Source organism: Bos indicus, chromosome X (genome assembly GCF_029378745.1).
Source record: "Bos indicus isolate NIAB-ARS_2022 breed Sahiwal x Tharparkar chromosome X, NIAB-ARS_B.indTharparkar_mat_pri_1.0, whole genome shotgun sequence".
NCBI classification, from domain to species: domain Eukaryota; kingdom Metazoa; phylum Chordata; class Mammalia; order Artiodactyla; family Bovidae; genus Bos; species Bos indicus.
The window spans coordinates 84709605-84780157 of record NC_091789.1 but is presented as its reverse complement, the minus strand read 5'-3'; the positions used below and the strand labels follow the sequence as shown (position 1 = coordinate 84780157).

Here is a 70553-nt window from a genome sequence, read left to right as displayed (position 1 = left end):
GAACTGATTGAACCCAGCATGCCCACATTAAAGGCAGACTGATAGCGGCTGCTTTCAGGGTACCTGTAGGTAACATTGAGCCTAAAGGAAACCTACTGTACACCTTCCTAACCAACCCGGGGAGATCCAAGGCCAAAACTTTGTTCCATACACCTACTGGATCCAGTTAGGAGCTATCCAATATATTTCCCAGCCAGTGAAAAACACACTTCAGAACCTGAAACATACATACACCCAAAGGCTATCAAACATTAGACAGGATTCATCAGGGGTTTTAATAAATTTACAGATGTGGATCCAACAGCATCATCCTGCCACTTGCAGTATGAAGTCAGGAGGATGCTTTTGAAATCGATGATAATGGCCTGATCCATTCTTTTGGACTGCCACACTTGTATCTACTGGATGCTACACCATGTTGCATTGATCCCTTTGCTTACTGATGAGAATTGGGAGTGTTCTCAGTTTTTCCCATCACCAATGCCACTGTGCATGTGTTTTTATACACTACAAGTACCAGGCAGTGGACTTCCTGGAACAGAGAAAAAAAAAATGGCTTTGTTATTTTTTCAACATTTAAGACCTTTGGCTCAAAGCAAGGACTCTGGAGTCATATTGCTTGGTTTCAATTCTGCCAGTGATCTGCACGGGCCAAATGCCCTTGGACCAGTGGCTGAACCTCTCAGAACCTGTTTCCTCACCTGTAAGAGGCTGGTAATCATTGGTACTGTAGTCCTAGGAGTGTCACAAGGAAGCATTACTATTTATGTACAGCACTTAGAAGAGTGCCAGGCCCAGGGTCCCTGCTGTACAAGTTGCTTTTCATGGATTCTGCCAAATTACCTCCCAAATGGATCTCTTGCACCACTGTCACAGGGCTTTTAACCTAACCTCTCCCATTCCCAGAATGGTTAAGCTTTTGGAAGCTTGTCGTCCTAGAGTGTAAAACCCAATTTGTAGTTTTAGTTCACATCTCCAAGATCAGCAGTGGTGAGCATCTTTGTGGGTGTAACTGGACACTGAGACTCTCTCTTCTTTCAATTGCCTCAGAGTGGGGAAAGAAGCTGAGGAAGTGAGGTCAACCCCAGTCTGTCCCCCAAATCCTCCTGCCAAGAGCGTCTGATGGAGGAGTTGAGGCAGAGATCTTACAGAACAAAAATATTACCCCTTTGCCCTCTGGCCACATAGAGAGAAGTATGCCGGACCACTGATCACTGACTGCGGGATTCCTCTGCCCATTCTCCCATTGGGTCATAAGGCCTGTGGTGGAAGGGAGGCTGGCAAATGTTTTCAGCACATTCTAGGTGCCCAGCGCCTCCATCCTGATGTTTCATCCTCACCTTCCAGGAGACCAGTGCCCTCAGTACCTTCCTGCTTCCCGCTCTACCCACTTTGTACAGAGTCAGGGCTCAGAGCTGTGACTCTAATCGGAAAGGGAATGCAAGACAGCAGGAGGTGGGACAAGACGCTTGAAAGAGTTACTCGCACCATCACCTTCACTCGCCAACTAGCGGACTGGCTTGTTGGACCTTGGCTTGGCAGCAAACCAGAGAAAGCCCTCGAACCCATTGGTTACGCCTCGAGGGGCGGGGCCAACAAGTCGTACCCTGGTTGGAGGGAACCGGACCAATGACGAGGCTGCAGCACGGGTGTCCCAGGCACGCTGACAGCCTGGCACCACTTGCAGCAGTCTTGTGTGTGGGATACCTATGCTGCTTGACCGCTTGCTCAAGATGCTGCCACCCTCACCTGCCCTGACTGCCACCACCACCACCACCGTAACCTGGTTGATGAATCGTTGCCAGCCCAGGTCCAGGGGCCACCCAGATCATGACATGAGCTCCCCGGATGATGAGGTGTCTTTTTAGGGAGTGGGTTTCTGCCCAGACAGCAGGGAGCCGACCCCCGCCCCTCAGGCCAGCTCTACACCCTGGGGGAACCTGGACCAGGCCCCGAATTGAGGGCACCACAAAGTGATGAGTGTGAGGATGGGGATGGGTACCCAAACCCTGAGGGCTTCAAGTCAGAGCGGGAGGTGCTGGAAGCTAGAGAGCCGGTGCTGTGGGGCCACGAAGGCCAACCTGGCTCCCTGGCCACCGTCAAGGGTGATGGCCCTGCAACTGGCTGACGAGTCTGGTGGCAGCCATCCTGTAGCAGCTGAGTGACCTGGACGTAGTGGGCATCCGCACATACCTGTCCCCAGAAAGCTATGCGATCACTGAAGTGCCCATCTTGTGGGCTGACCTCAAGGGAGGTCCCAGCAATTTATGCGTGGCTGCTGAGAGCTGTGGGGAAGGGGCGCCGGTTGCGGCCTTCCCTCTCCAGGTGGCTGAGCCCAATGTGGGCCGGGCCTGGGGGACCCTAAGGGAGGCACTAAGAGTAGGTTGATCGTGGCTGATCACCAGCGCTCCCCACTCCACGTGGAAGGCCTGTATGGGCTGCTGTCTGACCTCGAGTCTTCTGATGAGTTCAGTGAGGTAGACCTGATGAGGGTGAACATTTATCCCAAAAAAGGAGGCCAGGTCAAGCTCAACAGCCTCGAGGATTCCAAGGACGCACCCAGACATTCGAATGTCCAAGGCGGGGAGAACCCCTTAACATGCCAGGCACTTTCCTGTCCTCGGCTCTGCAAGGATTCACTTCAGTGTGGAAAGGCAGGACAGGCAGGGCAATGGAGATTTGGACATCTCTCCCCCTAAGAAAATGCAGAGCGTGTTCTGGGGGAAGGGGGGCATCCAGCCCACCTACCCGGGAGTACCAGTAGCATCAGCTACTGCAGCTGCTGCTACAGGTAGCCGCCGTGGGCCACTCCTAGGAGGAAGGGGGCCAGGAGAAGAAATCCCTCGAGGGAGTCTCCAAACCTGCCCTGGGGAGAACCTTCCCTTCCTGGAGGCAGCGAATCTTGGCTACTCCACTGGAACCGCCACCTTGCCCCCAATCTCCGGGATTCCGCTGCTTGGGAGCTCCAACAGGTATACCTTGGTCCCTTGCGGAGCCAAAGAGTCCAAGCACACCAGCACTGGGAAGAAATCTGAGGCCAGGCAGGCGCGAGAGGCGGTGATGGCAATGGCTGTGATGGGAGAAGACAAAAACCCCAATAGAGAGCCAGTCCCAAAGGGCCAAATGAGTAGGCCAGGCCCCTCCTCACTGCATACTCTTCCCCCTCCCACCTTCCCCAGGACACACTTCTTTACCTGTACTCCCTCTGTCCATCCTTCAAGGGTCATCGTTGGGAGCCCCTCAGTCAGTGGGTCATTAGGATGCCAGATTGGGGTACTTTTACAAGGGACAATCATTAAGATAGCACTTTGGGTGTGCTGAGCTTGGTCCTCCACCCTTGACCTGTTCCCAGCCTACTCCGTGAGGCTGGGGCTGGAGTGGGAGGGAGGGCTGGTAGCCAAATTAGGTCAAGGGGACCCCTTAAAAGCTTCACAGAGTTTCGATATTTAGTCGCATCACTCCTGAATCCTGTTTCCTGGCTGTTCCGCAAACCTTTGCAGGGGGCCCGGGATTTCTCAGTGCCACACTGTTGTCCTCAGCTCAGCTCTGCCTGCTGGCCTGGGGCTGACTGACAGAGAAAGTGCTAAAGAGATTAACATTGCAATTTTCTTCCCAAATCCCTGCCTCAGCCTGGTCCCAAATCACAGGTTCTCACATGCACAGAGAGACATAGACATACAAATGCACTGGTATGCACACACACACACACACATACATACACACACACACCCTTAGTTCAGATTGGTGATAAAACTTTCTTTTAACTGCCCACTCACGGACATGGCCATCTCGTCCGTGGGTGCACCGTGGAGAACCCAGCAGTGCCGACCTCAACATCACAGGCCCCTAGGATCCAGGAAACTCAGAGCCCTTGGCTGTGAACCAGAAAGAAGTCATGCCCAGAGGGCCTGGCCCTCATGTGAGTGTCCTGGGTTTTGATATGGGGGAAGGGGACCAGGGGTGAGGGCAGAAACCTCTCTCTCTCTCTATCCCTGTATGTTGAGGGCTCAGCCTTGTTCTCAGGCCGCTTCTTCCATGGGAAATAGGGTGTCAACAGCCCTGGCCCCATCATCCTCTGTGTGGGATTTGTTCGGCAGGGTTGATTGGTGGCAGTGCCCCAACAGCTACTCCGGCTGTAGACCTGCAGCATAAAAGCCTTTTTCTGTGAAGTGCTGTTCACCCACCTTGCTCTCCCAGGTGCTGGCTGTGGCTGCCGCTCTGAGAAGCTCAAACCCAGAACCTCAGTCATTGGGGACCATCATGGTGAAAATGCTGCCCCTGGGGAACAGGGGAGGCAGGCCCAGAGAGGTTTGGGCTGCCAAGCTGTGCAAGGGAGGATTGTTGCCAGCAGATCAAGGTGCTGCCTCACCTCACGTTAGACCCTGCTTGGCCCTTTCCACCTCACTGGGAGCCTGGGAAGCTGGATTGTGTGTCCTTTCCCTTTCAGGTGAACAGAAACAAACTGACCATCCCCCAAGACCGAAAAGGCAGCAGCAGCCACCGGTACCCAGGCTGTCCTCGGGCAATACTTCCTCTTGCTCCTGAAATGCATGCTGAAACCCCATGGTGGAATCTGGATCCAAGATCAACTGACGTGTGGGGCCCCCCTCCCTTGTCCCCATCCCACATCCCCATGTGGGAGCCCACCTCCTTTCCACTGAGGAAGTCTTTCCCTTGCTAGTCTAGACAACTGGCTTTGGGATGGAGGGCCCGGGGGAGAGGAGAAGGTGGAGGAGAGGGGAGGTGGGTGTATACTAACCATTGCTCTTCCTCCTGTGTCTGCTGGCCTCGTGTCTGGTGCTACAGAGAGAAATAGACGACCTTAAGGAGCAACTTGGTATGAGGAACCAGGGACAGAGAGCAGCGGGTTCTTAGTGCAGAAGCAAGGTGGGCACTTTGGGTGGGGTGGGCTGCAGGTGCAGGGGGCCTCACACAAATCAGCATTCCTGTGGGGAGAACCAAGCAAGCCTGCCCCTGGAGCCTGCTGTTCAGCTGGGTGTGCGGATAAGTAGCAAAGTACTGTGTGCACTGTGTGCACACTGCCAGCCAGACAAGCCCTAGAGAACTCCTTTTGATAGTACTTGTAGAGATGCCTTGCTGAACCTTCTCTAACTGCTGCTTTGTGTGGCCTCTGAGGTTCTTGTTGGATTGGTTATTTGCTAGACAATTTTTTAGTTTGAGAGCTGCAGACACATTTTGGTTCCTTTTATGAAACGGCTCCACATTTAACTCAGGAGATGGAGAGCTCTTTGCATCGGGGTTGGGGGGGGTGGGTTTCAGGTTGCAGGGCTAGGTGGTTTCCACAGAGACAGGGGGACAGACTTCTATATCCCTCTGTCTGGTGCGCCTGCTTATGCCTCTCCCTGTTGCAGCCTCCATGCAGCTCCTGGCTGACAAGTTCCAAATGCTTTGAAGTGAGTGTTATACACTTCATACCCCTTCCCACAGTCCTGGCTGTTGAGCAGGGCTGTGGGCTGGCCCTGGCTTGAGGCTATTCCCTGACAGCTGTTTCACAGTTTGAGCCCAGCATCTTCCTGCAAGAGGAGCAGATATTACCTCCGGGGCTGGCGGGCTGTGGCTAAATGTTGCCTCCTGTTCTGTCTCCACCACAGCATCCTCTGCCCCTTGTTTTGCCCCCTCTCTGCCCCAGTCTAACAGCAGTTTTTGATTAAAGGACTTCTCGTGTTCTGTGTTCTCTCCTTTCTCTGGGGGATAAGGGTTGGGAGAGTGGAGTGAGGTCTGGTGGGAAGCTGCTCCATATCAGAGCGTTTTCCAGAACAGTACCTCTGGAATCTGTGGTGGGGACTCTGGGTCAGCCTCTGCTACCATCCAGGCCATCAGGCCAGTGGAGCGCCCCTGGTCTGTGTTCTGTGTGGGCTCTGTCTAGCCACATTGGCATGTTCTCCCTTTCCCCTGAAGGCCCTCTTCTAGTTCTCTAAACACCCTTCTCTGGGGTTTGGCGGTTCCCATCCATCACTGCCAGTCTGCCTCTGTGTCAGAAGGAACTCATGACCTCCTTACAGAGCTTCAATCATTCACCCTCCCCTCACTGAACTCATTGTCCATCTTACCCTGACTACTCTGCTTTCCTGTGAGCACCCTCGAACCCTCCCCTGGCTTGCCATTGGTGACCTTGCCTGCACGTGTAGTTCAGCAGGTGGTAACAGGCACAGGTGTGCTCATCTTCCCCCTTCCCAGGCCCCGTCCTTTCAGTGGAGTCCCTACTGCCCCTAAGCCCAGCTGGTGCCACCTTGCTCGCTGGAAGCTGCACACTGTCCTCCTGTCCTATTTAGCCCTCACCCCTGAGACTCAGGCACCAGTAATTCTGCTTCTTCTTCCTTGGATTCTTTAAAGGGCTTGAGGATGAAGCCTGGACCCAGTGAGATGGACAGCAGGAGGGAAGGTACAGGGAATACAGGCGAAATACTAGTCTCCAGGCAGGGGGTCAGGAGAGGCATCTGTTTGGTGCCAACCCAAGGCAGAGTGCACCCTGGCAGCTAGAGATGGATGGTGCAGTCTTTTGTGTTTTCACATCCTTCCTGCCCTAGCCAGCTGATCGCCCTTGCCTCCAGCCTGAGCCTCTGTATACCATTGAGTGCAAATGGGCCCATCATGCTCTATGGCAAGTGTGGTTAGTAGGTCTCTGTTCTTGCAAGGTCCCCGTCAAATACTGTTCCACCAGACCCATGACACAGATCTTCCAACAAATGATATTTCCCAGAGTATCCCGGCTCAGTATCCCAGACTACCCCTTTAGGGCACATGACAAAGAGCCTGAACTCCATATTCAACTTCACCCTCACTGGAGTTTGGGGAGCACTTCCTTTCCCTCAGCCAGCACTCCAGGACTGTGCCAGCCTGAGAATCAGAGGGACATATCTGTGTTCGAGTGATGTGACTTCTGCCTGACACCCTTCCTGAAAGACCAGGGTTTTATTACAGAAAAGGGGGTATGATGGTAAGTAGCACATTCAAAGTTGGTACCGGGGCATCTCTCTGTGTGAATAAAAGTTTTCAGGGATAATGCCCTTGAGGCAGAAAGATGTGATTCGGGGAGTAATGGAAGTAGAGACTGCTCCAGATTCTGTAAGGCACTGAGTGAGCCTAAGCAAAGGTTGGATCCCCATTATTCAAGGGGTGTTGTCACATTCCCAAAATGTAGGAGGGTGATGATGCAGGAGGCACCAAACCTCAGGACTCTCAAAGTGCTGGAGTCACTGGAGGAGGCTCTGGATCCTACCTTGCCATTCTATGATATCTGCCAACTGCTGAGGGTGTGGATGAATGAAAATGGGAAGGGTGGCTCTGGAGAGTACCAGGGATACTGCTGCTCATCTTAGAAACAGGAGACCGCCCAACATGAGTTACCTGAGGCAGGGGCAAGGTGGGTGCCATGAGGAAGTGAAGTTAGGAGTGACTGCACTTGGACAATGGGGTGCACTTCCCCCATATTCTCACATTGACTCCCTTCCGGGGTTCTTGGCATGAGGTCAGGTGGACAGACCACGTGTGGGTTGGGACAGTCACAGACTCAGGGTCAGAGTAGAACATTGGTGGAACTTCCTCCTGCCACTCAGACTCCTCCCTGGACAAGGTGGTCTTGATCATTTAATAATACAACTCTGACCCTGGCTGTGATCCAGTGGTTAATTCCTGGCAATGTAGAACATCTCGCAGTTGTCTGAGTGAGTAAATTTGGCAGAGGCCTTCCAGCTGAGGTTTCTGCCCACCGAGACATGTAGGTAAGCTGTGCCCGGGGAGAAGTCAAGCACCACCCTTAGGCAGAGAGGGACACAAGGCTGTGGTCACCAGCGTGAGGAAGTGGAGAAGCTCATGGAAGGGGAGGTGGGAGGGTGTGAACACAACCCTTTGTTCACTTTTTACCAGGCTCTCTTCCCTCCTCTGAGCACACAGTTCAGACCAGCTACCTCACTATAAACATATACATCACAGGCCTTGCCTCAGCCCTAAGCCTTCCACTTCCAGTGGGAAATCTGTGGCAGGGCCCAAGGCATAGGTTAAAGAAATACATCCGGGTCCCAGGGGTAGGAGGAAGGCCGAAGCCTGGCCTCATTCATCGCACCTCTGTTGCCTTTCTGCCTCATGCCTTTCCCTTCTCCAGCCTGGGAGACAGTGGCAGCTGCCTTGGAGAGCCCTAGGCCCCATCCTGCCTGGTTCCGCTGCCTGTCCAACTCCTGGGAAGTTGTTCCCTCCCCATCACATCCCCACCTCACCAGCACCAGCCCCAGGTCTACCGCTCTCTCTGGACTCTTGAGCGAGACTGGCACAAGCAGAGAAGGTAGAGTAGATGAGCCCTGAAGAGGGCGCTGGCTGTGATGGGCACAGTAATCATGCCCAAAGATGTCCAAGTCCTAATCCCAGCAGTTGGCTTATATGTTCCTTTGCATGATAGCAGTGGGTTAGCTTGCAGATGCAATAAAGGCTGCTACTCAGCTGACTTTAAGTGAGGAGACTCTCACCTGCAATTGGCAGGTCCGGCCGGGCACTTTGGGGCTGCCGGGGTTGCCATTGGACTGTCCCTGTGTGACCCAGGGAGCAGCGTCTGAATGACTAGTGTGCTTGTTGTACCCGTGCTTGTGCAATGCTGACGTCCTGGTAAGTACCTCTCAGACGCAGATACTTTTACAAAGAAGATTCACTTTGTTTTAAAAGACTTACCATTTCTATTTCATAAAATAACCCATGCAAACATAGAAGAGAAATTCCATTGAATTAAATATGAGTTAAACAGACAATACATATACACATTATAGAGAAGGTAAGCCCTCAATCTGACAAATACGTAGGTAACAATCAACCCATGTCACTATACCCAGGTTACATAAGGTACATTGCACATTCAAGAGCCACCTATATATCCTTTTCCCTGAAGGAATCCTCATGGATAAGTCTGCCTACTGCCTAATTTCATTTTCTTTACATCCTTGAGGAGGCTGAACTATAGGGAGATAAGACAGATTGGGGTTGCCAGCATCTGGATATTGAGATAAGGGGTTAAACAACAGAAAAGCATGGAGCAATTTTGCAGGTGATGAAAACGTTGTGTTTCAAGTGAAGGTGTTTCCATGAGAGGATGTGTTTATACAGGCTCAGAGACCTTGTGAGTAAACTGTATTATTGACATACAAATACCCTTTTTCAACAACACAAGAGACGACTTTACACATGGTCTCACCAAATGGTCGATACCGAAATCAAATTGATTACATTCTTTGCAGCTGAAGATTAAGAATTTATTTATAGTCAGAAAAAACAAGACCTGGAGTTGACTGTGGCTCAGATCATCAGATTCTCATGGCAAAATTCAGGCTTAACCTAAAGAAAGTGGTGAAAACCTCTAGACCAGCCTGGTATGACTTAGATCAAATCCACTATGATAATGGGGCAGAGGTAACAAATAGATTCAAGGGATTAGAATTTGTAAACGATCTGTTTGAAGAACTATGGACCAAAGTCTGGAATACTGTAAAGAATCTGAGAAGAAATGGATATGTGTAGATGTATAACTGAATCGCTGTGCTGTACACCTGAACCTAACACAACATTGTAAATCAACTATACTCTAATTAAAAATAAAAATTAAATTAAAGAAATATTTTTAAAAGTATATTATGAATACATATTGACACTACTTATTTTTTTTTCTAAACATGATTTTCTCCCACAAACCTTATTCCTGATAAGGAATGTTTTGTCACCTTCAATTTAACCAAGTTTGTATTCCCAACACTCTATCCCCTGTAACCAAAACGGAGTATGCAGGGCGATTGACTGTACGAAGCTGTTGTTTCAACTTCTAGTGTTAATCAGTGCTGCACTGTCCACCGTATTCTTTAAGGTCTTGGGAGTGACTCTCGATCTTACAACCCAGCACCCAGCACTTAATCCGAATAAGCCCAGAAATCACTGTTACTGGCAACCCAGATCTCTGACTTGATAATTCAGAGGAACGTATTTCAACACATACTGATGTCTCTAGGATGTGACTGGATCACACACAACACAGCCCTATGGGAAGAAGCAGGGCCCTTCACCAAGGTTCCAAGAAACAGTTCACGTACAAGGATGTGGCCATAGAATTCACTCAGGAGGAGTGCGAATGCCTGGACCCTGCTCAGAGGGCCTTGTACAAGGATGTGATGTGGGAGACTTATAGGAACCTGGTCTCTGTGGAGATTTCTCATATACATGTGATCAAGAAATTACAACTGAAAGCAGACACTGATAGAAGTCAGGTATTCCAAAAAGTGAAATTGCCTAGATATGGAAAAAATGAAAAGAGACATTGTTACCTCAGAATCATTAAGGAAAATATATATAACTTTGCGTCTCACCAGAAAAATGAGGTAAGAAGTTATAAAGGAATGTTTATGGGCTTCCCTGGTGGTTCAGCTGTTAAAGAGTCCACCTGCAATGCAGGAGACCTGGGTTCGGTCCCTGGGTTGGGAAGATCCACTGAAGAAGGGAAGTGCTACCCACTCCAGTATTCTGGCCTGGAGAATCCCATGGACTGTGGCAAAATGCTGGACACGACTGAGTGACTTTCACTCACTGTATTCCTGTGAAGAATCTATTCATGGCATATTATGTATTTTCCTTTTTCATATCCTGTAGGATTCAGTTTGCTGATATTCTTTTTCTGGTTCTTGCTTCTATGCCCTAAGCATTAAATTTTGATGAAGTCCAGTTTATCAAGCTTTTTTTTTTTTATTAATCATGTTTCTGGTGGTGTATCTAAGAAATTATTGCCTAACTCATGCTTACAAAGATTTTTCTCCTATGATTTCTTTTAACAGGCTTATAGTTTTAGGTTTTACATTTGAGTCTCTGATTCATTTGGCATCAAGTTTTGTGTGTGGTATGAAGCAAGGGTCTACGTTTGTGTTTTTCCACGATGATATCCAGTTGTAATAACACCACATGTTGAAAAGACTATCCTTTCCTCATTGAATTGAAAATTATTGACCATAAATATAAGGATTTATTTCTGAACTCTCAATTCTGTTCCAGTGATCTATTCCTATGCTAGTATCACACCAACTTGATTATCTGTATTTTTATAGTAAGTTTTAAAATCAGAAAGTGGATGTCTTCCAGTTTATTCTCCTTTAAGATAGTTTTGGATGTTTTGGTTTTTTTTTTTTTTTTTTGCATTTCCATATGAATTTTTGGATCAGCCTGTGAATTTCTACAGAGAAAGCCTGTTAGACTTCCAATACAGATTGCATTGACTCTATATATCAATTTGGGGAGAATATTGAGCCTAAATATTGAGTCTTACAATCATGAACTTTCTATTTACTTAGATCATCTTTAATTTCCTTCAGCAAACATCAATTTGTGTTTCTCAATGCTTAAGTATTACATTTGGTTTATTAAATATATGCATAAGCATTTTATTCTTTTTGATGCTATAGTAACTAGAATTAAATGTTTCTTACATTTTTGGACTTTTTGTTGTAGGTATAGAGCAACATGTGTGTCAGTCACTCAGTCGGGTCCAGCTCTCTGTCCATCGAATTCTCCAGGCAAGAATACTGGAGTGGGTTGCCATTCCCTTCTTCAAGGGATCTTCCTGACCCAGGGATCGAACCTGGGTCCCCTACATTGCAGGCAGATTCTTTACCATCTGAGCCACCAGGAAAGCCCTGTATATAGCAATAAGATTTATTTTATGTATTAATCTTACATTCTGCAACCTGTTGAACCTGTTTATTAGTTCTACCATTAGATCCATTCTTGTGGATTCCTTAGGATTTTCTGCATGATATCAAATCATCTGAGAATAAAAAAAAATTATTCTTCCCTTTCCTATCTGGATGACTTTTAGTCCTTCTTCTTCCCTGTTTGAACTGGCTGAAAATTCCAGTGCAATGATGATTAAAAGTAGTGAGCATGTCTTTGTTGCTAACCTTTAGGGAAAAGTATGCAGTCTTTCACCACTAAATATGATGTTAGCTGTAGGTTTTTCATAGATATTCTTAATCATGTGGAAGAAGTTTCTTTCTATTCCTAGTTTTTGTTGTTTTCACCATGGGAGGTGGTAGGATTTTTGTCAAATACTGTTTATGTGTCAGTTAATATGATCAACTTTCTTCTTTTAATGTAGTATATTATATAAATTAATTTTTAGATGTTAAATCAACCTTGAATTTCTAGAATTAATCCCACTTGGTTATGATTATAATCCATTTTATATGTTTATGAATTCAGTTTGTTAATATTTTCTTGAGGATTATTTCATATTTATTCACAAGAAAGGTTGATATGCAATATTCTTTATTTTGGATGACTTGCGTGTCTACAACATCAGGGTAATTGTGCTCGTCTTAGCCAATCATTAGCGATACTATTGGCTAGAAATACCTGGACTCCAAGGTGAGCCCCCACAGATATTTCCCCTTTCAGAATCAATGTCTGGCTACAGTCCACAGGGACGCAAAGAGTCAGACACGATTGAATGACTGAGCATGCATGCACGTTGTGGTTGAACTAGCCTTCATGGTTCTTATTATAATTGTAAAATGCTTTTCAGCATTAACCATCAGAAAACTTTTAAAGGACAAAGTTTATTACTCACAAGCCCTGGGGGGTATGTGGCATGCCTAGGACCACACCGAAAGGTAATGAGTGGAGAAAGAGAGCTGGGGCCTGGGGTTATATTTTTATTGGGGTCAAGAATAGGGGACTTAGTGTTTCTCAGATTTACTCTTTATTAATGAATTTTAAAACATAAGAATGGGAATTAAAGGACAAGAAAGGAAGAACAAGCAGCCAAAAGTTCAGTTATCCAAGTCAATTGAAGATCTCTAAAACAAAAAACAAAGGAAACTTCAGGGATATGGTAACCTGGCTCTTTACCTAGTCGTGTAACTGGCAATTTATTGTTGCTGTTGTTTTTGATATAGCTGTCTTTCAAGTGGTGCCTCAGCAATCAAAAGCTTAACATCAGGCAATTGCATTACAATTAAAAAAAAACTGCCACAAGCACACATTACAGTAATATTGTCCTACTGGGGCTCATTTGAAAGTACCTATTCCTCCTCTATTTTCTGGAAGAGTTTTTCAGTTCAGTTGTTCAGTCATGTCTGACACTTTGCAACCCCATGGACTGAAGCAGGGCAGTCTTACCTGTCCATCACCAACTCCTGGAGCTTTCTCAGACTCATGTCCATTGAGTTGGTGATGCCATCCAACCATCTTATCCTCTGCTGTTGGAAGAGTTTTTGGATTGTTGCTATTATTTTCATCTGAAATGTTTGATGTTTAATAGTGATGTCATCTGATGACAGGAGCATCATTGTGGGAAAATTTTTAATTATTAATTTGACTTATTTTCTATCTTTTATTCAGTCTGTTTTGAAGTCACACCTTTCTACAAATTTTTTCATTGCATGCATGTGTCTGATTTGTTGGTATAAATTTTTAATACTATTTTCTTATAATTCTGAAAATTCACATATACTCAGTGGTGATGTCTCTCCTTTCAGTCCTGACTTTAATTACTTAGGAATCCTTTTTTTTCTTGGTCAGACTGCCTAAGGTTTGTGATTTGTTATCTTTTTAAAACACCAACTTTTGGTTTCATTGTGTTGTCCAAAAGATTAATCAATAGTCAAAGTAAGAAAGAAATAAAGAATTTAACAGAGCCAACCTAAAGGATTATAACTTGGCAGACAGTGTTTCAGAAAACTCTGAGGACTATACCACCCATTTAAGGCAAAACAGTTATATAAGTTTTTGAGACAAACTAGTATAGTGATACCTTACATAGTTCCAAGTATGAGAATAGTGGGTACTAATGACCTATTACAGGATTGAGAAAGGAAAGCAGTCTTCTTGGAGATTACATTGATTGTGCCAAGAGAATTTCCTTTTGTTGAGTGTGTAGGCACTTCTGTATCTTCTAAGGGGATCTAGCCAATGTATAATATGGGTGCACAAATCACACTAAAGTGGAGGGTGAAGTGGCTCAAATGGGCAGAGAAATTTTATGTTTAAAAGTCTTCTGTCCTAACTTAAAAATAATTTTATTTCATCAATTGCCCTTCTGATCATTAACCTTTCAATAGAAAGCATTAGGTGATCGAGTATTTGGTCCCTTGATTCTAGGGTGGTTTTTTTACCTGCCCGGGTCCATCATTTCCCTCCCTCCTGAATCCTAACACCTGGAATCCTTCTTTCATTTTAGGAAGTGGTAAAGAATTTGCCGGCACTGCATGAGATGTGGGTTCTATCCCTGAGTTAGGAAGATCTCCTGGAAAAGGAAATGGCAACCCACTCCAGTATTCTTGCTGGGAAAATCCCATGGATATTGGAGCCTGGTGGGCTACAGTCCATGGGGTCTCAGAAAGGCAGACATGATTTAGTGAATAAACCAACAACACCAATAGTAAGGTAACTGGCAGACAATAAATGTCAACTCCAAGTTGTCCAATAGGACCTACCCCAATTTTACCTTGTGTGTGTGTTGTACATGTGAATTATTTTAAAGAGAACTACAGACATAATCAATAATTTCAAGTTGTTTGTTGTTGTTCTTAGTTGTTGTTTAGTTGCTAAGTCATGTCCAACACTTTGAGACACCATGAACTAAGGGCACCAGCCTTTTCTGTCCATGGGATTTTCCAGGCAAGAATACCAGACTGAGTTGTCATTTCCTTCTCCAGGATATCTTCCAGACCCAGTAACTGAACCCAAGTATCCTGCATTGGCAGGCTATCTATTTACCACTGAGCCAACAGGGAAGTACTACAAGTTGTTTAGATATCCTTACCTTACTAGGAGCAGGTGATACACAGTGCAAAAAACAAGACGCTATCACTTTGTAAGATACACAAACTGTAATCAAAGTTGCCAATAGGAGGAACAATATCGTTAGTAAAGATTTAAACAAGTACTCTCTTGAACCAACCATTTTCCTCGCATTTCCCTTAAACTGGGAAGAGGATCATTCAGAGTGGAAATTTAACTTTTCATATACATCATAAAGGGGGTTACATTAGAAGACTCATCAGGTATAAAAATACAGCGTTCACTATGTATTATAGTACAAGGTCCCCCTTGGGAAGCTGTTGGAATATTGAGGGCCATGCATTCTGCAGGACGGCTTTTCTCATCATGGAAATTTCTGAATTGAGCAAACTAATGGCTTGGTTACTATCATTAAAGGCTTCCTGGGTGAATTTTCTTAAAGCTTCTATATGAATTTTGTTAAAGCTTCTATATGGAATATCTTCTATCCCAGCTGAAGGAAAAAGTATTGTGGCCAAATAATCATACCATTGGAGAACTGATTGAACCCAGCATGCCCTCATTGAAGGCAGACTGACAGCGGCTGCTTTCAGGGTACCTGTAGGCAACATTGAGCCTAAAAGAAACCTACTGTACACCTTCTTAACCAACCCGGGGAGATCCAAGGCCAAAACTTTGTTCCATACACCTACTGGATCCAGTTAGGAGCTATCCAATATATTTCCCAGCCGGTGAAAAACACACTTAAGAATCTGAAACATACATACACCCAAAGACTATGAAACATTAGATAGGATTCATCAGGGGTTTTAATAAATTTACAAACGTGTATCCAACAGCATCATCCTGCAACTTGCAGTATGAAGTCAGGAGGATGCTTTTGAAATCGATGATAATGGCCTGATCCATTCTTTTGGACTGCCACACTTGTATCTACTGGATGCTACACCATGTTGCGTTGATCCCTTTGCTTACTGATGAGAATTGGGAGTGTTCTCAGTTTTTCCCATCACCAATGCCACTGTGCATGTGTTTTTGTACACCACAAGTACCAGGGTGTCTCCGGAAGATGTACCTGGCAGCAGACTTCCTGGAACAGAGGAAAAATCGCTTTATTATTTTTGTTCAAGATTTGAGACCTTTGGCTCAAAGCAAGGACTCTGGAGTCATATTGCTTGGTTTCAATTCTGCCAGTGATCTGCACGGGCCAAATGCCCTTGGGCCAGTGGCTGAACCTCTCAGAACCTGTTTCCTCACCTGTAAGAGGCTTTTACTCATTGGTACTATAGTCCTAGGAGTGTCACAAGGAAGCATTACTATTTATGTACAGCACTTAGAAGAGTGCCAGGCCCAGGGTCCCTGCTGTATAAGTTGCTTTTCATAGATTTTCCCAAATTACCTCCCAAATAGATCTCTGTGCAAGACGGTGGTGCACAGTCACAGGGGTTTGCTTCTAACGTCTCCCACACTCAGAATGGTTAAGCTCTTGGAAGCCTGCAGTCCTAGAGTGTGAAACCCGATTCATGGTTTTAGTTTACATCTGCAGGATCAGCGGTGGTGAGTATCTTTGCAGGTGTAACTGGACACTGAGACTCTATTCTTTGAATTGCCTCAGAGTGAGGAAAGAGCTGAGGGAGTGAGGTCAACCTCAGTCTGTCCCCCAAATCTGCCTGCCAAGAACGTTTGATGGAAGCAGATGAGGCAGATTGCTTGCAGAACAAAAATAGGATCCCTTTGCCCTCTGGCCACGTATGGAGAAGTACGCCGACCACTGATCACCGACTGTGGGATTCCTCAGCCCATTCTCTCATTGGGTCGAAAGGCCTGTGGTGGAAGGGAGGCTGGCAGTTGCTTTCAGCACGTTCTAACTGCTCAGCGTCTCCATTCTGACGTTTCATCCTCATCTCCCAGGAGACTAGGGCCCTCAGGACCCTCCTGCTTCCCACTCCACCCACTTTGTACAGAGTCAGGGCTCAGAGCTGTGACTCTAATCAGAAAGGGAAGGCAGGACAGGAGGAGGTGGGACGAGAGGCTTGACAGAGGTGCTCATCCCACCATCACCTTCACCCGCCAACTCATCAACTGCCCTGATGACCCTTGGGCTTGGTGGCAAACAGGAGGAGGCCTTTGGCCCATTGGTTACTCCTCGAGGGGGCAGGCAAACAAGGCGCGCGCTGGTTGGTGGGAACCAGACCAATAAGGAGGCCATGGCGCCGGCGTCCCAGGCTTGCTGAAAGCCTGGTGCCATTGGCCACAATCTTGTGCGTGCGGTGCTTGTGGTGCTTGACCGCTCGCTCCAGACGCTGCTGGCCTCACCTTCCGTGACGGCCTCCACCACTGCCACCGCAACTCGGTTGATAAATCACCTCCAGCCCAGGTCCGCGGGCCACCCATATTCCCCAGATGATGAGCTGTCAGTTTGGGGAGCGGGTTTCGGCCCAGAGGACAGGGAGCGGACCTGCGTCCCTCAGGCCAGCTCCACAGCCCCGCAGGGACCTGGACTGGGCTCCGAGGTGAGGACACCGTGAGAGTGGAGATGGGTACCCAAACTCAGGGATTCAACTCAGAGCAGGAGGTGCTGGAAGCGGGGTGGGGGCGGGGGGTGGGGGGGGCGGTGCTGTGTGGCTGCGAAGACCAGCTTGGCTCCCTGGCCGACGACAAAGGGGATGCCCTGCAGCTGGCTGACGAGTCAGTGGCGGCCATCCTGCGGCAACTGAGCGACCTGGACGTACTGGGCTTCAGCAGATACCTGTCCCTGGAAAGCTATGCGATCACTGATGAGACCTCCTTGTGGGCCGACCTCGAGGCGGGTCCCAGCGGTCGAGGCATGGTCCCCTAGAGTTGTGGGGCAGCGGTGCTGGCTGCGGCTGGCCCTCTCCAGGTCGGTGGGGCCGAGGCGGGCCGGGCCTGGGGGAACCCTAAGAGAGGCGCTAAGAGTACATTGAACGTGGCTGCGGATCACCAGCGGCTGCCCTCGGAAGGCCCGTTTGGGCTGCTGTCTGACTCCGAGTCCTCTGATGAGTTCATTGAGAGAGAGCTGATGAGGGTGAGCATTTATCCCAAAGAAGGAGGCCAGGCCAAGCTCAACAGCCTCAAGGGTCCCAGGAACACGCCCAAACACTTGACTGTCTGGGGCAGGGAGAATCTGTTTCACTTGCCAGGGCCGTTCCTGTCCTCCGCTCTGCGAGGATTCACTTCGGTTGTGAAAAGGCAGGACAGGCAGGGCAATGCAGAGCTAAATGAACATCTCTCCACCTAAGAAAATGCAGAGCGAGCTCTGGGGGAAGGATGGCCACCCGCACAGCTATCAGGGAGTACCAGTAGCGGCAGCTACTGCAGCTGCCACTACAGACAGCCTGCCGCGGGTCGCTCCTAGGAGGAAGAGAGACCGGGAGAAGAAATCCCTCGGGGGCATCTCCAAACCTGCCCTGGGAGAACCTTCCCTTCCTGGGAGCAGTGAATCGCGGCCACTTCCCTGGAACCGGCCACCTTGCCCCAGTCTCTGGCATTCCGCTGCTTGGGAGGTCCAAGAGGCATACCTTGGTCCCTTTGGGAACCAAAGAGTCCAAGCACACGGGCGCTGGTGCGAAATCTGTGGCCAAGAGGGCATGGGAGGCCGTGTCAGTGATGGCGGTGGTGGGAGAAAACAACGACCCAAATAGAGACCCAGTAACAAAGGGCCAAGTGAGTAGGCCAGGCCCCTCCTCTCTCCCCACTCTTCCCCCTCTCACCCTCCCCAGGACATAATTCTTCACCCATGCTCCCTCTGTCCATCCCTCAGGGGTCATCATTGGGTGCCCTTGGTCAGTGGGTCATTAGGACGCCAGATTGGGGTCCTTTTACTAGGGACAAATGTTAAAGTAGCACTTGGGGTGTACTGGGCTGGGTTCTCCACCCTTGGCCTGTTTCCAGTCTCTGCGAGTCTGGGACTAGAGAGGAAGGGAGGGCTGGTAGCTTAATTGTGTCAAGGGGGCCCCTTAAAAGCTTCATAGAGCTTCAGTGTTTAGATGAATCACTTTCCTGAATCCTACTTCCTAGCTGTTCCCCAAACCTCCTTTCAGGGGCCCGGGCTTTCTCAGTGCTGCACTGTTGTCCCCAGCTCAGCTCTGCCTGCTGGCCTGGGGCTGACTGATGGAGAAAGTGCTAAAGAGATCAGCCTTTCAATTCTCTTCCCATTCCCCTGCCTCAGCCCAGTCCCAAATCACACCTGCTCACACACACACAGACATAGACATATAAATGCACCGGTACACACATACATACATATATATATGCACACACATCATTAGTCCAGATTGGTGAAAAATCTTTCTTTTAGCTGCCCACTCACGGGGCATGGCCATCTTCTCCATGGGCACATCATGGAGAACCCAGCAGTGATGACCTCCACATCAGAGACCCCCAGGATCCAGGAAACTCAGAGCCCGTGGCCCTGAACCTGGGAGAAGTCATGCCCAGAGGACCTGAACCCTCAGATGAGTGTCCTGGGTTTTGATATGGGTGGAGGGGACCAGGGGTGAGGGCAGAAACCTCTCTCTCTCTCTCTCTCTCCTGGGGGCTCAGCCTTGCTCCTAGGCAGCTTCTTCCATGGGAAACAGGATGTCAACAGGGCTGGCCCCATCATCCTCTGTGTGGGATTTGTTTGGCAGAGGTGATCAGTGGCAGTGCCCCAACAGCTCCTCTGGCTGTAAACTTGCAGGTTAATAGCCTTTTCTGTGAAGTGCTGTTCACCCACATTGCTCTCCCAGGTGCTGGCTGTGGCTGCCGCTCTGAGAGGCTCGAACCCAGAACCACAGTCTTTGGGGACCACAGTGGTGAAAATGCTGCCCTTGGGGAACAGGGGAGGCAGGCCCATAGAGAAGAGGAGAGGAGAAATGCTGCCCTTGGCAGAGCAGAGGAGGCCTGTTGACAGCAGAGGGGGGTGCTACCTCACCTTGCGTTAGAGCCTGGTTGGCCCTTTCCACCTCACTGGGAGCCTGGGAAGCTGGATTGGGTGCCCTTTCCCTCTCAGGTGACCAGGAACCAACTGACCATTCCCCAAGACTAGAAAGGCAGCAGCCGCCACTGGGAATGCTGGACTGTCTTTGGGTAATGCTTCCTCTGGCTCCTGAAATGCACACCCAATCCTCATGGTGGAATCTGGATCCAAGTTCAACTGAAATGTGTGGGCCTCCCCCCTTGTCCCCATCCCACACCCGTCAGAAGGAGCCCACCTCCTTTCCACTGAAGAAAGTCTTTCCTTGCCATTCTAGACATCTGGCTTTGGGATGCATGGCCCTGGGGAGAGGAGAAAAAGGAGGCGACAGGAGGGCAGTGTATACTAACCTTTTCTCTTCCTCCCATGTCTACTGGCCTAGTGTCTGGTGCTACAGAGAGAAATAGACGACCTTAAGGAGCAATACGGTATCAGGAACCAGGGACAGAGAGCAGCGGGTTCTTAGTGCAGAAGCGGGGTGGGCCCTTGGGGTGGGGTGGGCTGCAGGTGCAGGGGACCTCGTAGGGATCAGCATTCCTGTGGGGAGGAGAACCTAGCAAGCGTGTCCCTGGAGTGTGCTGTGCATGATCAGCTGGGCGTGTGGACAAGTAGCAAAGTACTGTGTGGACTGCGCGCACACTCTGCCAGCCATTCGAGTCCTAGAGAGCTCCTCCTGATAGGACTTGTAGAGATGCCATGTTGATTTTTCCCTTTAACTGCTGCTTGGTGTGGCCTCTAAGGTTCTTGTTATTGCTTGTTTGCGAGACAATTTTTGAACTTGAGAGCTGCTGGCACATTTTGGTTCATTTTAGGAAATAGCTCCACATTTAACTCAGGTGGTGGGTGGTGATCAGGCCCAGAGCTCTTTGCACTGGGGCTAGTAGGGTGGGTTTCAGGTTGTAGGGCTAGGTGGTTCCCCACAGGAACAAGGGGACAGGCGTCTATATCATTCTGTCTGGAGCACGTTCTTATGCCTCTCCCTGTTGCTGCCGCCATGCAACGCCTGGCTGACAAGTTCCAGATGCTTTGAAGTGAGTGTTACACACACCATACTCCTTCCCATAGTCCTGGCTGTTGAGCAGGGCTGTGGGCTGGCCCTGGCTTGAGGCTCTTCCCTGACTCTGCTGTTTCACAGGTTGAGCCCAACATCTTTCTGCAAGAGGAGCAGATGTTACCTCCGAGGCTGGTGAGCTGTGGCCAAGCTTGTTGCCTCCTGTTCTGCCTCCACCAGGGCATCCTCTGCCCCTTGTTTTCCCCCTCTCTGCCCCAGTCTCACAGCAGTTTTTGATTAAAGGACTTCTCATATTCTGTGTTCTGTCCTCTGGGGGGTAGGGGTTGGGGGAGTGCGGCAAGGCCTGGTGGGGAGCCACTCCATATCAGAGCCTGTTCCAGAACAGTACCTCTGGCATCCTGTGGTGGGGACTCTGGGTCAGCCTCTGCTACCATCCAGGCCATCAGGGCAGCGGAGTGGTCCTGGTCTGGGTTCACTGAGGGCGTTGTCTGGCCACATTGGCACATCCTCCCAGTCCCCTGAGGCCCTCTTCTTGTTTTCTGAACACCCTCCTCTGGGATTTGCTGGTTCCCATCCATCGCTGACATTCTGCCTCCCCGTGGGAAGGAACTCATGACCCCCTTACAGAGCTCCAACCCATCCTCCTTCCTGCACTGGACTCGTTGTCCTACTTACCCTGACCACTCTCCTTTCCTGTTGGAGCACCCTCGATCCCTCCCTGACTTGCCATTGGTGACCTTGCCTGCACGTGTAGTTCAGCAGGTGGAAACAGGCACAGGTGCGCTCATCTCTCCCTTCCCGGGCTCTGCCCTCTCATTGGAGTCCCTACTGCCTGTACTGCCCTCCCCCCACCCCCACCCCAGTCCCACCTTGCACGCTGGAACCTGCACACAATGCTCCTCTCCTCTTTAGCCCTCACCCCTGAGACTCAGGCACCAATAGTTTCTCTTCTCCTTCTTTGGATTCAATAAAGGGCTTAGGATGAAGCCTGGACCCAGTGAGCTGGGGAGCAGGAGGGAAGGTACAGGGAACACAGGAGATAGGCTAGTCTCTGGGCTGGAGGTCAGGAGATGCATCTGTTTGGTGCCAACCTGGGTCAGAGTGCACCCTGGCAGCTAGAGATGGATGGTGCAGTCCTTTGTGTTTTCACATCCTTCCTGCCCTAGCCAGCTGACCACCCTCACCTCCAGCCTGAGCCTCTCTATACCCTTGAGTGCAAATGGGCCCATCATGCTCTATGGCAAGTGTGGTTAGTAGGTCTCTGTTCTTGCAAGGTCCCCGTCAAATACTGCTCCACCAGACCCATGACACAGAACTTCCAACAAAGGATATTTCCCAGAGTATCCCAGCTCAGTATCCCAGACTACCTCTTTAGGGCACATGACAATGAGTCTGAACTCTCTGTTCAATTTCTCCCTCACTGAAGTTTGGGGAGCACTTCCTTTCCGTCAGCCAGCACTCCAAGACTGTGCCAGCCTGAGACTCAGAGAGAAAGATCTGTGTTTGAGTGAATTGAGGGTAGGTTCTGCCTGACACCATTCCTGAAAGACCAGGGTTTTATTACACAAAAGGGGGCATGATGGTGGGTAGCACATTCAAAGTTGGTACCTGGACATCTCTCTGTGTGAATAAAAGTCAGCAAAGTTAATGCCCTTGAGACAGAAGGATGTGATTCAGGGAGTAAAGAAAGTAGAGAGCGGTCCAGGTTCTGTAAAGCATTGAGTGAGCCGAAGCAAGGGTTGGATCCCCATCATTCAAGGGGTGGCGTCACATTCCCAAAATGTAGGAGGGGAATGATGCAGGAGGCACCAAACCTCAGGACAGGGTGTTGGGAATCTCAAAGTGCTGGAGTCGCTGGAGGAGGCTCTGGATCTTACCTTGCCATTCTATGATATCTGTCAACTACTGAGGGTGTGGATGAATGAAAATGGGAAGAGTGGCTCTGGAGAGTACCAGGGATACTGCTGCTCATCTTAGAAACAGGGAACCGCCCAACATGAGTTACCTGAGGGAGGGGCAAGATGGGTGCCATGAGGAAGCGAAGTTAGGAGTGACTGCACCTGGGCAATGGGGAGCGCTTCCCCCATATTCCTACGTTGATTCCCTTCCAGGCCTCTTGGCAGGAGGTCAGGTGGACAGACTACATGTGGGTTGGAACAGTCAGAGATCCCAGGGTCAGAGTAGAACATTGGTGGAACTTCCTCCTTCTAATCAGACGCACCCCCCCACCCCGGACCAATTGGCCTTGATCACTTAGATTACAGCTGTGACCCTGACCCTGATCCAGTGGTTATTGCCTGGTGGTGTAGCACATCTCGCTGTTGTTGAGTGAGTAAAATTGGCAGAGGCCTTCCAGCTGAGCTTTCTGCCCACCGAGACATGTAGGTAACTTGTGCCCAGGGAGAAGTCCAGCACCAGCATCAGCACCACCCTTGGGCAGAGAGGGGCCTGGGACTGTGGTCACCAGGGTGAGGAAGTGGAGAAGCTCATGGAAGGGGAGGTGGGAGGGCATGAGCACAACCCCTCATTCACTTTTTACCAGGCTCCCTTCCCTCCTCTGAGCCCACAGTTCAGACCAACTACCTCACTATGATGTTGCTGGAAACATATACATCACAGGCCGTGGCTCAGCCCCAAGCCATCCACTTCCAGCAGGAAATCTGTGGCAGGGCCTGAGGCATAGGCTAAAGAAATACATCTGTGCCCCAGAGGGTAGGAGGAAGGCCAAAGCCCAGCCTCATTCAGTGCACCCCTGTCGCCTTTCCCCCTCATGCCCGTTCTCCAGCCTGGGAGACAGCGGCAGCTGCCTTGGAGAGCCCTAGGCCCCATCCTGCCTGGTTCTGCTGCCTGTCAAACTCTTGGCAAGATGCTCCCTCCCTATCACGCCCCCACCCCACCAGCACCAGCCCCAGGTCTAGCGCTTTCTCTAGACTCTTGAGGGAGACTGGCACAAACAAAGAATTTAGAGTAGGCGAGCCCTGAAGAGAGCGCTGGCTGCAGTGGGCACAGTAACCATGCCCCCAAATGTCAAGAGTCCTGATCCTTGCAGTTGGCTTATATGTTCCTTTGCATGATAGCAGTGGGTTAAGCTTGCAGATGCAATAAAGGCTGCTACTCAGCTGACTTTAAGTGAGGAGACTCTCACCTGCAATTGGCAGGTCCGGCCGGGCACTTCGGGGCTGCCGGGGTTGCCATTGGACTGTCCCTGTGTGACCCAGGGAGCAGCGTCTGAATGACTAGTGTGCTTGTTGTACCCGTGCTTGTGCAATGCTGACGTCCTGGTAAGTACCTCTCAGACGCAGATACTTTTACAAAGAAGATGCACTTTCTTTTAAAAGATTTACCATTTCTAGTTCATACAACAACCCTTGCAAACATAGAAGAGAAATTGCATTGAATTAAATATGAGTTAAACAGACAATGCATATACACATTATGGAGAGTGTAAGCCTTCAGTCTGACGAATAGGTAGGTAACAATCAACCCATGTCACTACACTCAGGTGCCATGTACATTGCACATCCAGGAGTCACCTACATATCCTTTTCCCTCACAGAATCCTCAAGGATAGGTCTACCTACTGCCTATTCCATTTACTTCACATTCTTGAGGGGGCCAAACTATATATGGAGAAAACAGATTGAGTGTTGCCTGCATCTGGGGATTGACATAAGGGGTTACACTACGAAAACCCAGAAGCAATTTTGCAGGTGATGAAAAAGTTTTTCGTTTCAATTGTGGTGGTGGTACCATAAGAGGATGTGCTTAGAGTGGCTCAGAGACCTTGTAAGTAAATTGTATCTTAATAATTCCATATTATTGAGATACTAATACCCTTTTTCAACAGCACATGAGACACTTTTACACATGGTCATCACCAAATGGTCAATACCAAAATCAAATTGATTACAGTCTTTGTAACTGAAGATGGAGAACCTGTATATAGTCAGAAAAAACAAGACCTGGAGTTGACTGTGGCTTGGATCATCAGATTCACATAGCAAAATTCAGGCTTAACCTAAAAATGTGGTGAAAACTTCTAGACCAGTCAGGTATGACTTAGTCAAATCCACTATGATAATGCAGCAGAGGTGACAAACAGATTCAAGGGATTAGAACTTGTAAACAGTGTGTCTGAAGAACGATGGACTGAGGTCTGTTATACTGTACAGGAGGCTGTGAACAAAACCATCAAAATGAGAAAGAAAAGCAAGAAGGCAAAGTGGTAGGAGGCCTTACAAATAGCTAAAGAAAGAAGAGAAGCAAAGATCAAGGGAGAAAGGGACAGGTATACCAAACTAAACGCAGATTTCCAAAGAACAGCACGGAGAGACAAGAAGGCCTTCTTCGATGAACAGTGTATAAAACTAGAAGAAACAACAGAAGAGGAAATGCTAGAGATCTCTTCAGGAAAACTGGAGATATCAAGGGAATATTTTTCCCAAAGATGGGCACAATAAAGGACAGAAACGGAAGAGACCTAGTAGATGCTGAAAAGATCAAGAAGATATGGAAAGAATATACAGAAGAACTGTCCAAAAAAGATCTTAATGTACTGGATTACTGCGATGGTGTGGTCACCACCCAGAGCCACCTGTTCTGGAGAGTGAAGTCCAGTGGGCCTTAGGAAGCACTGTTCTTAATAAAGCTAGTGGATGCGACGGAATTCCAGTAGAACTTCTCAAAACCCTAAAGGATGATGCCATCAAAGTGTTGCATCCAATATGTTAGCAAACCTGGAAGATCTACCAGTGGCCACAAGACTGGAAAAAGTCAATCCACATCCCAATTCCCAAAAAGAGTAGTACCAACGAATGTGCTAACCATTGGACAATTGCACTCGTCTGCCATGCCTAGAGCCAGACATCCTGGAATGTGAAGTCAAGTGGGCCTTAGAAAGCATCACTACGAACAAAGCCAGTGGAGGTGATGGAATTCCAGTTGAGCTATTTCAAATCCTGAAAGATGATGCTGTGAAAGTGCTGCACTCAATATGCCAGCAAATTTGGAAAACTCAGCAGTGGCCACAGGACTGGAAAAGGTCCGTTTTCATTCCAATCCCAAAGAAAGGCAATGCCAAAGAATGCTCAAACTACTGCACAATTGCACTCATCTCATACGCTAGTAAAGTAATGCTCAAAATTCTCCAAGCCAGGCTTCAGCAATACGTGAACTGTGAACTTCTGGATGTTCAAGCTGGTTTTAGAAAAGGCAGAGGAACCAGAGATCAAATTGCCATCATCAGCTGGATCATGGAAAAAGCAAGAGAGTTCCAGAAAAACATCCATTTATGCTTTATTGACTACGCCAAAGCCTTTGACTGTGTGGATCACAATAAACTGTGGAAAATTCTTCAAGAGATGGGAATACCAGACCACCTGACCTGCCTCTTGAGAAACCTGTATGCAGGTCAGGAAGCAACAGTTAGAACTGGACATGGAACAACAGACTGGTTCCAAATAGGAAAAGGAGTACCTCAAGGCTGTATATTGTCACCCTGCTTATTTAACTTATATGCAGAGTACATCATGAGAAATGCTGGGCTGGAAGAAGCACAAGCTGGAATCAAGATTGCCGGGAGAAATATCAATCACCTCAGATATGCAGATGACACCACCATTATGGCAGAAAGTGAAGAGGAACTAAAAAGCCTCTTGATGAAAGTGAAAGAGGAGAGTGAAAAAGTTGGCTTAAAGCTCAACATTCAGAAAACAAAGATCATGGCATCTGGTCCCATCACTTCATGGCAAATAGATGAGGAAACAGTGGAAACAGTGTCAGACTTTATTTTTTTGGGCTCCAAAATCACTGCAGATGGTGACTGCAGCCATGAAATTAAAAGACACTTACTCCGTGGAAGGAGAGTTATGACCAACCTACATAGCATATTGAAAAGCAGAGACATTACTTTGCCAACAAAGATCCGTCTAGTCAAGGCTATGGTTTTTCCAGTGGTCGTGTATGGATGTGAGAGTTGGACTGTGAAGAAAGCTGAGCACCGAACAATTGATGCTTTTGAACTGTGGTGTTGGAGAAGACTCTTGGGAGTCCCTTGGACTGCAAGGAGATCCAACCAGTCCATTCTGAAGGAGATCAGCCCTGGGATTTCTTTGGAAGGAATGATGCTAAAGCTGAAACTCCAGTACTTTGGCCACCTCATGCAAAGAGTTGACTCATTGGAAAAGACTCTGATGCTGGGAGGGATTGGGGGCAGGAGGAGAAGGGGACGGCAGAGGATGAGATGGCTGGATGGCATCACTGACTCGATGGACTTGAGTCTGAGTGAACTCCGGGAGTTGGTGATGGAGAGGGAGGCCTGGCGTGCTGCGATTCATGGGGTTGCAAAGAGTCGGACATGACTGAGCAACTGAACTGAACTGAACTGAACTGCCATGCTAGTAAGGAAATGCTTAAAATCTTGCATGCTAGCCTTCAGCATTATGTGAACCAAGAACATCCAGATGTCCAGGTTGGGTTTAGAAAAGGAAGAGCAACCAGAGATCAAACTGCCAACATTCGCTGGATCATAGGGAAACCAAGGGAATTCCAGGAAACCATCTACCTCTGTTTCATCAACTACGCAAAGCCTTTGTCTGTGTGTGTCATAATAAGCTGTGGAAAGCTCTTAAAGAGATGGGACTACAAGACCATCTTACCTGTCTCCTGAGACACCTGTATGTGGGTCAAGAAGAAACACACACTGTATGGAACAACTGACTGGTTCAGGACTGAGAAAGGCGTACGACAGGGCTGTCTGCTGTCACCCTGTTTGTTTACTCTATACGCTGAGCACATCATGAGAAATGCCAGGCTGGATGATTTACAAGCTGGAATCAAGATAGGCAGGAGAAACCTCAACAACCTCAGATATGCAGATGATACCACTCTAATGGCAGAAAGGGAAGAGGAACTAAAGAGCCTCTTGATGAGGGTGAAGGAGGAGAGTGGGGAAAGCCGGCTTAAAACTAAATATTGAAAAAAAAATGATCACGGTATCCCACCCCATTACTTCATGGCAAATAGAGGGGGGAAGGTGGAAATGGTGATAGATTTCCTCTTCTTCGGCTCTAAAATCACTGTGGATGGTCACTGAAGCCATGAAGTCAGAAGACGTTTGCTTCTTGGCAGGAAAGCTATGACAAACCTAGACGGTGTGTTGAAAATCAGAGACATTACTCTGCTGACAAAGATCCATATAGTCAAGGCTATGGTCTTCCCAGTGGGCATGTACGGTTGTGAGAGCTGGAGCGTAAAGAAGGCGGAGCACCAAAGAATTGATGCCTTTGAACTGTGGTGCTGGAGAAGACTCCTGAGAGTCCCTTGGACAGCAAGGAAATCAAACCAGTCAATCTTAAGGGGAATCAACTCTGAATCCTCATTGGGAAGGACTGATGCTGAGCTGAAAGTCCAGTATTTTGGTCATCTGATGCGAACAGCTGACTCATTGGAAAAGTCCCTGATGGTGGGAAAGACTGAGGACAGAAGGAGAAGAGGGCGTCAGAGGGTGGGATGGCTGGATGGCATCACCCATGCAATGGACATGAACTTAGGCAAACTTCGGGAGATGGTGAGGGACACGGAGGCCTGGCAAGCTGAAGCCCACGGGGTCACCAAGAGTCAGACACGACTGGGCGACTGAACAACAACAACAAACCCATATTATTAAACAATGGTGAAAAGTAGAAATCAGCTGCAGAAAAAAAAACAACTGTAGGAAAAAAACAAAAATGTGGAGGCTAAGTCACTGAAGAAATCAAAGAGTAAATCATAATATACCTATAGAGTAATGAAAGGGAAAACACAAAGCCTGTGGGATGCAGCAAAAGCAGTTAAGAGAGAATTTTATAGCAATACAATCTCACCTCAGGAAACAAGAAAAACCTCAAATAAACAACCTAATCTTACACCTAAAGCAATGAGAGAAAAAAGAACAAATAAAATGGAAAGTTAACAGAAGGGAAGAAATCAAAGATCAGAGCAGAGATGTATGTAATAGAGATTAAGAAAGCAATAGATGAAGTCAATGAAACTACTTTGGCCACCTGATGTGAAGAATTGACTCATTGGAAAAGACCATGATGCTGGGAAAGATTGAAGGTGAGAGGAGAAGGGGATGGCAGAGGATGAGACGATTGGAGAACATCACTGATGCGACGGACGTGAGTTTGAGTAAGCTCCAGGAGTTGGTGATGGACAGGGAAAGCTGGCGTGCTGTAGTCCATGGGGTTGCAAATAGCCGGACACAACTGAGTGACTGAACTGAAGTGAATAAAACTAAAAGCTGGTTCTTTGAGAGGATAAGCAAAAGTGATAGACCTTTTGCCAGACCCATCAAGAATAAAAGGGAGAGGGTTAAACTCAATAAAATTAGACATGGAGAAGTAAGTTGCAACTGACATCACAGAAATGCACTGGATTGTAAGAGAATACAGGAAGCAAGTATATGCCAGTGAAATGCACAACTTAGAAGAAATGGACCAATTATTAGAGTGGTACAATTTTCCAAGTATGAACCAGGAAGAAATAGAAAATACAAAGAAACACATCATATGTACTGAAATTGAAACTCTGACTTAAAATTTTCCAGAAAACAGAAGGCCAGGACCACATGACTTCAGAGGCAAATTCCATCAGGCATTTAGTGAAGAGTCAATACCCATCCTTCTGAAACTATTCCAAAAACTTGCAGAGGAAAGAACACTCCCCAAACTCATCCTATGAGGCCACAGTCATCCTGATACCAAAAGCAGACAAATATACCACCAAAAGAGAAAGTTACAGGGCAATATCAATGATGAACATAGGCACAAAATTCTCAACAAAACAGTAGCAAACCAAATCCAGCAATACATTAGAAGGACCACACAACATGATCAAGTGGGATTCATCCAAGTGATGCAAGAATTTTTCAATAGCCACAAATCCATAGATCTCAATAGATGCAGAGAAAGCTTTAGAAAAAAGTCCGACATCCATTTGTGATAAAACTCTCCAGAAAGTGGGCATAGAGGGACCCTATCTGAACATAAAAAAGGCCACATTTGACAAACCTACCGATAACATCATACTCAATGGTAAAAAGAAGACAGCGTTTCTTCTAAGATCAGGAAGAAGAGAAGGATGGCCACTCTCGCCACTTTTATTCAATATAGTCACGGAAGTTCTAACCACAGCAATCAGAGAAGAAAAAGAAATAAAAGAATCCAAGTTGGAAAAGAAATAAAGCTGTCACTGCTTGCAGTTTGCAGGATACTGTGCATAGAAAATCCTAAAGATGCTGCCAGAAAACTATTAAGAGCTCATCAATGAATTCAGTAAAACTGCAGGATACAAAATGAATGCACGGAAAATTCTTGCATTTTCACATGCTAACAATGAAATTTCAGAAAGAGAGACTAAATAGACAATCCCATTTATCATCACATCAAAAAGAATAAAATGCCAAGGAATAAACCTAAGGAGACAAAAGAGCTGTACTCACAAATCTATAAGATGCATGCACCCCAATGTTGATTGCAGCACTATTTACAACTGCCAAGACATGGTAGCTACCTAAATATCCATCAACAGAGGAATGGATAAAGAATATGTGGTACATATATACAGTGGAATATTACTTAACCATAAAGAGAATGAAATAATGCCACTTGCAGCAACATGGATGGACATAGTGATTGCCATACTGAGTGAAGAAAGTCAGAAAGAGAAAGACAAATGTCCCTTACATGTGGAACCTAAAAAATTGTACAAATGAACTTATTAACAAAATGGAAACAGACTTTGAAAACTTATGATTACCAAAACGGAAAGGCAGAGGTAGGGAAGGGATAAAGATCCTAATCTATAACATCCTAACGAGAGCTGTTGAAGATGACGTAAACAGATGGAAAGAAATATCATATTCTTGTGAGGCCAAGCATTAACAACTAGCCTCTGCTTTACATTTCCTAAGGAAGGAGGCAAGTGGGCTTGAGTCCAGATGTTTACAATCAGCCTCCGGCTTGCACTTTGAAATAGAATAAGAGTAACAGGGTAAATAGTCAAGCTTTGTCTCCTGAGGACACTTTAAGATAACAGCTCTGGCAGAGACAGAGGAGCTCTCTGTTTGAGTAAAAGATCAAGAGGTCACATATGTCCCATTCTCAGGGCAGGAGAGACACTGCACATGGGCAGAAAGGCTCCTTGGGGGTCAAAAACAAAGGGGCCCCACCCCATAACATGTGATGCAACATCTGATGCAACCTGATGCGAAGAGCCGATTCATTGGGAAAGACCCTGATGCTGGGAAAGAGAGAAGGCAGGAGGAGAAGGGGACGACAGAGGATCAGATGTTTGGATGCATCAAGTCAGTGATGCCTCACTGACTCAATGGACATGAGTTTGAGCAACCTCTGGAAAACGATGAAGGACAGCGAAGCCTGGCATGCTGCAGTTCATGGGTGGCAAAGAGTGGGAAACGACTGAGCTACTAAACAACAATAATTTCTATTGCATATAATCCTGCAAGCCTAAAACATACTTCTCTCCCCACTATGCATCAGTATCAAATGAATAAGCATAGCCTTCTGCTGACGTAGGTAGGGCTAGTTCCTACATTGCTGGCTATGGGGTCCTAGGTGTCCCAAAGTTCATCTTGTCCTGCTGGTGAGTGTGGCTGTTTCTGGGGGCAGCTGGCTGACATGCCAAGGTATCTTGAGGCTGGTTTGTCCTGCCATTGACTGAGTTTGGGGCCCAGGGTGTCCTGGGGTAGTGCCAGCTCACTGGTGGGTGGAACTCTGTTTCTGTTCCTGGGTCTCTAGCTGCAGGGCCCTGCGGGTCCCAGAGCTGGTTTCAGTCCACTGTTGGGTGGGGCCAGTTCCTGACATGGCTGGCTGTGGGGTCCTAGATGTCCCAAAGGGGGCTTCCACACACTGCAGTGTGGGGCCAGATTCCAGAGCTGCTGGCTGAGAGCTCCAAAGTGTCCCAGACCTGGTGTCTACTTGCCAGTACACTGTGCTGGGACTCAGTGGCTCTTGGGGCTGGTGTGGGCCTGCTGGTGGGTGACCTATTACCTGGTATGGCAGGCTGCAGGGCTGGAGTTACTCCGGTTGCTGTTGTCTGCCTGCTGGTGTGTGGAGCTGGTTCTTGGGTTCTCTGGCTTCAGGGCCCTGGAGGAGTCCAGGAGTTGGTGTTTTGGGCCATGGGTGGCTGGGGCTGGGTCCAGGGCATACTAGGGCTGGTGCCTACCCACTGATGGGTAAAACTGGTCCTGGGGCTAGCGATGACCTGCTGTGGGCAGGAACTAGGTCCCAGGCTCTGACTGCAGGACCCTGGAGTCCTGGGCTTAGTGCCTTCTCATTGGTGTATAGGGCCAGTGTGGTGTGTCGGGGCCTCTGATTGACAGGTCCAGCTCCAGGGAGTCTTAAGGCAGCAGGCTTGCTTGTGGGTGGGGCTGCGTCTCTGCCTGGCTAGTAGCTTGTCCTGTCCTAGTATTACTGCCTACAGGCTGATGGGCAGGTCTGGGCACTGGTGCTGGTGAGCTGCAGGGAGGATTCCAAAATGGCACTTGCCAGCACCGGTGTCCACGTGGTCGATGGAGCTCCGCAAAGTGGCTGTGTCCCCAGGGTGAGTCCAGCTGCCTCTTGCCTCTCTGGGAGGCTCTCAAGATCAGCAGCTGCCTCTGACCCCGGCTGCTTTCAAATTATTGCTTCAGCCCAGGGTCCTGGAGCATGTGAGATTTTGTATGCCCCCTTTAAGAGTGGAATCTGCTTCCCACGGCCCTCTGGCTCTCCCCAAATTAAGCCCTGCTGGCTTCAAATCCAAAAGTTCTGGGAGATCCTCTTCATGTGAATAAATACAATTTCATCAGCAAAAATATACAAACTACCACTGCACAGAATAGGCATGAATCTTACAAATTTAACATTGATTAAAAACCAAGAAGCAACACAGATATATTTAACAATTCCATTCATATAACTGTAAGTAGCTGTCAACACTAACACATAACATTATATATATATATATATATATATATACACACACACACACACACATATAGTATACAATTTTTGAGGAAAAGGATAGAAAGGATGGCATATAAGTAAGAGTGTGCCTGTTCTCCTTGAAGAAGGAGCGGGTCTAAGATAAGACAGGGAAACTTCAGGAGTGTTGGGGAAGCCGACACTATCCCCTTCTGTGACTTGGGGGTATACACTTGATAATCAGTTATTAAACTCCACGTATATATTGTGACTTTTTCTCTATCTATGTTACGTTTCAGTATAATTGGAGAAAAATATAATGCTTAGGGAAATAACATCCCAGTATAAGCATATTGTAATTATGTTCTAATCAGAAGTAGAACCAAAGTTACTTTCTTTGTTTATAACATATCTAATTGAGTTTAGTAATCTTATTTCATCTACATTAATAGCTATATTTTTGAGAACTCATTCCTTTGTAATGAAAAATAATAAAGTGAAGCTCACATAATTATAATATCAATTTCAATTTTTAATAAATATTCCATATTTGGGTAGTACATTTTCACTCAGAATTTAATTGTGAAATTGTGCTGAAACCCACAGAAGTGATGTATTTGGATACAATTTCTCAGAGACTTCTCCCCTCCCCATTCACTTCCTCTCAGAGGTGGAGCACCAAGAACCTGAGCAAAAGAAATGAAGGCCAAAAATCCGGAGCGATGTCCCTGCATTGTAATACACCGACTTGACCAGGAGAGGGCAGTATCGTCTAAGGCTGTTTGTTGGGAAGGGCCAGATGCCATGGCTTGGAGTTCCTCCTGATCTTTGTGATTAGTCTGTTAACCCCTGAGACTGAAGAGCTTATTTGTGCCAATATGGTGGTGATGGTGATGGTGCTGGTGGTTGGATGCGCTGCATCTCCCTTGCCTGTTTGACACTTCCATCTCAACACCAGCCTTCACCTCTCCTCCCCGCAGCAGCAGCTCTTTTCTTCCTCTTTCTCCTCAGACAGAAACTGAGACCATTGATGTGCTAGACTGGGTGTGCTCTCACCTTCCACTGGCACAGAAGCAGTAAGTGGGTATGCACAGCCCTTCAAGCCCTTCCCTTGTTCTTTGTAGGGAGCAAAGCTGAAAGAGTTTTCCTGAAATGTTAGCCTCCACCCCGCAGTGAGTGCCCCTGCTTTTGTTTCTAGTCTTGTGGCCCAAGTGAAGGCTCCACACTGGTTCGTGGCATTAATAGGGTCAATAGGAAGAATGTCCTGTTTTTTAAATGCTCATTGATTGATGAAATGAAACAAGAGTCATTTTCTGGGGCCACCCCTCTGCCTAAAGATAACATAACTTTTCCCATTATAAATACTGTTCCATCTTCTAACCTTGTTGTTCAGAATTCCAGCTATTAAAATTTGCCTCCCTTTTTAAGGATGGACCTGAAACAGAAATTGAGGAAACATTTCTGTTGAGACTTTACCTTAAATGACTGAGCGTGTAAAGGGTCTTCTCGTGCTTATTTGGGATTTTTCATCTCTTTAAACTACATGTGCTTTATTGCTAATTCTTGGACACCATCAGAAGACATTTTGAAAAAAAATTGTTTTGCCCATGATTCTAGGACCATTCTAAAGGAGATCGGTCCTGGGTGTTCTTTGGAAGGACTGATGCTAAAGCTGAAACTCCAATACTTTGGCCACCTCATGCGAAGAGTTGACTCGTTGGAAAAGACTCTGATGCTCGGAGGGATTGGGGGCAGGAGGAGAAGGGGACGACAGAGGATGAGATGGCTGGATGGCATCACCAACTCGATGGACATGAGTTTGGGTGAGCTCCGGGAGTTGGGGATGGACAGGGAGGCCTGGCGCGGTGCAGTTCATGGGGTCGCAAAGAGTCGGACACGACTGAGCGACTGAACTGAACTGAACTAGGACCCAAATGCCTCAGCTGATTTTTCCCGCATGGTTCCTGCCCCAGAATCACAGATGTACAGAATACTAGAGCTAGATAATCTCATGTAGAAATCTAACAGGTCTACTCCTGAGGGGTGTACAAATGAGGAATCTGAGAGTAGAGGGACAGTGCCATGTCCAGGCCAGCAGGCAGTTCAACTCTACCTGTTCAGTCCCCACTTTGCTGTTCGTTAGGACAGAAGCACCTGCATCGCCTCACACTCAGAACTCTCGTGGATGTATGTTGAAGCTGGTGCAGCTTCTTCCCAACCTCCTGACTAATTTGAAACAATGAAATCGGTCCCATTTACTGTCAGTTATAGCTAGAGCCTTGTTCACTCACTTGAGCATCCCAGGTGAAGCACTCCCCTTCACTGCATCCACAGAATCTCTAGTGTTTTGGGGTCACCTTGGATTGCTGACCTAACAGCCCTAACATAAGGCAGAGTAAGGTAGGGCAAGCACTTGATGAGGAATCAGGAGACCTACCTCTCTCCTAACCTGACGAAAAGCACTTTCCCTTTCTGAACCTCTTGTTTCTCCATCGGGAAAAGAGGAAGGTGACCTAGAACAGTGGCTCTCAACCTGGATTCCAAGAACTTCCTGAAATTGTGTGCAGAGTTGTGGGAGGTAATGTATACAGTCTTCTTGGGAGGGTGTATAGAGCTTTCAATAGATTCTCAAAGGAGTCCTATTATGGGCTGAATTGTGTGGCCCTCAAATGCCTATCTTAAAGCCCTAACCCTCAATGTGACTGAATTTGGAGATGGAGCCTTTAGAGAGGTAATTAGGGTTAACTGAGGGAGCTGGTAAAGAATCTGCCTGCAATATAGGTTTTGATTCCCGTGTCGGGAAGTACCCCTGCAGAAGGGATACGCTACCCAATCTAGTATTCTTGGGCTTCCCTGGTGGCTAGACAGTAACGAACCCACCTGCAATGTGGCACACCTGAGTTCCATCCCTGTGTTGGGAAGTTCCCCTGGAGGAGGGCATGGCAACCCACTCCAGGATTCTTGCCTGGAGAATTCCCATGGAGAGAGGAGCCTGGTGTGCCACAGTTCATGGGGTCACCAAGAGTCGGACACAACTGAGTGACCAAGCACAACACATACAGAGGTGTAAGAGTGGGGCCCTAATCCCAAAGGATCTGACATCCTTATAAGAGGAGGAGTTACCAGACCTCTCGCTCGCGGTCTCTCTCTGTCTCCATACACACACACAGGAAATGTCATGTGAGGAAACAGAGGGAAGGTGGCCAACTGCAATACAAGAGGAGTGCCTACACCAGGAGTTGAACTCGCTGGCACCTTGATCTTGGACTTCTAGTTTCCCGAACTATGAGAAACTAAATGTCTTTTGTTTAAGCCATCCAGCCTGTGGTATTTGGTTTTGGCAACTCGAACAGACTAACACAGGGCCCATAACCGAAAAAAAAAAAAAAAGCTTCAGAGCCATTGCACCCACTGGTTGCCAGAAACCCATCCTGGACGTTCATGTTTCAATACAACGTTTTTAGGCACTTGCAGATTTCTTGAGCTCTTGCTTAGAACAGTGCAGTATATCTTTTATTGCAACATGCTTCCTTTTCGAACAGTTGTATAACACAGATTTGTATCTATATAAACCCAAAGACCAGAGTTTAAATCCTGATTCCACCACCTACTAGATGTTTGACTTTGGACAAGTTATCACATGTTTGTGCCTTGTATATAAAATAGGGATAAGATTAGTGTCTACCTCACATGGCTGTTGTGAGAATTAAATGACATAATGCATGTAGAGGGCCTAGCACGTAGTAAAGTTTCAACAGATATTAGTAGCTTTTGTGATGAAAATGTAAGTAGCAGTCAGAGTTTTTTGCCCTTATAAACAACACTGTTGTGAGCAAACTTCTTTATACACAAAGAATTTTTTTAAATACTTACCTAGATTAACTAAGAGAAAAAGACTAAAATAACTAAAATCATAAATAAAAGAGGGGATATTACAATCAATGTGACAATAACAAACAGGATTACACAAGAAGATTATGGACAATTGTGGCAAGAAATTGGACAACCTAGAAGAAATGAATAAATTCCTAGAAACACACAGTCTACCAGAACTGAATCAAGGAGACACAGAAAACCCGATAGACCAATAATGAGATTGAATTGGTAATGACAAACCTCTCCCCCCACACACACAAAATCAGGAACTGATAGCTTCACTGGAGAATTCCACCAAACATTTAAAGAATTAATACCAATCTTTCTCAAATGCTTCCAAAAAATTGAAGAAGAGGGAACACTTCCAAACTCATTTTATGAGGCCAGCATTATCCTGATATCAAAGGCACCAAAAGAAAAGAACACTACAGGCCACTTTCCCGGACAAATGCAGATGCAAAAATCCTCAACAGAATACTAGCAAAACAATTCAATGGCACATTAGAAGGACTATGTGCCATGGTCAAAAGGGATTTATCCCTTGGTTGCATATAAAAGTCAATCAATGTAATAAAACACATTAACAGAATGAAGGACAAAAATCACATGAACATCTCTATAGATGCATAAAAAATTCATCACTCCATGAGAAAAAACAGTCAAAGAACTAGGAGTAGAAAGAAATTACCTCAACATAATAAAGGCCACAACTAACATCATACTCAGTGGTGAAAAACTGAAATCTCTTCTTCTAAGATAAGGAACAAGGCAAGGAAGCCTGCTCTCACCATTATGTTAGTATTCAACAACTGGAAGTCATAGCCAGAGCTGTTAGGAAAGCAAAAGAAATAAAAGGCATCCAAATCAGAAGGAAGTAAAATTAGCTCTATTGAAGAGAGCGTGATTTTGTACATGCAAAACTCAAAAGATTACATGCGCCCACACACACACATGCACACAACTGGTAGAACTAATAAACAAATTCAACAAAGTTGTAGGACACAAAATCCAAAAGCAAAATTCAGTTGTATTACTATACACTAACAAAGAACAATTTGAAAAGGAAATTAAGAAAACAATTCCATTGACATTAGCAGCAAAAAAGGATAAAATACTGAGGAATAAACTCAAGCAAGGAGTCAAAACTTGTACACTGCAAACTACAAAACATTGCTGAAAGAAACTGAAAAAGACAAATAAATGGAAAGGCATCTGTCTGCACAGACTGGAATACTAAATATTGTCAAGCAGCCCATACTATCTGAGGTGCTTAATTTTATGTGTCAGCTTGACTGGTCCACAGAGTGCCTAGATATTTAGTCAAACATTATTCTGGGTGTTTCTGTAGGGTGCTTTTTCATGAGATTAACATTTAAATCAGTCAACTGGGTAAAACAGATTTCCCCCCGACAACGTGGGTGGGCTTTACCTAATCAGCTGATAGGCTGAATAAAACAAAAAGGCAACCTTTCCTCATGTAAGAGAATTCCTCCTGCGTGAAAGCCTTTGGACCTGGGACATCAGCTTCTTTTCCTGCCTTTAGACCCAAACTGAAATATCAGCTCTACTGGTTTGGTTCTTAGGCCTTCTAACCTGGACTAGAGCTAAACCACAGGCTCTTCTGGGTCTCCAGCTACCCAACTCACCCTCTAGATCTTGGGACTCACCAGCTTCTATAATTGAATGAGTCAATTCTTTTACACACACACACACACACACACACACTCCACTGGATCTGTTCTTCTAACACATTACCCAGAGTGATCTACAGATCCAAAGCAAACCCTACTCTTTTCGTGCCTAGCGCAGCCATGGCTCGGGGTCCCAAGAAGCCCCTGAAATGCGTAGCAGCTCCAAAACATTGGATGCTGGATAAACTGACTGGTGTGTTTGCCTCTCGTCCATCTACTGGCCCCCACAAGCTAAGGGAGTGTCTCCCCCTAATCACTTTCCTAAGGAATAGACTTAAGTATGCCCTAACTGGAGATGAAGTAAAGAAGATTTGCATGCAGCATTTCATTAAGATTGATGGCAAAGTCCGCACTGATATAACCTACCCTGCTGGTTTTATGGATGTCATCGGCATTGATAAGACTGGAGAGAATTTTCGTTTGATCTATGACACCAAGGGTCGCTTTGCTGTTCATCGTATTACACCTCAGGAGGCCAAGTATAAATTGTGCAAAGTAAGAAAGATATTTGTGGGGACAAAAGGAATCCCTCATCTGGTAACCCATGATGCTCGTGCCATCCGTTACCCTGATCCCCTGATCAAGGTGAATGATACCATTCAGATTGACTTGGAGACTGGCAAGATTATTGATTTCATCAAATTTGACACTGGTAACCTGTGCATGGTGACTGGAGGTGCTAACCTGGGAAGAATTGGTGTGATTTCAAACCGGGAGAGGCATCTAGGTTCTTTTGATGTAGTTCATGTGAAAGATGCGAACGGCAACAGCTTTGCCACATGGCTCTCAAACATTTTCATTATTGGCAAAGGCAACAAACCGTGGATCTCTCTTCCTCGTGGAAAGGGTATTCGCCTTACCATTGCTGAGGAGAGAGATAAGAGATTGGCAGCCAAACAGAGCAGTGGATAAAATGATCTCTATGTGATGAGATTGGAAAAGTCTTTGTAATTAAAGATAATACCAAGTGGAAAAAAAAAAAAAACAAAAAACAAAAAACAAAGCAAACCCTATCAAAATCCCAATAGCATGCTTCACAGAAATAGAAAAACTTGTCCTAAAATTTAAGTAGAATCTAAAGAGATCCTTAACAGGCAAAGCAATTTGGACAAAGAAAAAGTAGAGAACTCAGACTTCTTGATCTCAAAACATTACAAAGCTACAGTAATCAAAACTGTGTGTTACTGCCATATTAACAAATAGACCAATGGAGTAAAACAGACATCTGAGAAATAAACCCTCAATTTTAGAAGATGTGCCAGGCAGTGGACTTCCTGATAGAGGGGGAAAAAATAGCTCTTTTAGATCTTTGGATCAAAGCAAGGACTCTGGAGTCAGACCGCTTGGCTTCAATTCTACCACTGATTCCCATGGGCCAAATGACCATGGGCCAGTGGCCGAACCTCTCAGTACCTGTTTCCTCACCTGTAAGAGGCTGGTAATCATTAGTACTATAGTCCTAGGAGTGTCACAAGGAAGCATTACTATTTACGTACAGCACTTAGAAGAGTGCCGGGCATGGGGTCTCTGCTGTGTAAGTTGCCTTTCATAGATTGTGCCAAATTACCTCCCAAATGGATTTCTTGCACCACCGCCACAGAGGTTTGCTCCTAAACTCTCCCACTCTCAGAATGGTTAAGCACTTGGAAGCTTGTCATCCTAGTGTGTGAAGCCCGATTCGTGGTTTTAGTTTACATCTCCAGGATCAGCAGGGGTGAGCATCTTTGTGGGTGTAACTGGACACTGACTGAGACTCTCTCTTCTTTGAATTGCCTCAGAGTGGGGAAAGAGCTGAGGGAGTGAGGTCAACCCCAGTCTGTCCCCCAAATCTGCCTGCCAAGAACGTTTGATGGAGCAGTTGAGGCAGAGATGTTACAGAACAAAACTACGATCCCTTTGTCCTCTGGCCACTTAGGGAGAAGTACGCCGACCACTCATCACTGAGTGCGGGATTCCTCTGCCCATTCTCCCATTGGGTCATAAGACTTGTGGTGGAAGGAGGGCTGGCAAATGCTTTCAGCATGTGCTAGGCGCCCAGCACCCTCAGTACCTGCCCCAACCCCCCCTCAGCCTCCCGCTCCACCCACTTCGTACACAGTCAGAACTCAGGGTTGTGACTCTAACCGGAAAGGGGAGGTGGGACAGGAGGAGGTGGGACGAGAGGCTTGACAGAGATACACTCGCAGCATGACCTTCACCAGCCAACTCGCCAACTGCCGGCATGGCTTTGGGGCTTGGCAACAAACCAGAGGAGGCCCTTGACCCCATTGGTTACACGTCGAGGGGGCGGGCAAACAAGGCGCGTGCTGGTTGGCGGGAACCGGACCAATGAGGAGGCGGCAGCGCTGGCACGCTGAAAGCCTCGCGTCGTTTGCGGCGATCTCTTGCGTGCGGTGCCTGTGGTGCTTGACGGCACGTCCAGACGCCACCCGCCTCAGGTGCCCCGACCGCCATCACCGCCGCCACCGCGACCCGGTTGATAAACCGTCGCCGCCCCAGGTCCGGCGGCCACCCAGATCGCGACATGAGCTCCTCAGATGATGAGGTGCTTGTTTGGGGACCGGGTTTCGGCTCAGAGTGCGGGGAGCAGACCAGCGGCCTTGAGGCCGGCTCCACAGCCCCGCCGGGACCCGGCCCCGACCCCGGCCCCGAGCCCGGGGCACCGCAAAGTGGCGAGGGTGAGGGCGGGGATGGCTTCCCAGACCCTGAGGGCTTCGAGTCAGAGCGGGAGGTGCTGGAAGCGGGAGGGCCGGTGCTGTTGGGCTGCGAAGGTCGACCTGGCTCCCCGGCCGACGACACAGGGTACGTCGTGCAGCTGTCTGACGAGTCAGTGGCGGCCATCCTGCGGCAGCTGGCCGACCTGGACTTGCTGGGCATCCGCAGACACATGTCCCCGGAGAGCCACGGGGTCGGCGACGTGTCTCCCTTGCGGGACGTCGAGGCGCGTCCCGGCAGTCGAGGCGCGGCCGCCCAGAGGTGTGGGGAAGCGGCACGGGCTGAGGCCGGCCCTCGCTGGGTCGGCAGGCCCAGGGCGGGCCGGGCCTGGGGGAACCCTAAGAGAAGCACTAACGTGGCTGTGGATCGCCAGTGGCCCCCCTCAGTAAGCCCAGCCAGGCTGTTCTCCGACTCCGAGTCCTCTGATGAGTGCAGTGAGATACAGCCTATGAGGGTGAGCATTTATCCCAAAGACGGAGGCCAGGCCAAGCTGAACAGCCCCAAGGATCCCCGGGACACACCCAGACACTCGAATGTCCAAGGCAGGGAGACTCTCCCTAACGTGCCAGGCACTTGCCTGTCCTCGGCTCCGCGAGGATTGATTTCGGTTGTGGAAAGGCAGGGCAAGCAGGGCGATGCAGAGCAGGAGACTATCTCACCCCCTAAGAAAATACAGAGCGTGCTCTGGGGGAAGGGGGGCAGCCTGCCCAGCTTCCCGGGAGTAGCAGCAGCAGCAGCTACTGCAGCTGCCGCTACAGGCAGGCTGCCGCGGCCCAGTCCTAGGAGGAAGAGGGTCCAGGAGAAGAAATCCCTTGGGGGCGTCTCCAAACCTGCCCTGGGGAGAACCTTCCCTTCCTGGGGACGGGGAATCTCGGCCACTCCCCTGGATCCGGCCACCTTCCCCCCAATCTCCGGCATCCCGCTGCTTGGGAGGTCCCAGAAGTATGCCTCGGTCCCTTGGGGAGCCAAAGAGTCCAAGCACACCGGCGCTGGGAAGAAATCTGTGGCTAGGCGGGCCCGGGAGTTGGTGGCAGCAACGGCGGTGTCAGGGGAAGACAACGACCCAAATAGAGACCCAGTCCCAAAGGGCCAAGTGAGTATGCCAGGCCCCTCCTCTCTCCCCACTCTTCCCCTCCCACCCTCCCCAGGACACACGTCTTCACCCGGTGCTCCCCTCTCTCCATTCCTCAGGGGTCGTCACTGGGTGACCCTCGGCCACTGGGTCATTAGGATGCCAGTTTGGGGTCCTTTTACTAGGGACAAACGTTAAGGTAGCACTTTGGGTGTGCTGGGCTCGGTTCTCCACCCTTGGCCTGTTTCCAGCCTCCTCCATGAGGCTGGGGCTGGCGTGGAAGGGAATTGATTTGAGGGGACCCCTTAAAAGCTTCACAGAGCTTCGGTGTTTAGACGCATCACTTTCCTGAATCCTACTTCCTGGCTGTTCCCCAAACCTTCCTTGCAGGGGCCCCGGGCTTTCTCAGTGCCACACTGTTGTCCCCTGCTCAGCTCTGCCTGCTGGCCTGGGGCTGACTGACAGAAAATGTGCTAAAGAGATCAGCCTTTCAATTCTCTTTCCAATTCCCTGCCTCAGCTCAGTCTTGAATCATACGAGCTCTCTCACACACAGACATAGACACATAAATGCACTGGTACACACACGCACACACACACACACACACACACACGTCCTTACTCCAGATCAGTGAGAAATCTTTGTTTTTAGCTGGCCACTGACAGGCCGTGGCCATCTTGTCCACGGGTGCATCATGGAGAACCCAGCACCGCCAACCTCAGCATCAGAGGTGGGCAGGATTCAGGCAACTCAAAGCCCGTGGCCATGAACAAGGGAGAAGTCATGCCCAGAGGGCCTGGCCCCTCAGGTGAGTGTCCTGGGTTTTGATTTGGGGGGTGGAGACCAGGGGTGAGGGCAGAAACCTCTGTCTCTGACTCACTCTCTCTTTTCTGGGGGCTCAGCGTTGCTCTCAGGCCACTTCTCCCATGGGAAACAGGGTGTCAACAGGGCTGACCCTGGCCCCATCACCTTCTGTGTGGGATTTGTTTGGCAGGGGTGATTGGTGGCAGTGCCCCAACAGCTACTCTGGGCGTAGACCTGCAGGCTAATAGCCTTTTCTGTGAAGTGCTGTTCGCCCACATTGCTCTCCCAGGTGCTGGCTGTGGCTGCCGCTCTGGGAAGCTCGAACCCAGAACCACAGTCTTTGGAGACCATCGTGGTGAAGTGGCTGCCCCTGCGGAATAGGAGGGGCAGGCCCAGAGAGAAGGTTTGGGCTGCCTGCCAGGCAGAGCAGGGGAGGCTTGATGCTAGCAGAGGGTGGTACTGCCTCACCTCACGTTAGACCCTGCTTGGCCCTTTCCACCTCACTGGGAGCCTGGGAAGCTGGATTGTGTGTCTTTTCCCTGTCAGGTGACCAGAAACCAGCTGACCATCACCCAAGACTGAAAAGGCGGCAGCAGCCACCCAGAAGGCAGGGCTGTCCTCGGGTAATGCTTCTTCTGACTCCTGGAAATGCACACCCAAACCCCATGGTGGGATCTGGGTCCAAGTTCAACTGATATGTGTGGGCCCCCTCCCCCCCGTCCCCATCCCACACCCCAGGGAGGGAGCCCACCTCCTTTCCACTGAGGAAAGTCTTTCCCTTGCCAGTCTGGACACCTGGCTTTGGGATGGAGGGCCCAGGGGAGAGGAGAGGAGGAGGAGAGGGGAGGCGGGTGTATACTAACCATTTCTCTTCCTCCTGTGTCTGCTGGCCTAGTGTCTGGTGCTACAGAAAGAAATAGACGACCTTAAGGAGCAACTTGGTATGAGGAACCAGGGACAGAGAGCAGCGGGTTCTCAGTGCAGAAGCGGGGTGGGCCCTTGGGGTGGGGTGGGCTGCAAGTGCAGGGGACCTCGCAGGGATCAGCATTCCTGTGGGGAGGAGAACCTAGCAAGCCTGCCCCTGGGGCGTGCGGACAAGTAACAACGTACTGTGTGGACTGCGTGCACACTCTGCCAGCCATTCGAGTCCTAGAGAGTTCCTTCTGATAGGACTTGTAGAGATGCCTTGTTGATCTGGTGTGGCCTCTAAGGTTCTTGTTGGATATTTTGCGAGACAATTTTTGAATGGTTTGGGCGTGGCCCCAAGCTTGAGAGCTGCTGGCACATTTTGTTTCCTTTTAGGAAACGGCTCCACATTTAATTCCGGTAGTGGGGCCCGATCAGGCCCAGAGCTCTTTCTTTGCATCAGGGCTGGGGGTACGTGGGTTTCAGGTTGCAGGGCTAGGTGGTTCCCCACGGGGACAGGGGGACAGGCTTCTGTGTCCGTCTGTCTGGAGCACCTGTTTATGCCTCTCCCTGTTGCAGCCTCCATGCAGTACCTGGCTGAGAAGTTCCGGATCCTTTGAAGTGAGTGTTACACATTCCATACCCCTTCCCACAACGTCGGCTGTTGAGCAGGGCTGTGGGCTGGCCCTGGCTTGAGGCTCTTCCCTGACTGCTGTTTCACAGGTTGAGCCCAGTATCTTCCTGCAAGAGGAGCAGCTGTTACCTCCGGGACCGGCGAGCTGTGGCCAAGCTTGTTGCCTCTTGTTCTGCCTCCACCAGGGCATCCTCTGCCCCTTGTTTTGCCCCCTCTCTGCCCCAGTCTCACAGCAGTTGTTTTTTTAAAAAATTAATTTATTTTACTTTACAATATTGTATTGGTTTTGCCACAGCAGTTTTTGATTAAAGGACTTCTCATATTCTGTGTTCTGCCCTCTCTCTGCGGGGTAGGGGTTAAGGGAGTGGGACGAGGCCTGGTGGGAAGCTGTTCCACCTCAGAGCATTTTCCAGAACAGTACCTCTGGAATCTGTGGTGGGGACTCTGGGTCAGCCTCTGCTACCATCCAGGCCGTCAGGCCAGCGGAGCGCCCCCAGTCTGTGTTCTGTGTGGGCTCTGTCTGGCCACATTGGCACGTCCTCCCTTTTCCCTGAAGGCCCTCTTCTAGTTCTCTAAACACCCTCCTCTGGGGTTTAGCAGTTTCCATTCATTGCTGCCATTCTGCCTCCCTGTCAGAAGGAACTCGTGACCCCCTTACAGAGCTCCAGTCTTTCACCCTTCCCTCACTGCACTCACTGTCCTGCTTACCCTGACCACTCTGCTTTCCTGTCAGAGCACCCTCGATCCCTCCCCTGGCTTGCCATCGATGACCTTGCCTGCATGTTTACTTAAGTAGGTGGTAGCAGGCACAGGTGTGCTCATCTTCCCCATTCCCAGTCCCTACCCTCTCAGTGGAGTCTCTACCCCACCCCCCGGTGCCACCTTGCAAGCAGGAACCTGCATACTCTCCCCCTCTCCTCTTTAGCACTCATCCCCAAGACTCAGGCACCAAAACTTTTGCTTCCCCTTCCTCGGGGTCAGTAAAGGGCATGAGGATGAATCTTGGACCCAGTGAACTGGGGAGCAGGAGCGAAGGTACAGGGAGCACAGGAGAAAAGCTGAGGTTAGTTGCCGAGCTGGAAGTCAGGAGAGGCGTCTGGTGCCAATCTGGGGCAGAGTGCACCCTGACAGCTAGAGATGGATGGTCCAGTCCTTGGAGCTTTCATGGCCTCCCTGCCCTAGCCAGCTGACCAGCCTACACTCCTGCAGCCTGGATGTCTCTCTGCCCTTGAGTGGAAACAGGCCCGTCAGGCTCTATGACAAGTATGGTTGGTAAGTCTGTGTTCTTACAGGGTCTCCATCAAATACTGTTCCACCAGCCCCATGACATAGATTTTCCTGCAAATGATGTTTCCCAGAGTGTCCCAGCTCAGTCTCCCAGACTACTTGTTAGGGCACACAAGACTAAGTCTGAAATCCATGTTCAATTCCCCCCCCCGCCCCCGCCCTGAAGTTTGGGGAGGACTTCCTTCTCTCAGCCAAGACCCCAGGGCTGTGCCAGCCTGCGACTCAGAGGGACACATTTGTATTTGAGTGAAGTGAGGGTAGGTTCTGCCTGACTCCCTTCCTGAAAGACCATGGTTTTATTTCACAAAAGAGGGTATGATGCACATTCCAAGTTGGTGCCTGGGCATCTCTGTGTGTGAATAAAAGTCATCAGGGATAATGCCCCTTGAGGCAGAAAGATGTGAATCAGGGAGTAATGGAAGTAGAGACTGGTCCAGATTCTGTAAGGCATTGAGTGAGCCAAAGCAAGGGTTGGATCTCCTTTATTCAAGGGGTGTTGTCACGTTCCCAAAACATAGAAGGGGAGGGATGCAGTTCACCAAACCTCAGGACAGGACATCTCAAAATGTTGGAGTCGCTGGAGGAGGCACTGGATCCTACCTTGTGATTCTGTGATGTCTGCCAACTGCTGAGGGTGTGGATGAGTGAAACTGGGAAGGTGGCTCTGGGGACATGGCTGCCCATCTTAGAAACAGGAGACCCCCCCCCCTCCGGCGAAACCTGGGTTACTTGTGGGGAGTTAGGGGTGACTGGACCTGAGCAATGGGGAGCACTTGGGTCCGCCCTTCCCCCATATTCTCACATTGACTTCCTTCCGGGGCTCATAGCATGACGTCAGGTGGACAGAGCACGAGGGTTGGGACAGTCACAGACCTCAGGGTCAGAAAAGAACATGCGTGGGACTTACTCCTTCCACTCAATTAATATTACAAAAACATACAACACAGTGGTAGAGGGACGCATACATTCAGATCCAGAATAATCTAACAGTGTAATATGGGGGTGTACCTACTTAACTCTAGCATCAAGATTAAAAGATAAAAATTTGCTGTAGCATCAACAATTTGTTAATGGGTATGCAATTTAAAATACATAAATGGTAATATAAAAAAACTTAACGTGTGTGATATTTTATGCAAGCTCCATGGTAACCACAAAGCAAAAGCATACATTAGATTCACAAAGATGAAGAGAAGGGAACCAAAACTTACCATGAAAATCAATTTACAAAGGAAAGCAGCTAAAATGGAAGAAAGGAATTAGGGAACTAAAAATCAGTCAGAAATCAATATGATGGCATTATTAAATACTTGCCTATCGATAATTACTCTAAATGTAACTGGATTTAGTTCTCCAGCAAAAGGAATAGAGTGGATGGATGGATTAAAAACAAAACAAAACAAATGCTCAACTGCACTGCTGCCTACAAGAGACTCACTTCAGTTTTAAGGTCATACCTATGCTCAACATGAAGGGATGGTGAAAGGTATTCCATGAAAGTGGGAAACAAAAGAGAGCAGGAGTAGCCATACCGATATCAGACCAAATAGGCTTTAAGCCAAATTTGAGGCAAAGAAAGTCATTATATAATGATAAAGGGTGTCTACCCCTCTCTCTGGACTCTTGAGGGAGACTGGCACAAGCAAAGAGGGTAGAGTAGGTGAGTCCTGAAGAGGGAGCCTGGGGTGGTGAGCACAGTAATCTTGCCCAAAAATGTCCAAGTCCTAATCCCTGAAGTTGGCTTGTATTTTCCTTTGTGTGATAACAGTGGGTTATGCTTGCAGATGCAATAAAGGCTGCCACTCAGCTGACTTAATGTGGGGTAACTTTCACCTGTATTGGCCAGGTCCAGCCGGGCACACTGGGGCTGCCAGATTTTCCACCTTGACTATCCCTGGGTAACTATCCCAGTCCCTGGACTGTCCCAGTGTTTGAATGACTGTGGTGTGCTTTGTGCCCTTGTGCTTGTGCAATATTGAAGGCCTGGTAAGTACTTCTCAGGTGCAGATGGAGAACAGGCCTGTAGTTTTGAACCCCCCTTTTGTTCCAAGCCAATCACTTCTTCCTCCCTAGTCCTCTTGAGGTATCTGCCAGCCTGACTTTTACAATGATGATTCACTTTTTAAAAGGGATTTACTATTGCTTTTTCATAAAATAACCCTTCCAAACATAAAAGATTAATTACATTGAATTAAATATGAATTAAACAGACTATACATACACACAATGTGGAGAGTGTAAGCCCTCAATATCACAAATAATTATGAGCCAATCAACCCATGTAACTATACTCAGGTGACATAAATGTACATTGCACATCCAGAAGTCACCTATGTGTTCTTTTCTCTGAGGAATCCAAATGGATAAATCTACATACTTCCCAATTCCATTTACTTCACATTCTTGAGGAGGCCAAACTACAGACACAGAAAACAGACTAGGGATTGCCAGGATCTTGGGGTTGAGATTATGGGTTAAACTACCAAAGAGCATGAAACACTTTTGTAGCTGATGAAAATATTTTTTATGTTGATTGTAGTGGTGGTTCCATAATAGAATGTTTGTAGGCACTTAGATTTTGTATGTAAATTAATTTCAATAAACCCATATTACTTAATAAATTGTAGAAAGTACATTATGAGATCACAATCAGAGAAGAAAAAGAAACAAAGGGAATCCAAAATGGAAAAGGAAAATTAAAACTGTCGCTGTTTGCAGATGACATGTTACTATACATTGGAAATCCTAAGGATGCCACCTGAAATCTACCAGAATTTATAAATCAATTCAGTAAAGTTGCAGAGTACAAAATAATTATATAGAAATCTGTTACATTTCTATCCTGTTCAAGGAGTCCAATCCCAAAGAAGGGTAATGCCAAAGAATGTTCAAACTACCATACAGTTGTGTTCATTTCACACGCTAGTAAGTGAAAGTATTAGTTGCTCAGTCGTGTGTGACTCTTGGCAGCCCCATGGACTGTAACCCACGAGGCTCCTCTGTTTATGGGTTTCTCCAGGCAAGAACACTAGAGTGAGTAGCCATTCCCCTCCTCCAGGGGATCTTCCTGACCCAGGGCCCAGAACTCAGGTTTCCTGCATTGCAGTCAGATTCTCTATCATCCGAGCCACCAAGGAAGACCCTGGTGCTAGTAAGGTGATGCTCAAGATCCTTCAAGCTAGGCTTCTGGAGTATGTGAACTAAGAACTTCCAGATGTACAAACTGGGTTTTAAAAAGTCAGAGGAACCAGAGATCAAATTGCCAATATTCATTGGATCACGTAGAAAGCAAGGGAGTTCCAGAAAAACATCTACTTCTTCTTCATTGACTATGCTAAAGCCTTTGACTGTGATCATTATGAACTGTGGAAAATTCTTAAAGAGATGGGAGTACCAGACCACTTTATCTGTCTCTTGAGAAACCTGTATGCGGGTCAAGAAGCAACAGTTAGAACCGAACGTGGAGCAATGGACTAGTTCAAAATTGGGAAAGGAGTACATCAAGGCTGTATATTGTCACCTTGATTAAATAATCAGAGTACATCATGTGAAATGCTGGGCTGGATGAATCACAGGTCGAAATCAAAATTGCCAGGAGAAATAGCAATAACCTCAGATAGGCAGGTGATACCACTCTAATGGCAGAAAACGAAGAGGAACTAAAGAGCCTCTTAATGAATGTGAAAGAGGAGAGTGGAAAAGCTGGATTAAAAATAATAATTGGTACAACACTTTTTTTTCTTTTTTAATTTATTTTTCAATTTAAGGATAATTAATTGCTTTACAGAATTTTGTTTTCTGTCAAACATCAATATGAATCAGCCATAGGTGTACATATGCCCTCTCCCGCTTGAACCTCCCTCCCATCTCCCTCCCAATCCCACCCCTCTAGGTTGATACAGAGCCCCTGTTTGAGTTCCCTGAGACATACAGCAAATTCCCATTGGCCATCTATTTTACATATGGTAACGCAAGTTTCCATGTTACTCTCTCCACACATCTCACCGTCTCCACCCCTCTCCCCATGTCCATAAGTCTGTTCTCTATGTCTGTTTCTCCATTGCTGCCCTGCAAATAAATTCATTGGCATCATTTTTCTAGATTCCATATATATGCATTAGTGCATACAATATTTATTTTCCTCTTTCTGACTTCTCTCTGTATAATAGGCTCTAGGTTCATCCACCGCATTAGAACTGATTCAAATGCATTCCTTTTTATGGCTGAGTAATATTTCATTGTGTATATGTACTACAGCTTCTTTACCCATTCATCTGTCGCTTTTCTCTAGTTGCGGCAAGTGGGGGCTACTCTCTAGTTGAGGTGTGCGGGCCCCTAATTGCAGTGGCTTCTCTTGTTTGGAGCACAGGCTCTAGGTGCGCAGACTCAGTAGCTGCAGCTCCCGGGCTCTAGCGCGCAGGCTCATAGTTGTAGTGCACAGGCTTAGTTGCTCTGCGGCTTGTGGATCCTCCCAGATCAGGGAGTGAACCTGTGTATCCTGCACGGGCAAGCACATTCTTTTCCACTGAGCCACCAGGGAAGCCCTCTTTCTTGTTTCTTAATGTATTCATTTATCACTATAAACTTCTTTCGTAGAACTGCTTTTGTAGTACATTGTGGTTCCGTTTTCATTTGTTTCGAGATATTTTTAAACATACCATTTTACTTCTTCTTTGACCCATTAGTTGTTCAGGAGTGTGCTATTTAATATCCAGATATCTGAATTTTCCAGCTTTGTTCCTGTTATTGATTTCTAGTTTCATGCCATTGTAGTCGCAAAAGATACTTGATGTGGTTTCAACCTTCTTAAATTTGCTTAGAGATGTTTCATGAGATATCATATGATCCATCCTGGAAGATGTTCCATTTGAACTTGAGAAGACTGTGTTCTGCGGCTGTGAGATGGAATGTTGTATAAGTCTGCTAAGTCCATCTGGTCTACAGTATGGTTCAAGCCCATTTCCTTTTTCCTTTTGCTGATCTCGTATGGTTAATCTATCCATTGTGAAAGTGGAATACTGAAGTCCCCTACTATTGTTGTGTTGTTACCTATTTAGCCCTTCAGATCTGTTAGTATTTGCTCAATATACTCAGGTGTTCCAATGGTGGGTGGGTATATATTAAGACTCACAATTCTTGTATCATCTCGATGAACTGACACCCTTTATCATTATATAATGACTTTCTTTGCCTCAAATTTGGCTTAAAGCCTATTTGGTCTGATATCGGTATGGCTACTCCTGCTCTCTTTTGTTTCCCACTTTCATGGAATACCTTTCACCATCCCTTCATGTTGAGCATAGGTATGACCTTAAAACTGAAGTGAGTCTCTTGTAGGCAGCAGTGCAGTTGAGCATTTGTTTTGTTTTGTTTTTAATCCATCCATCCACTCTATTCCTTTTGCTGGAGAACTAAATCCAGTTACATTTAGAGTAATTATCGATAGGTAAGTATTTAATAATGCCATCATATTGATTTCTGACTGATTTTTAGTTCCCTAATTCCTTTCTTCCATTTTAGCTGCTTTCCTTTGTAAATTGATTTTCATGGTAAGTTTTGGTTCCCTTCTCTTCATCTTTGTGAATCTAATGTATGCTTTTGCTTTGTGGTTACCATGGAGCTTGCATAAAATATCACACACGTTAAGTTTTTTTATATTACCATTTATGTATTTTAAATTGCATACCCATTAACAAATTGTTGATGCTACAGCAAATTTTTATCTTTTAATCTTGATGCTAGAGTTAAGTAGGTACACCCCCATATTACACTGTTAGATTATTCTGGATCTGAATGTATGCGTCCCTCTACCACTGTGTTGTATGTTTTTGTAATATTAATTGAGTGGAAGGAGTAAGTCCCACGCATGTTCTTTTCTGACCCTGAGGTCTGTGACTGTCCCAACCCTCGTGCTCTGTCCACCTGACGTCATGCTATGAGCCCCGGAAGGAAGTCAATGTGAGAATATGGGGGAAGGGCGGACCCAAGTGCTCCCCATTGCTCAGGTCCAGTCACCCCTAACTCCCCACAAGTAACCCAGGTTTCGCCGGAGGGGGGGGGGTCTCCTGTTTCTAAGATGGGCAGCCATGTCCCCAGAGCCACCTTCCCAGTTTCACTCATCCACACCCTCAGCAGTTGGCAGACATCACAGAATCACAAGGTAGGATCCAGTGCCTCCTCCAGCGACTCCAACATTTTGAGATGTCCTGTCCTGAGGTTTGGTGAACTGCATCCCTCCCCTTCTATGTTTTGGGAACGTGACAACACCCCTTGAATAAAGGAGATCCAACCCTTGCTTTGGCTCACTCAATGCCTTACAGAATCTGGACCAGTCTCTACTTCCATTACTCCCTGATTCACATCTTTCTGCCTCAAGGGGCATTATCCCTGATGACTTTTATTCACACACAGAGATGCCCAGGCACCAACTTGGAATGTGCATCATACCCTCTTTTGTGAAATAAAACCATGGTCTTTCAGGAAGGGAGTCAGGCAGAACCTACCCTCACTTCACTCAAATACAAATGTGTCCCTCTGAGTCGCAGGCTGGCACAGCCCTGGGGTCTTGGCTGAGAGAAGGAAGTCCTCCCCAAACTTCAGGGCGGGGGCGGGGGGGGGAATTGAACATGGATTTCAGACTTAGTCTTGTGTGCCCTAACAAGTAGTCTGGGAGACTGAGCTGGGACACTCTGGGAAACATCATTTGCAGGAAAATCTATGTCATTGGGGCTGGTGGAACAGTATTTGATGGAGACCCTGTAAGAACACAGACTTACCAACCATACTTGTCATAGAGCCTGACGGGCCTGTTTCCACTCAAGGGCAGAGAGACATCCAGGCTGCAGGAGTGTAGGCTGGTCAGCTGGCTAGGGCAGGGAGGCCATGAAAGCTCCAAGGACTGGACCATCCATCTCTAGCTGTCAGGGTGCACTCTGCCCCAGATTGGCACCAGACGCCTCTCCTGACTTCCAGCTCGGCAACTAACCTCAGCTTTTCTCCTGTGCTCCCTGTACCTTTGCTCCTGCTCCCCAGTTCACCGGGTCCAAGATTCATCCTCATGCCCTTTACTGACCCCGAGGAAGGGGAAGCAAAAGTTTTGGTGCCTGAGTCTCGGGGATGAGGGCTAAAGAGGAGAGGGGGAGAGTATGCAGGTTCCTGCTTGCAAGGTGGCACCGGGGGGTGGGGTAGAGACTCCACTGAGAGGGTAGGGACTGGGAATGGGGAAGATGAGCACACCTGTGCCTGCTACCACCTACTTAAGTAAACATGCAGGCAAGGTCATCGATGGCAAGCCAGGGGAGGGATCGAGGGTGCTCTGACAGGAAAGCAGAGTGGTCAGGGTAAGCAGGACAGTGAGTGCAGTGAGGGAAGGGTGAAAGACTGGAGCTCTGTAAGGGGGTCACGAGTTCCTTCTGACAGGGAGGCAGAATGGCAGCAATGAATGGAAACTGCTAAACCCCAGAGGAGGGTGTTTAGAGAACTAGAAGAGGGCCTTCAGGGAAAAGGGAGGACGTGCCAATGTGGCCAGACAGAGCCCACACAGAACACAGACTGGGGGCGCTCCGCTGGCCTGACGGCCTGGATGGTAGCAGAGGCTGACCCAGAGTCCCCACCACAGATTCCAGAGGTACTGTTCTGGAAAATGCTCTGAGGTGGAACAGCTTCCCACCAGGCCTCGTCCCACTCCCTTAACCCCTACCCCGCAGAGAGAGGGCAGAACACAGAATATGAGAAGTCCTTTAATCAAAAACTGCTGTGGCAAAACCAATACAATATTGTAAAGTAAAATAAATTAATTAATTTTTTAAAAAAACAACTGCTGTGAGACTGGGGCAGAGAGGGGGCAAAACAAGGGGCAGAGGATGCCCCGGTGGAGGCAGAACAAGAGGCAACAAGCTTGGCCACAGCTCGCCGGTCCCGGAGGTAACAGCTGCTCCTCTTGCAGGAAGATACTGGGCTCAACCTGTGAAACAGCAGTCAGGGAAGAGCCTCAAGCCAGGGCCAGCCCACAGCCCTGCTCAACAGCCGACGTTGTGGGAAGGGGTATGGAATGTGTAACACTCACTTCAAAGGATCCGGAACTTCTCAGCCAGGTACTGCATGGAGGCTGCAACAGGGAGAGGCATAAACAGGTGCTCCAGACAGACGGACACAGAAGCCTGTCCCCCTGTGGAACCACCTAGCCCTGCAACCTGAAACCCACGTACCCCCAGCCCTGATGCAAAGAGCGAGCTCTGGGCCTGATCGGGCCCCACTACCGGAATTAAATGTGGAGCCGTTTCCTAAAAGGAAACAAAATGTGCCAGCAGCTCTCAAGCTTGGGGCCACGCCCAAACCATTCAAAAATTGTCTCGCAAAATATCCAACAAGAACCTTAGAGGCCACACCAGATCAACAAGGCATCTCTACAAGTCCTATCAGAAGGAACTCTCTAGGACTCGAATGGCTGGCAGAGTGTGCACGCAGTCCACACAGTACGGTTGTTACTTGTCCGCACGCCCCAGGGGCAGGCTTGCTAGGTTCTCCTCCCCACAGGAATGCTGATCCCCGCGAGGTCCCCTGCACTTGCAGCCCACCCCACCCCAAGGGCCCACCCCGCTTCTGCACTGAGAACCCGCTGCTCTCTGTCCCTGGTTCCTCATACCAAGTTGCTCCTTAAGGTCGTCTATTTCTTTCTGTAGCACCAGACACTAGGCCAGCAGACACAGGAGGAAGAGAAATGGTTAGTATACACCCGCCTCCCCTCTCCTCCTCCTCTCCTCTCCCCTGGGCCCTCCATCCCAAAGCCAGGTGTCCAGACTGGCAAGGGAAAGACTTTCCTCAGTGGAAAGGAGGTGGGCTCCCTCCCTGGGGTGTGGGATGGGGACGGGGGGGAGGGGGCCCACACATATCAGTTGAACTTGGACCCAGATCCCACCATGGGGTTTGGGTGTGCATTTCCAGGAGTCAGAAGAAGCATTACCCGAGGACAGCCCTGCCTTCTGGGTGGCTGCTGCCGCCTTTTCAGTCTTGGGTGATGGTCAGCTGGTTTCTGGTCACCTGACAGGGAAAAGACACACAATCCAGCTTCCCAGGCTCCCAGTGAGGTGGAAAGGGCCAAGCAGGGTCTAACGTGAGGTGAGGCAGTACCACCCTCTGCTAGCATCAAGCCTCCCCTGCTCTGCCTGGCAGGCAGCCCAAACCTTCTCTCTGGGCCTGCCCCTCCTATTCCGCAGGGGCAGCCACTTCACCACGATGGTCTCCAAAGACTCTGGTTCTGGGTTCGAGCTTCCCAGAGCGGCAGCCACAGCCAGCACCTGGGAGAGCAATGTGGGCGAACAGCACTTCACAGAAAAGGCTATTAGCCTGCAGGTCTACGCCCAGAGTAGCTGTTGGGGCACTGCCACCAATCACCCCTGCCAAACAAATCCCACACAGAAGGTGATGGGGCCAGGGTCAGCCCTGTTGACACCCTGTTTCCCATGGGAGAAGTGGCCTGAGAGCAACGCTGAGCCCCCAGAAAAGAGAGAGTGAGTCAGAGACAGAGGTTTCTGCCCTCACCCCTGGTCTCCACCCCCCAAATCAAAACCCAGGACACTCACCTGAGGGGCCAGGCCCTCTGGGCATGACTTCTCCCTTGTTCATGGCCACGGGCTTTGAGTTGCCTGAATCCTGCCCACCTCTGATGCTGAGGTTGGCGGTGCTGGGTTCTCCATGATGCACCCGTGGACAAGATGGCCACGGCCTGTCAGTGGCCAGCTAAAAACAAAGATTTCTCACTGATCTGGAGTAAGGACGTGTGTGTATGTGTGTGTGTGTGTGTGTGTGTGTGTGTGTGTGCGTGTGTGTACCAGTGCATTTATGTGTCTATGTCTGTGTGTGAGAGAGCTCGTATGATTCAAGACTGAGCTGAGGCAGGGAATTGGAAAGAGAATTGAAAGGCTGATCTCTTTAGCACATTTTCTGTCAGTCAGCCCCAGGCCAGCAGGCAGAGCTGAGCAGGGGACAACAGTGTGGCACTGAGAAAGCCCGGGGCCCCTGCAAGGAAGGTTTGGGGAACAGCCAGGAAGTAGGATTCAGGAAAGTGATGCGTCTAAACACCGAAGCTCTGTGAAGCTTTTAAGGGGTCCCCTCAAATCAATTCCCTTCCACGCCAGCCCCAGCCTCATGGAGGAGGCTGGAAACAGGCCAAGGGTGGAGAACCGAGCCCAGCACACCCAAAGTGCTACCTTAACGTTTGTCCCTAGTAAAAGGACCCCAAACTGGCATCCTAATGACCCAGTGGCCGAGGGTCACCCAGTGACGACCCCTGAGGAATGGAGAGAGGGGAGCACCGGGTGAAGACGTGTGTCCTGGGGAGGGTGGGAGGGGAAGAGTGGGGAGAGAGGAGGGGCCTGGCATACTCACTTGGCCCTTTGGGACTGGGTCTCTATTTGGGTCGTTGTCTTCCCCTGACACCGCCGTTGCTGCCACCAACTCCCGGGCCCGCCTAGCCACAGATTTCTTCCCAGCGCCGGTGTGCTTGGACTCTTTGGCTCCCCAAGGGACCGAGGCATACTTCTGGGACCTCCCAAGCAGCGGGATGCCGGAGATTGGGGGGAAGGTGGCCGGATCCAGGGGAGTGGCCGAGATTCCCCGTCCCCAGGAAGGGAAGGTTCTCCCCAGGGCAGGTTTGGAGACGCCCCCAAGGGATTTCTTCTCCTGGACCCTCTTCCTCCTAGGACTGGGCCGCGGCAGCCTGCCTGTAGCGGCAGCTGCAGTAGCTGCTGGGGCTGCTACTCCCGGGAAGCTGGGCAGGCTGCCCCCTTTCCCCCAGAGCACGCTCTGTATTTTCTTAGGGGGTGAGATAGTCTCCTGCTCTGCATCGCCCTGCTTGCCCTGCCTTTCCACAACCGAAATCAATCCTCGCGGAGCCGAGGACAGGCAAGTGCCTGGCACGTTAGGGAGAGTCTCCCTGCCTTGGACATTCGAGTGTCTGGGTGTGTCCCGGGGATCCTTGGGGCTGTTCAGCTTGGCCTGGCCTCCGTCTTTGGGATAAATGCTCACCCTCATAGGCTGTATCTCACTGCACTCATCAGAGGACTCGGAGTCGGAGAACAGCCTGGCTGGGCTTACTGAGGGGGGCCACTGGCGATCCACAGCCACGTTAGTGCTTCTCTTAGGGTTCCCCCAGGCCCGGCCCGTCCTGGGCCTGCCGACCCAGCGAGGGCCGGCCTCAGCCCGTGCCGCTTCCCCACACCTCTGGGCGGCCGCGCCTCGACTGCCGGGACGCGCCTCGACGTCCCGCAAGGGAGACACGTCGCCGACCCCGTGGCTCTCCGGGGACATGTGTCTGCGGATGCCCAGCAAGTCCAGGTCGGCCAGCTGCCGCAGGATGGCCGCCACTGACTCGTCAGACAGCTGCACGACGTACCCTGTGTCGTCGGCCGGGGAGCCAGGTCGACCTTCGCAGCCCAACAGCACCGGCCCTCCCGCTTCCAGCACCTCCCGCTCTGACTCGAAGCCCTCAGGGTCTGGGAAGCCATCCCCGCCCTCACCCTCGCCACTTTGCGGTGCCCCGGGCTCGGGGCCGGGGTCGGGGCCGGGTCCCGGCGGGGCTGTGGAGCCGGCCTCAAGGCCGCTGGTCTGCTCCCCGCACTCTGAGCCGAAACCCGGTCCCCAAACAAGCACCTCATCATCTGAGGAGCTCATGTCGCGATCTGGGTGGCCGCCGGACCTGGGGCGGCGACGGTTTATCAACCGGGTCGCGGTGGCGGCGGTGATGGCGGTCGGGGCACCTGAGGCGGGTGGCGTCTGGACGTGCCGTCAAGCACCACAGGCACCGCACGCAAGAGATCGCCGCAAACGACGCGAGGCTTTCAGCGTGCCAGCGCTGCCGCCTCCTCATTGGTCCGGTTCCCGCCAACCAGCACGCGCCTTGTTTGCCCGCCCCCTCGAGGTGTAACCAATGGGGTCGAGGGCCTCCTCTGGTTTGTTGCCAAGCCCCAAAGCCATGCCGGCAGTTGGCGAGTTGGCTGGTGAAGGTCATGCTGCGAGTGTATCTCTGTCAAGCCTCTCGTCCCACCTCCTCCTGTCCCACCTCCCCTTTCCGGTTAGAGTCACAACCCTGAGTTCTGACTGTGTACGAAGTGGGTGGAGCGGGAGGCTGAGGGGGGGTTGGGGCAGGTACTGAGGGTGCTGGGCGCCTAGCACGTGCTGAAAGCATTTGCCAGCCCTCCTTCCACCACAAGTCTTATGACCCAATGGGAGAATGGGCAGAGGAATCCCGCACTCAGTGATGAGTGGTCGGCGTACTTCTCCCTAAGTGGCCAGAGGACAAAGGGATCGTAGTTTTGTTCTGTAACATCTCTGCCTCAACTGCTCCATCAAACGTTCTTGGCAGGCAGATTTGGGGGACAGACTGGGGTTGACCTCACTCCCTCAGCTCTTTCCCCACTCTGAGGCAATTCAAAGAAGAGAGAGTCTCAGTCAGTGTCCAGTTACACCCGCAAAGATGCTCACCCCTGCTGATCCTGGAGATGTAAACTAAAACCACGAATCGGGCTTCACACACTAGGATGACAAGCTTCCAAGTGCTTAACCATTCTGAGAGTGGGAGAGTTTAGGAGCAAACCTCTGTGGCGGTGGTGCAAGAAATCCATTTGGGAGGTAATTTGGCACAATCTATGAAAGGCAACTTACACAGCAGAGACCCCATGCCCGGCACTCTTCTAAGTGCTGTATGTAAATAGTAATGCTTCCTTGTGACACTCCTAGGACTATAGTACTAATGATTACCAGCCTCTTACAGGTGAGGAAACAGGTACTGAGAGGTTCGGCCACTGGCCCATGGTCATTTGGCCCATGGGAATCAGTGGTAGAATTGAAGCCAAGCGGTCTGACTCCAGAGTCCTTGCTTTGATCCAAAGATCTAAAAGAGCTATTTTTTCCCCCTCTATCAGGAAGTCCACTGCCTGGCACATCTTCTAAAATTGAGGGTTTATTTCTCAGATGTCTGTTTTACTCCATTGGTCTATTTGTTAATATGGCAGTAACACACAGTTTTGATTACTGTAGCTTTGTAATGTTTTGAGATCAAGAAGTCTGAGTTCTCTACTTTTTCTTTGTCCAAATTGCTTTGCCTGTTAAGGATCTCTTTAGATTCTACTTAAATTTTAGGACAAGTTTTTCTATTTCTGTGAAGCATGCTATTGGGATTTTGATAGGGTTTGCTTTGTTTTTTGTTTTTTGTTTTTTCCACTTGGTATTATCTTTAATTACAAAGACTTTTCCAATCTCATCACATAGAGATCATTTTATCCACTGCTCTGTTTGGCTGCCAATCTCTTATCTCTCTCCTCAGCAATGGTAAGGCGAATACCCTTTCCACGAGGAAGAGAGATCCACGGTTTGTTGCCTTTGCCAATAATGAAAATGTTTGAGAGCCATGTGGCAAAGCTGTTGCCGTTCGCATCTTTCACATGAACTACCTCAAAAGAACCTGGATGCCTCTCCCGGTTTGAAATCACACCAATTCTTCCCAGGTTAGCACCTCCAGTCACCTTGCACAGGTTACCAGTGTCAAATTTGATGAAATCAGTAATCTTGCCAGTCTCCAAGTCAGTCTGAATGGTATCATTCACCTTGATCAGGGGATCAGGGTAACGGATGGCACGAGCATCATGGGTTACCAGATGAGGGATTCCTTTTGTCCCCACAAATATCTTTCTTACTTTGCACAATTTATACTTGGCCTCCTGAGGTGTAATACGATGAACAGCAAAGCGACCCTTGGTGTCATAGATCAAACGAAAATTCTCTCCAGTCTTATCAATGCCGATGACATCCATAAAACCAGCAGGGTAGGTTATATCAGTGCGGACTTTGCCATCAATCTTAATGAAATGCTGCATGCCAATCTTCTTTACTTCATCTCCAGTTAGGGCATACTTAAGTCTATTCCTTAGGAAAGTGATTAGGGGGAGACACTCCCTTAGCTTGTGGGGGCCGGTAGATGGACGAGGGGCAAACACACCAGTCAGTTTATCCAGCATCCAATGTTTTGGAGCTGCTACGCATTTCAGGGGCTTCTTGGGACCCCGAGCCATGGCTGCGCTAGGCACGAAAAGAGTAGGGTTTGCTTTGGATCTGTAGATCACTCTGGGTAATGTGTTAGAAGAACAGATCCAGTGGAGTGTGTGTGTGTGTGTGTGTGTGTGTGTGTGTGTAAAAGAATTGACTCATTCAATTATAGAAGCTGGTGAGTCCCAAGATCTAGAGGGTGAGTTGGGTAGCTGGAGACCCAGAAGAGCCTGTGGTTTAGCTCTAGTCCAGGTTAGAAGGCCTAAGAACCAAACCAGTAGAGCTGATATTTCAGTTTGGGTCTAAAGGCAGGAAAAGAAGCTGATGTCCCAGGTCCAAAGGCTTTCACGCAGGAGGAATTCTCTTACATGAGGAAAGGTTGCCTTTTTGTTTTATTCAGCCTATCAGCTGATTAGGTAAAGCCCACCCATGTTGTCGGGGGGAAATCTGTTTTACCCAGTTGACTGATTTAAATGTTAATCTCATGAAAAAGCACCCTACAGAAACACCCAGAATAATGTTTGACTAAATATCTAGGCACTCTGTGGACCAGTCAAGCTGACACATAAAATTAAGCACCTCAGATAGTATGGGCTGCTTGACAATATTTAGTATTCCAGTCTGTGCAGACAGATGCCTTTCCATTTATTTGTCTTTTTCAGTTTCTTTCAGCAATGTTTTGTAGTTTGCAGTGTACAAGTTTTTTGACTCCTTGCTTGAGTTTATTCCTCAGTATTTTATCCTTTTTTGCTGCTAATGTCAATGGAATTGTTTTCTTAATTTCCTTTTCAAATTGTTCTTTGTTAGTGTATAGTAATACAACTGAATTTTGCTTTTGGATTTTGTGTCCTACAACTTTGTTGAATTTGTTTATTAGTTCTGCCAGTTGTGTGCATGTGTGTGTGTGGGCGCATGTAATCTTTTGAGTTTTGCATGTACAAAATCACGCTCTCTTCAATAGAGCTAATTTTACTTCCTTCTGATTTGGATGCCTTTTATTTCTTTTGCTTTCCTAACAGCTCTGGCTATGACTTCCAGTTGTTGAATACTAACATAATGGTGAGAGCAGGCTTCCTTGCCTTGTTCCTTATCTTAGAAGAAGAGATTTCAGTTTTTCACCACTGAGTATGATGTTAGTTGTGGCCTTTATTATGTTGAGGTAATTTCTTTCTACTCCTAGTTCTTTGACTGTTTTTTCTCATGGAGTGATGAATTTTTTATGCATCTATAGAGATGTTCATGTGATTTTTGTCCTTCATTCTGTTAATGTGTTTTATTACATTGATTGACTTTTATATGCAACCAAGGGATAAATCCCTTTTGACCATGGCACATAGTCCTTCTAATGTGCCATTGAATTGTTTTGCTAGTATTCTGTTGAGGATTTTTGCATCTGCATTTGTCCGGGAAAGTGGCCTGTAGTGTTCTTTTCTTTTGGTGCCTTTGATATCAGGATAATGCTGGCCTCATAAAATGAGTTTGGAAGTGTTCCCTCTTCTTCAATTTTTTGGAAGCATTTGAGAAAGATTGGTATTAATTCTTTAAATGTTTGGTGGAATTCTCCAGTGAAGCTATCAGTTCCTGATTTTGTGTGTGTGGGGGGAGAGGTTTGTCATTACCAATTCAATCTCATTATTGGTCTATCCGGTTTTCTGTGTCTCCTTGATTCAGTTCTGGTAGACTGTGTGTTTCTAGGAATTTATTCATTTCTTCTAGGTTGTGCAATTTCTTGCCACAATTGTCCATAATCTTCTTGTGTAATCCTGTTTGTTATTGTCACATTGATTGTAATATCCCCTCTTTTATTTATGATTTTAGTTATTTTAGTCTTTTTCTCTTAGTTAATCTAGGTAAGTATTTAAAAAAATTCTTTGTGTATAAAGAAGTTTGCTCACAACAGTGTTGTTTATAAGGGCAAAAAACTCTGACTGCTACTTACATTTTCATCACAAAAGCTACTAATATCTGTTGAAACTTTACTACGTGCTAGGCCCTCTACATGCATTATGTCATTTAATTCTCACAACAGCCATGTGAGGTAGACACTAATCTTATCCCTATTTTATATACAAGGCACAAACATGTGATAACTTGTCCAAAGTCAAACATCTAGTAGGTGGTGGAATCAGGATTTAAACTCTGGTCTTTGGGTTTATATAGATACAAATCTGTGTTATACAACTATTCGAAAAGGAAGCATGTTGCAATAAAAGATATACTGCACTGTTCTAAGCAAGAGCTCAAGAAATCTGCAAGTGCCTAAAAACGTTGTATTGAAAGATGAATGTCCAGGATGGGTTTCTGGCAACCAGTGGGTGCAATGGCTCTGAAGCTTTTTTTTTTTTTTTTCGGTTATGGGCCCTGTGTTAGTCTGTTCGAGTTGCCAAAACCAAATACCACAGGCTGGATGGCTTAAACAAAAGACATTTAGTTTCTCATAGTTCGGGAAACTAGAAGTCCAAGATCAAGGTGCCAGCGAGTTCAACTCCTGGTGTAGGCACTCCTCTTGTATTGCAGTTGGCCACCTTCCCTCTGTTTCCTCACATGACATTTCTTGTGTGTGTGTATGGAGACAGAGAGAGACTGCGCGCGAGAGGTCTGGTAACTCCTCCTCTTATAAGGATGTCAGATCCTTTGGGATTAGGGCCCCACTCTTACACCTCTGTATGTGTTGTGCTTGGTCACTCAGTTGTGTCCGACTCTTGGTGACCCCATGAACTGTGGCACACCAGGCTCCTCTCTCCATGGGAATTCTCCAGGCAAGAATCCTGGAGTGGGTTGCCATGCCCTCCTCCAGGGGAACTTCCCAACACAGGGATGGAACTCAGGTGTGCCACATTGCAGGTGGGTTCGTTACTGTCTAGCCACCAGGGAAGCCCAAGAATACTAGATTGGGTAGCGTATCCCTTCTGCAGGGGTACTTCCCGACACGGGAATCAAAACCTATATTGCAGGCAGATTCTTTACCAGCTCCCTCAGTTAACCCTAATTACCTCTCTAAAGGCTCCATCTCCAAATTCAGTCACATTGAGGGTTAGGGCTTTAAGATAGGCATTTGAGGGCCACACAATTCAGCCCATAATAGGACTCCTTTGAGAATCTATTGAAAGCTCTATACACCCTCCCAAGAAGACTGTATACATTACCTCCCACAACTCTGCACACAATTTCAGGAAGTTCTTGGAATCCAGGTTGAGAGCCACTGTTCTAGGTCACCTTCCTCTTTTCCCGATGGAGAAACAAGAGGTTCAGAAAGGGAAAGTGCTTTTCGTCAGGTTAGGAGAGAGGTAGGTCTCCTGATTCCTCATCAAGTGCTTGCCCTACCTTACTCTGCCTTATGTTAGGGCTGTTGGGTCAGCAATCCAAGGTAGACCCCAAAACACTAGAGATTCTGTGGATGCAGTGAAGGGGAGTGCTTCACCTGGGATGCTCAAGTGAGTGAACAAGGCTCTAGCTATAACTGACAGTAAATGGGACCGATTTCATTGTTTCAAATTAGTCAGGAGGTTGGGAAGAAGCTGCACCAGCTTCAACATACATCCACGAGAGTTCTGAGTGTGAGGCGATGCAGGTGCTTCTGTCCTAACGAACAGCAAAGTGGGGACTGAACAGGTAGAGTTGAACTGCCTGCTGGCCTGGACATGGCACTGTCCCTCTACTCTCAGATTCCTCATTTGTACACCCCTCAGGAGTAGACCTGTTAGATTTCTACATGAGATTATCTAGCTCTAGTATTCTGTACATCTGTGATTCTGGGGCAGGAACCATGCGGGAAAAATCAGCTGAGGCATTTGGGTCCTAGTTCAGTTCAGTTCAGTCGCTCAGTCGTGTCCGACTCTTTGCGACCCCATGAACTGCACCGCGCCAGGCCTCCCTGTCCATCCCCAACTCCCGGAGCTCACCCAAACTCATGTCCATCGAGTTGGTGATGCCATCCAGCCATCTCATCCTCTGTCGTCCCCTTCTCCTCCTGCCCCCAATCCCTCCGAGCATCAGAGTCTTTTCCAACGAGTCAACTCTTCGCATGAGGTGGCCAAAGTATTGGAGTTTCAGCTTTAGCATCAGTCCTTCCAAAGAACACCCAGGACCGATCTCCTTTAGAATGGTCCTAGAATCATGGGCAAAACAATTTTTTTTCAAAATGTCTTCTGATGGTGTCCAAGAATTAGCAATAAAGCACATGTAGTTTAAAGAGATGAAAAATCCCAAATAAGCACGAGAAGACCCTTTACACGCTCAGTCATTTAAGGTAAAGTCTCAACAGAAATGTTTCCTCAATTTCTGTTTCAGGTCCATCCTTAAAAAGGGAGGCAAATTTTAATAGCTGGAATTCTGAACAACAAGGTTAGAAGATGGAACAGTATTTATAATGGGAAAAGTTATGTTATCTTTAGGCAGAGGGGTGGCCCCAGAAAATGACTCTTGTTTCATTTCATCAATCAATGAGCATTTAAAAAACAGGACATTCTTCCTATTGACCCTATCAATGCCACGAACCAGTGTGGAGCCTTCACTTGGGCCACAAGACTAGAAACAAAAGCAGGGGCACTCACTGCGGGGTGGAGGCTAACATTTCAGGAAAATTCTTTCAGCTTTGCTCCCTACAAAGAACAAGGGAAGGGCTTGAAGGGCTGTGCACACCCACCTACTGCTTCTGTGCCAGTGGAAGGTGGGAGCACACCCAGTCGAGCACATCAATGGTCTCAGTTTCTGTCTGAGGAGAAAGAGGAAGAAAAGAGCTGCTGCTGCGGGGAGGAGAGGTGAAGGCTGGTGTTGAGATGGAAGTGTCAAACAGGCAAGGGAGATGCAGCGCATCCAACCACCAGCACCATCACCATCACCACCATATTGGCACAAATAAGCTCTTCAGTCTCAGGGGTTAACAGACTAATCACAAAGATCAGGAGGAACTCCAAGCCATGGCATCTGGCCCTTCACAACAAACAGCCTTAGACGATACTGCCCTCTCCTGGTCAAGTCGGTGTATTACAATGCAGGGACATCGCTCCGGATTTTTGGCCTTCATTTCTTTTGCTCAGGTTCTTGGTGCTCCACCTCTGAGAGGAAGTGAATGGGGAGGGGAGAAGTCTCTGAGAAATTGTATCCAAATACATCACTTCTGTGGGTTTCAGCACAATTTCACAATTAAATTCTGAGTGATAATGTACTACCCAAATATGGAATATTTATTAAAAATTGAAATTGATATTATAATTATGTGAGCTTCACTTTATTATTTTTCATTACAAAGGAATGAGTTCTCAAAAATATAGCTATTAATGTAGATGAAATAAGATTACTAAACTCAATTAGATATGTTATAAACAAAGAAAGTAACTTTGGTTCTACTTCTGATTAGAACATAATTACAATATGCTTATACTGGGATGTTATTTCCCTAAGCATTATATTTTTCTCCAATTATACTGAAACGTAACATAGATAGAGAAAAAGTCACAATATATACGTGGAGTTTAATAACTGATTATCAAGTGTATACCCCCAAGTCACAGAAGGGGATAGTGTCGGCTTCCCCAACACTCCTGAAGTTTCCCTGTCTTATCTTAGACCCGCTCCTTCTTCAAGGAGAACAGGCACACTCTTACTTATATGCCATCCTTTCTATCCTTTTCCTCAAAAATTGTATACTATATATGTGTGTGTGTGTGTGTGTGTATATATATATATAATGTTATGTGTTAGTGTTGACAGCTACTTACAGTTATATGAATGGAATTGTTAAATATATCTGTGTTGCTTCTTGGTTTTTAATCAATGTTAAATTTGTAAGATTCATGCCTATTCTGTGCAGTGGTAGTTTGTATATTTTTGCTGATGAAATTGTATTTATTCACATGAAGAGGATCTCCCAGAACTTTTGGATTTGAAGCCAGCAGGGCTTAATTTGGGGAGAGCCAGAGGGCCGTGGGAAGCAGACTCCACTCTTAAAGGGGGCATACAAAATCTCACATGCTCCAGGACCCTGGGCTGAAGCAATAATTTGAAAGCAGCCGGGGTCAGAGGCAGCTGCTGATCTTGAGAGCCTCCCAGAGAGGCAAGAGGCAGCTGGACTCACCCTGGGGACACAGCCACTTTGCGGAGCTCCATCGACCACGTGGACACCGGTGCTGGCAAGTGCCATTTTGGAATCCTCCCTGCAGCTCACCAGCACCAGTGCCCAGACCTGCCCATCAGCCTGTAGGCAGTAATATTAGGACAGGACAAGCTACTAGCCAGGCAGAGACGCAGCCCCACCCACAAGCAAGCCTGCTGCCTTAAGACTCCCTGGAGCTGGACCTGTCAATCAGAGGCCCCGACACACCACACTGGCCCTATACACCAATGAGAAGGCACTAAGCCCAGGACTCCAGGGTCCTGCAGTCAGAGCCTGGGACCTAGTTTCTGCCCACAGCAGGTCATCGCTAGCCCCAGGACCAGTTTTACCCATCAGTGGGTAGGCACCAGCCCTAGTATGCCCTGGACCCAGCCCCAGCCACCCATGGCCCAAAACACCAACTCCTGGACTCCTCCAGGGCCCTGAAGCCAGAGAACCCAAGAACCAGCTCCACACACCAGCAGGCAGACGACAGCAACCGGAGTAACTCCAGCCCTGCAGCCTGCCATACCAGGTAATAGGTCACCCACCAGCAGGCCCACACCAGCCCCAAGAGCCACTGAGTCCCAGCACAGTGTACTGGCAAGTAGACACCAGGTCTGGGACACTTTGGAGCTCTCAGCCAGCAGCTCTGGAATCTGGCCCCACACTGCAGTGTGTGGAAGCCCCCTTTGGGACATCTAGGACCCCACAGCCAGCCATGTCAGGAACTGGCCCCACCCAACAGTGGACTGAAACCAGCTCTGGGACCCCCAGGGCCCTGCAGCTAGAGACCCAGGAACAGAAACAGAGTTCCACCCACCAGTGAGCTGGCACTACCCCAGGACACCCTGGGCCCCAAACTCAGTCAATGGCAGGACAAACCAGCCTCAAGATACCTTGGCATGTCAGCCAGCTGCCCCCAGATACAGCCACACTCACCAGCAGGACAAGATGAACTTTGGGACACCTAGGACCCCATAGCCAGCAATGTAGGAACTAGCCCTACCTACGTCAGCAGAAGGCTATGCTTATTCATTTGATACTGATGCATAGTGGGGAGAGAAGTATGTTTTAGGCTTGCAGGATTATATGCAATAGAAATTATTGTTGTTTAGTAGCTCAGTCGTTTCCCACTCTTTGCCACCCATGAACTGCAGCATGCCAGGCTTCGCTGTCCTTCATCGTTTTCCAGAGGTTGCTCAAACTCATGTCCATTGAGTCAGTGAGGCATCACTGACTTGATGCATCCAAACATCTGATCCTCTGTCGTCCCCTTCTCCTCCTGCCTTCTCTCTTTCCCAGCATCAGGGTCTTTCCCAATGAATCGGCTCTTCGCATCAGGTTGCATCAGATGTTGCATCACATGTTATGGGGTGGGGCCCCTTTGTTTTTGACCCCCAAGGAGCCTTTCTGCCCATGTGCAGTGTCTCTCCTGCCCTGAGAATGGGACATATGTGACCTCTTGATCTTTTACTCAAACAGAGAGCTCCTCTGTCTCTGCCAGAGCTGTTATCTTAAAGTGTCCTCAGGAGACAAAGCTTGACTATTTACCCTGTTACTCTTATTCTATTTCAAAGTGCAAGCCGGAGGCTGATTGTAAACATCTGGACTCAAGCCCACTTGCCTCCTTCCTTAGGAAATGTAAAGCAGAGGCTAGTTGTTAATGCTTGGCCTCACAAGAATACGATATTTCTTTCCATCTGTTTACGTCATCTTCAACAGCTCTCGTTAGGATGTTATAGATTAGGATCTTTATCCCTTCCCTACCTCTGCCTTTCCGTTTTGGTAATCATAAGTTTTCAAAGTCTGTTTCCATTTTGTTAATAAGTTCATTTGTACAATTTTTTAGGTTCCACATGTAAGGGACATTTGTCTTTCTCTTTCTGACTTTCTTCACTCAGTATGGCAATCACTATGTCCATCCATGTTGCTGCAAGTGGCATTATTTCATTCTCTTTATGGTTAAGTAATATTCCACTGTATATATGTACCACATATTCTTTATCCATCCCTCTGTTGATGGATATTTAGGTAGCTACCATGTCTTGGCAGTTGTAAATAGTGCTGCAATCAACATTGGGGTGCATGCATCTTATAGATTTGTGAGTACAGCTCTTTTGTCTCCTTAGGTTTATTCCTTGGCGTTTTATTCTTTTTTTTTTTTTTTTGGTGAGCAAGGCCCATAACTTTATTTTCAAAAGGAACTTTTAAAGCTTGACTTGTACATAGAGGGAAATGAAATATGCAGAGTCATGCAGAGTCAGCCCAAACATTACACATGTTTCGTCTTTATCAAAACCAGGGTTTTTTCTGCATACCTTTCCTATAAACAATGTTGTGTACATTATCTTCTGGCCTTGGAGGCCTGTGGACATTTTTTTTTAATTTTATTTTATTTTTAAACTTTACATAATTGTATTAGTTTTGCCAAATATCAAAATGAATCCGCCACAGGCATACATGTGTTCCCCATCCTGAACCCTCCTCCCTCCTCCCTCCCCACACCATCCCTCTGGGTCGTCCCAGTGCACCAGCCCCAAGCATCCAGTATCGTGCATCAAACCTGGACTGGCAACTCGTTTCTTACATGATATTCTACATGTTTCAGTGTCACTCTCCCAAATCTTCCCACCCTCTCCCTCTCCCACAGAGTCCATAAGACTGTTCTATATTCTTTTTGATGTGATGATAAATGGGATTGTCTATTTAGTCTCTCTTTCTGAAATTTCATTGTTAGCATGTGAAAATGCAAGAATTTTCCGTGCATTCATTTTGTATCCTGCAGTTTTACTGAATTCATTGATGAGCTCTTAATAGTTTTCTGGCAGCATCTTTAGGATTTTCTATGCATAGTATCCTGCAAACTGCAAGCAGTGACAGCTTTATTTCTTTTCCAACTTGGATTCTTTTATTTCTTTTTCTTCTCTGATTGCTGTGGTTAGAACTTCCGTGACTATATTGAATAAAAGTGGCGAGAGTGGCCATCCTTCTCTTCTTCCCGATCTTAGAGGAAACGCTGTCTTCTTTTTACCATCGAGTATGATGTTATCGGTAGGTTTGTCAAATGTGGCCTTTTTTATGTTCAGATAGGGTCCCTCTATGCCCACTTTCTGGAGAGTTTTATCACAAATGGATGTCGGACTTTTTTCTAAAGCTTTCTCTGCATCTATTGAGATCTATGGATTTGTGGCTATTGAAAAATTCTTGCGTCACTTGGATGAATCCCACTTGATCATGTTGTGTGGTCCTTCTAATGTATCGCTGGATTTGGTTTGCTACTGTTTTGTTGAGAATTTTGTGCCTATGTTCATCATTCATATTGCCCTGTAACTTTCTCTTTTGGTGGTATATTTGTCTGCTTTTGGTATCAGGATGACGGTGCCTCATAGGATGAGTTTGGGGAGTGTTCTTTCCTCTGCAAGTTTTTGGAATAGTTTCAGAAGGATGGGTATTGACTCTTCACTAAATGCCTGATGGAATTTGCCTCTGAAGTCATGTGGTCCTGGCCTTCTGTTTTCTGGAAAATTTTAAGTCAGAGTTTCAATTTCAGTACATATGATGTGTTTCTTTGTATTTTCTATTTCTTCCTGGTTCATACTTGGAAAATTGTACCACTCTAATAATTGGTCCATTTCTTCTAAGTTGTGCATTTCACTGGCATATACTTGCTTCCTGTATTCTCTTACAATCCAGTGCATTTCTGTGATGTCAGTTGCAACTTACTTCTCCATGTCTAATTTTATTGAGTTTAACCCTCTCCCTTTTATTCTTGATGGGTCTGGCAAAAGGTCTATCACTTTTGCTTATCCTCTCAAAGAACCAGCTTTTAGTTTTATTCACTTCAATTCAGTCACTCAGTTGTGTCCGGCTATTTGCAACCCCATGGACTACAGCACGCCAGCTTTCCCTGTCCATCACCAACTCCTGGAGCTTACTCAAACTCACGTCCGTCGCATCAGTGATGTTCTCCAATCGTCTCATCCTCTGCCATCCCCTTCTCCTCTCACCTTCAATCTTTCCCAGCATCATGGTCTTTTCCAATGAGTCAATTCTTCACATCAGGTGGCCAAAGTAGTTTCATTGACTTCATCTATTGCTTTCTTAATCTCTATTACATACATCTCTGCTCTGATCTTTGATTTCTTCCCTTCTGTTAACTTTCCATTTTATTTGTTCTTTTTTCTCTCATTGCTTTAGGTGTAAGATTAGGTTGTTTATTTGAGGTTTTTCTTGTTTCCTGAGGTGAGATTGTATTGCTATAAAATTCTCTCTTAACTGCTTTTGCTGCATCCCACAGGCTTTGTGTTTTCCCTTTCATTACTCTATAGGTATATTATGATTTACTCTTTGATTTCTTCAGTGACTTAGCCTCCACATTTTTGTTTTTTTCCTACAGTTGTTTGTTTTTTTTTTTTTGCTGCAGCTGATTTCTACTTTTTACCATTGTTTAATAATATGGGTTTGTTGTTGTTGTTCAGTCGCCCAGTCGTGTCTGACTCTTGGTGACCCCGTGGGCTTCAGCTTGCCAGGCCTCCGTGTCCCTCACCATCTCCCGAAGTTTGCCTAAGTTCATGTCCATTGCATGGGTGATGCCATCCAGCCATCCCACCCTCTGACGCCCTCTTCTCCTTCTGTCCTCAGTCTTTCCCACCATCAGGGACTTTTCCAATGAGTCAGCTGTTCGCATCAGATGACCAAAATACTGG

At 47.8% G+C, this 70553-nt stretch overlaps 4 protein-coding genes across 4 annotated transcripts; 2 read left to right on the top strand and 2 right to left on the bottom strand.

The window, feature by feature from the left end:
* The first annotated feature begins 38382 nt into the window (after nt 1-38382).
* LOC139180992 (small ribosomal subunit protein eS4, X isoform-like) lies at nt 38383-39266 on the top strand. The gene has a single exon (XM_070783637.1). It carries the CDS (start codon nt 38413-38415, stop codon nt 39202-39204), a length of 792 nt encoding a protein of 263 aa, XP_070639738.1. The 5' UTR covers nt 38383-38412; the 3' UTR covers nt 39205-39266.
* Nucleotides 39267-40679: 1413 nt separating this feature from the next.
* LOC109555099 (uncharacterized protein CXorf49 homolog) lies at nt 40680-44752 on the top strand. Its single transcript, XM_019955667.2, has 6 exons — nt 40680-42100; nt 42731-42887; nt 43430-43506; nt 43779-43824; nt 44369-44410; nt 44513-44752. The coding sequence occupies exons 1-5, from the start codon at nt 40817-40819 to the stop codon at nt 44407-44409; spliced, it is 1605 nt and encodes a 534-aa protein (XP_019811226.2). The 5' UTR covers nt 40680-40816; the 3' UTR covers nt 44410; nt 44513-44752.
* Nucleotides 44753-53453: 8701 nt separating this feature from the next.
* Nucleotides 53454-57512, bottom strand: LOC109555124 (uncharacterized protein CXorf49 homolog). The gene is made up of 6 exons (XM_070783583.1): nt 56097-57512; nt 55292-55448; nt 54673-54749; nt 54355-54400; nt 53776-53817; nt 53454-53673 (listed from the first exon to the last, which is right to left on the bottom strand). The coding sequence occupies exons 1-5, from the start codon at nt 57378-57380 to the stop codon at nt 53777-53779; spliced, it is 1605 nt and encodes a 534-aa protein (XP_070639684.1). The 5' UTR covers nt 57381-57512; the 3' UTR covers nt 53454-53673; nt 53776.
* Nucleotides 57513-58928: 1416 nt separating this feature from the next.
* On the bottom strand, nt 58929-59814 carry LOC109565266 (small ribosomal subunit protein eS4, X isoform-like). The gene has a single exon (XM_019969088.2). The coding sequence runs from the start codon at nt 59774-59776 to the stop codon at nt 58985-58987; it is 792 nt and encodes a 263-aa protein (XP_019824647.2). The 5' UTR covers nt 59777-59814; the 3' UTR covers nt 58929-58984.
* Nucleotides 59815-70553: the final 10739 nt, after the last annotated feature.

Coding starts and splice junctions, on each gene's coding strand:
- LOC109555099 (XM_019955667.2), top strand. CDS start 40,817: ATGAGCTCCTCAGATGATGAGGTGCTTGTTTGGGGACCGGGTTTCGGC. Junction 42,101..42,730: donor ACCCAGTCCCAAAGGGCCAA/GTGAGTATGCCA, acceptor CTTTGTTTTTAG/CTGGCCACTGACAGGCCGTG. Junction 42,888..43,429: donor CAGAGGGCCTGGCCCCTCAG/GTGAGTGTCCTG, acceptor TTTCCCTGTCAG/GTGACCAGAAACCAGCTGAC.
- LOC139180992 (XM_070783637.1), top strand. CDS start 38,413: ATGGCTCGGGGTCCCAAGAAGCCCCTGAAATGCGTAGCAGCTCCAAAA.
- LOC109555124 (XM_070783583.1), bottom strand. CDS start 57,380: ATGAGCTCCTCAGATGATGAGGTGCTTGTTTGGGGACCGGGTTTCGGC. Junction 55,449..56,096: donor ACCCAGTCCCAAAGGGCCAA/GTGAGTATGCCA, acceptor CTTTGTTTTTAG/CTGGCCACTGACAGGCCGTG. Junction 54,401..54,672: donor GAAGGCAGGGCTGTCCTCGG/GTAATGCTTCTT, acceptor CTGCTGGCCTAG/TGTCTGGTGCTACAGAAAGA.
- LOC109565266 (XM_019969088.2), bottom strand. CDS start 59,776: ATGGCTCGGGGTCCCAAGAAGCCCCTGAAATGCGTAGCAGCTCCAAAA.